At 45.7% G+C, this 72,089-nt stretch overlaps 2 protein-coding genes across 2 annotated transcripts; both read right to left on the minus strand.

The window, feature by feature from the left end:
• Positions 1-2,356: 2,356 nt before the first annotated feature.
• LOC125520818 (NADP-dependent alkenal double bond reductase P2-like) lies at positions 2,357-3,726 on the minus strand. The gene is made up of 2 exons (XM_048685847.2): positions 3,432-3,726; positions 2,357-3,329 (listed from the first exon to the last, which is right to left on the minus strand). Exons 1-2 carry the CDS (start codon positions 3,648-3,650, stop codon positions 2,520-2,522), a joined length of 1,029 nt encoding a protein of 342 aa, XP_048541804.1. The 5' UTR covers positions 3,651-3,726; the 3' UTR covers positions 2,357-2,519.
• A 40,938-nt stretch (positions 3,727-44,664) lies between these two features.
• LOC125524439 (putative glutathione S-transferase BZ2) lies at positions 44,665-45,599 on the minus strand. The gene has a single exon (XM_048689491.2). The coding sequence runs from the start codon at positions 45,567-45,569 to the stop codon at positions 44,841-44,843; it is 729 nt and encodes a 242-aa protein (XP_048545448.1). The 5' UTR covers positions 45,570-45,599; the 3' UTR covers positions 44,665-44,840.
• Between the last annotated feature and the right edge of the window lie 26,490 nt (positions 45,600-72,089).

The raw sequence follows: 72,089 nt of genomic DNA on the forward strand, positions 1-72,089 counted from the left end.
GACTAACCTATTAACCGGAGGCCCAACCCAGAATTGCTGTTTTTTTTGCCTATTTCAGTGTTTCGAAGAAACGGAATATCAAACGGAGTCCAAACGGAATAAAATCTTCGGGAACGTGATTTTCTCACCGAACGTGATCGGGGAGACTTGGACCCTGCTCCAAGGAACAAAAGAGGCGGTCACGAGGGTGGGGGGCGCGCCCCCTGCCTCGTGGGCCCCTCGTTGCTCCTCCGGCGTACTTCTTCCTCCTATATATACACACGTACCCTCAAACGATCAAAACAAGAGCCAAAAACCTAATTCCACCGCCGCAACTTTCTGTATCCACGAGATCCCATCTTGGGGCCTGTTCCGGAGCTCCGCCGGAAGAGGGCCGTCATCACGGAGGGCTTCTACATCATCCTAGCCCCTCTGATGAAGTGTGAGTAGTTTACCTCAGACCTTCGGGTCCATAGTTAGTAGCTAGATGGCTTCTTCTCTCTCTTTGAATCTCAATACAAAGTTCTCCCCTCTCTTGTGGAGATCTATTGGATGTAATTTTCTTTTTGCGGTGTGTTTGTTGAGACCGATGAATTGTGGGTTTATGATCAAGTCTATCTATGAATTTTGAATCTTCTCTGAATTTTTTTATGTATGATTGGTTATCTTTGCAAGTCTCTTCGAATTATCCATTTGGTTTGGCCAACTAGATTGGTAGTTCTTGCCATGGGAGAAGTGCTTAGCTTTGGGTTCGATCTTGCGGTGTCCTTACCCAGTGACAGAAGGGGCAGCAAGGCACGTATTGTATCGTTGCCATCGAGAATAACAAGATGGGGTTTATTTCATATAGCATGAATTTATCTCTCTACATCATGTCATCTTGCTTAAGGCGTTACTCTGTTTTTAACTTAATACTCTAGATGCATGCTGGATAGCGGCTGATGAGTGGAGTAATAGTAGTAGATGCAGAATCGTTTCGATCTACTTGTCACGGACGTGATGCCTATATACATGATCATGCTTAGATATTCTCATAACTATGCTCAATTCCGTCAATTGCTCAACAGTAATTTGTTCACACACTGTAGGATACTTATGCTCTTGAGAGAAGCCAATAGTGAAACCTATGGCCCCCAGGTCTATTCTCATCATATCAATCTCTATCACTTTAATCTTACTTTGCTTTTTTACTTTGCTTTTACTTTTTTACTTTGCATCCTTATACCAAAAATACCAAAAATATTATATCTATCAGATCTCACTCTCGTAAGTGACCGTGAAGGGCTTGACAACCCCTAATCGCGTTGGTTGTGAGTAGCTATCGCTTTGTGCAGGTACGAGGGACTTGAGCGTGGGCTCCTACTGGATTGATACCTTGGTTCTCAAAAACCGAGGGAAATACTTACGCTACTCTGCTGCATCATCCCTTCCTCTTCGGGGAAAACCAACGCAAGCTCAAGACGTAGCAGCGATGTAGGCGGATCAGGTGCTGAGGATCGCGGCATGGTGTAAGGTTAAGTCGGCACTATCGCAAACATGGCGCCGCTTGGTCACGCACGCAACCATGCATTTCTCAAACCAGTGCGACCTCCTCTGACGCCCGTCGGGTCAATAAACTGAAGCGGCAACCCATGGTGACCTTCACAGTGGCGCTCGCACTTTCAACGACGCGCATCGGGAGAGTAACTTGCATGGTGCCTACGACGCTGATGAGCTTCAAGCTCGGCATGGCGCGAGAGTTGGGATTTGAAAGCATGAGAGTCTGGCCAACCAGTGCATCAATTCATTCGTGGGCCGCACGAGGCTTTAGGAGCTCTGACGTGACACACTGACACTGAAGAGCTACGGCATCGGTGAGAGTGTGGGGGTGTGGCGCAGCGATGGGCGCAGGTAAGGTGTTTGACAGAATTACAGAGAGAAATATTATAGTAGCAGTGAGAGAGGGGTATTAGATACGTCAGCAAAAATAGGACTGATACGGTACTGGTGACCGTAGAGTGACACGCCTGGGCAACCTCAGTGACCGTATTTTAAGCTTTCCTAAATACAGTGATGGAAGTGAACCCTAAGGTCAAGTTTAAGTATCGTAGATGTAATTTACTCGTCATCTTTACTCATTGTTTTCGTGAAGCAAACTCGGTTGCTCATGAGGTAGCAAAGTTTAGTTTCTATAATAAAGTTCAGGACAGTTGGACTAATGAACCTTCTAAGTTCTTAGTTAGCCAATTAATGAACGATGTAATTATTTTTGAGTTTAATAAAGCTAGCCATGATGGTCTTTTCAAAAAAAAAAACAGACCTGACTAGTGTTACAAAACAAGGGCGCTGCTAGATTAGATTTGCTGATACTCATTTTGGTGGTTTGATGCACAGAACTTAAAAAAAGTTAAACTGTAATCAAATTTCAAATTTCAAGCAGGGGTCATGTCTTTTATGAATACATCCATTCAGCTCAACGAAACAGCCTGCATTTCAGTATTTCACTCCCTAGGGTCCAGAGTACAGCCTGGAGTGAATCTCTGGAAGTGACATGATTCACCCTATGCCAGCTTGACGAGCTTCTTGCCGACATTCTGGCCGCGGTAGAGCGCGACGAAGGCCGACGGGACGCTCTCCAGCCCGTCGGAGACGTCCTCGATGACATGGACCTTGCCCTCCTCGATCCAGCCGCCGATGATGGCGGTGAACTCGTGGAACTTGGTGATGAAGTCCCAGGCGAAGAAGCCCCGGAGGGTGATGCGCTTGTAGATCACCTCCAGCAGGTCCGGCACGGCGCGCCGCCCGGGGTCGGTGTACTCGGCGATGACGCCGCAGACGGCCACCCGGCCGTAGGTGTTCATGTTGGCCAGAGCCGCCTCCAGCATCTCGCCGCCGACGTTCTCGAAGTAGATGTCGATGCCGTCGGGGAAGTGCCGCTTGAGCGCCGCCTTCAGGTCCGGCTCCTCCCTGTAGTTGAAGGCGTCGTCGAAGCCCAGTTTGTCCTTGAGCAGGTCCACCTTGGCCTGCGTGCCGGCGCAGCCGACGACGCGGCAGCCGGCGAGCTTGGCGAACTGGCCGACCAGGCTGCCGACGGAGCCCGACGCCGCCGACACGAACACCGTTTCGCCCACCTTCGGCTTGCACACCTCGTAGAACCCGCCGTACGCCGTCATGCCGCTCGTCCCCAGCGCGCCCAGCTGGTAGGACAGGGGGAAGCCGGAGGAGGCGTCGACCTTGGACATGAGCATGCTGGTTTCCGGCCGGAACACGCTGTGCTCCTCCCAGGCGAGCATGCCGGCGACCACGTCGCCTTCCTTGTACTCCTCGCACGCCGACGCCACCACCTCGCCGACTCCGTACGACGCGATCCTCTACACGCATTGACAACCGGAGGAAAAGGAAAACGTGAGCAAGAAAGAGATCATGGCCGGCTTGCCGCTGGTCGGTGGTGGACCGATCGCTGACTAAATTACCTCGCCGGGCACGATGACGTCGACGGAGTGGTGGGAAGCGCTCTGGCGCTTCATGCGGTTGAGCTGGTAGGGGTCGATGGAGACGTACATGTTCCGGACCAGGACCTCGCCGGACTCGGGCGTCCACCGCACCGTCTCCGCCTTCACCTCGAAGTCGTCCACCGACGGGGAGCCCTCGACGTGGTGCCTGACGGCGACGTACCGGTTCTCCACCTCCATGATCGATAGATCGGCCGATGCAAACGCACCCGGGAAGAAGGGACAATAATGTGTGTGATCGGCAAGAACAAGTGGTCGGTGTTATATATATTCAAAAAGCTTCGTTGGCGGGGTGTTGGGGATAATACAATGTTTGGATGCCGTTCGTTGAGCCCGAGGACGAGGACAACAATGTTAGAGGATGCTGTGGTGGGGGTTTTGCAGATGCTTTCCTAGTAAATTTGGACGCATCCATCGGACCATCACTATTCTGTATAAAATTGTAAAACCAACGAATCGAACATACTACAACTGGACCATATGTAGGACAAAAGCACGTGAGAACAACTAGGAATTAATCCGATGTGACATGGGAGCTTTGGAGCCAAGGGTAAATTCTATAAGGAACTGGACTATATCTGAACCTTCTTCCTTTGGGTAATGTCGCAAGAATGATGTCTTGCAATTCGGCCTTTGGCCTAGTTTCCTGAAGAAGAAAAAAATCTATAAGCAACTGGACTATATCTATACAAGAACCATGGGTAATTCTTGGGTGAGGAAACAACACGGATTCTCGCCTACAACACCTCGAATGGCCCGGGCCCAGGTTTCCGCTACAGCGCATCAAAGCGCACAGTACACCACAACGTGTCCGTGCTTTTATCTTGTTTAGGAAGTAGTGTAGTGTAAAAAACACTCTTATATTGTGGGACGAAGGAAGTACTAGATCTTTGTCCGTGCGTTACAACGGGTGTAAATATTCTATAGCACTCGCTTCATCCTCATATAAGTGTCTTAACTTTGTACTAACTTTAATACGAAGATGTAGTGAAGTTGTGACATTTATTTTGGAACGGAGGGAGTATATTGGTGTGATGGTTAAACAGTTGATTACCGTTTGGAATAAGTGGTTAGCTATCTCAAAAACAATCAACAACTCAAAAAAAAAATCATGCATGTGATTTGATTTTATATGGTGATCACTCATTAAGAACTTATTGTCTTGCCAAAGAGAACATAATTTTATTTGATAAGTCAATAAAAGATGAGAGGGGAGGGGGAATGTTCGACTAAGGACGAGGTGGAGGACAGAACCTTAAGTTCTTTTTAAGTAGAAGAGATTTCTAGATACATGTATTCCAAAATTTAATGTACTTAATTTTTATAAAAAATCATAAATTTTAAAACCATTATACAATGTTAAAGTTTGGTTAGCATAATTTTTTTTAAATACTGATAGCATTAAAAAATTGTGACATTTAGAAAAATCATGTGTTTGAAACAAATGTACGTGACTTTTTCTAAAAATAATTATACAATGTAAAAAAATGTTCTTGTAATTAAAAATGTACATTACATACATTACACTTTTAAAAATGCTCATGTGATTCAAAAATATGTGTGTGATATTAAAAAACGTTTATACAATGTAAAAAATGCTCATGTAGTTTAAAACAACGTTTTGCAAATTTAGAAAAATGTGTGTTACTTTGTTAGAAAATGCTCAGGAGTATCAAAAATAGGTCTGTCCCATTTTAAAAAGTTTGTACATTGTAAAAATAATAATATTTGCATAGTTAATTAAAATGTTTCTTATCATTCAAAAATATATATTTTCACGTATATTTGAAAAATGCTTAAAACATTTTCAATTTTTTGAAATATGAATTTGAACAATGTTAATCATGTATTTGAAATTGTTTAACGTGTATCAGACAAATGTTTTAGATATATAAGAAAAATGTACACGTGTATTAAAAAAGTAGACATATAATGAAAAAAGGAAGGGTAGAAAAAAAAACTAATGAAGCCTGAAGAGAAAGGAAAAAAACCCGCCAAGGATTCTAAAATCAGTCTAACCCGGTCATAAAAGCTGCCAAAACCGTTCTACTGGGCTATCCCACAAAGGAGAGCCACAATACCATATATTAAATAAAATTATCCCGCACAAGGACTTATGTACAAGAATGAGAAATTACAAACAAGTCCTCGAAGAAATAATTTTCATCTTCTATCGACATCCATCGACGACGTGCCGTGAACAGAGCTCATTGCCGCCTGTGGGCATCTGTCTTACTAATTAATCTTGTTGATACCCAAGAGATTGTAGAAGCAATGACTGAGAAGTCGTTAATGTAGACCAGAAGACGCATGTGACTGCAATTTGAAAAAATCGTCGTCCTAGAGAAGATAGCATCGAGGAGGGCCAGACGACAATACCAACTCCAAGGGAGGAGGGAGACACAAACCTGACAAGTTCTCCGATGAAGTTGTATTTAGCTAAGCTTCATTGGACAAAGTTGTATGTGGTAAGCTTCATTGGACGTAGATAGAACCGGAGATCAAAAACACGTTGCAACCTTGTCCCCACTGCAAATGTTGTCGTCGTGGACAAATGCTAACCATGCCAGACCTAATTTCTAGCGACCGACATCGTCGTCCGACTCGTCGACGCCCCTACAAGGAAGTGCACCGATATGGGGATAATTGAGGATCCATTATGCCCATCACCGTCACATCCCCAACTTCACCGATGACGGGTAGCTCAAAACACCTACAAGACACAAAGTGAACACGCAGATACAAGGTCCTCCCACCCTCCCACCACTGTAGTGGCTCGCGGGGAGCAAGGTAACCCGTGGCAGAAAGCAGTTGCCTCCTGATCACCTTTAGCCTGCTAGCCCTAAACCACAATTCATATGTGGTAAAACCATGTAATCCTACAACATTTTTTTGTTTCCTTTGGTTTTCGTCCATATTTGTGCGGATTTTTTTAGCCATTTCATAAAATGAAACAAATGACATTTTTTGTAAATCATAAAAAATTCAAATAAGTAGTGCTTCAAGGCGACTGATACAAGTAACTGAGAAAGAAAGGGGCTCTTGGGAGCAGCCCCTATCTCACACAAGCGCCCTTATCCTTTCCTACCTATCTTTGATAATCTTTTATACTTTTATATTCTAGGATGAATGTTTTTAGTCCTTTCTCACTTTATTTGCCCATGTCTTCTTCTACCCTGAATCAGTGAAGAGGGCATCGAGCTACTCGTGATACCGCGCATTCAAAATCGATATCAAGAAAATTGTAAAGCTTGTATTGGCTGATTTGCCGCCTTAAGTAACAGAATCTCTCTTTACCCCACAAAAAATATATAAAAAACTCTTTGTATTGTGTTGCACATCATGCTTGAGCAGATCTCAGACTCTAAGTGCTCATGTGAATGATTCAACTCACATGGTACATGTTGGCATAACAGTTAGTGTGTTCATCAATCTAATGATCGTACTTGCCATTTTTGTGCATTGCAATCATGATTCGGAAAACCTTTTTTACTAGCAGTTGTCCAAGAACGAGGCACATGATATCTAACTTGGTTGCTCGGCCAACAATAGTTGTCACCTGGCCGCTACTGGGAAGGGTAAGGAGAATCACGCGAGGCCAGCTGATGGATCTGGGAATTCTACTTGTGCTCTTTTTATCTTCACCATATTTGTGCTTAAACAATCTCTCTAACATATGTTACTATTAGTTCCTTCTTGGTTGGCAAAACAATTAAGTTTTGATATTATAATTTCATGCTCGATAGACATGAGACTTTTCTAGTTCTTCGAACTACATCAATTAGGTCTTTAGAGCATCTATAACTGGACGCCCCATATCCACCCTAATGCCATGTCGGCCTGTCCGAACAGAAAAAGCCACTGAACTGGACAGGACAAATCTAGCACAAACATCTGGATTGATCGGCAACCCCCATACCCGGCCCATATGTGTCGTGGAATTGTCACGGCAGATGTCCTTTAGTGTCAGGACTTAGTCGCGAGGCCAACGCATCTATGTGGTAGCTTGAGAGGGATTGAGCGGAATCGAGAGACGCAACATAAGACAAGGATTTAGATAGCTCCGGGCCCTGGGAAACATCATCCGGTAATAACCCTATATGCTATTTGTGGCTAGGTCTCATTATGATCATGAGGGAGTCGCCGATAAGCCGGATCTCCTAGTTGTGTCTAGCCTAGAGATTATTTCTTCTTAACTTGTCCCTCTTGGGGAGCCCTGCCCCTCCTTATATAAGTTGAAGGGGCGGCTTACATGTAGAGTCCTAGTAGGATTAGAACTAACTTATTCTCTATTACAAGTCGGATACAAGTACGTGTCTTACTTCCTTGTAAAGGAAATATTCCTCATGCCTTTCGTCTTAAGCCGGCCCACAATAACATGAGCTGGCCCACTGGGTCTTGGGCCTTTGTCATTCGTCTGACCTGCATGGGCCATCATTAAATCGCCAGGCTCGTGAGTCGTCACACCAGTGAACCGCTAGACCTGTGACTCGCCAATCCTCCGGCGGGTTACGATGAAGCGCCAAGTCCGGCCGGGTCATACTTCCGGCCGGGTCATACTGCGGGGTATATCCCCGACATTAGCCCCCAGTTTAATTTAGATTTATCCATGTTAAACTAACCCTGTAAAAGAAACACAAGAACAAACTTGATAGGTTGTGCTCCGGGTTAAATATTTTCCTGAACCGGCACCTGATCATCTTTAAGTCCTTGTCATTTCCTCCTAGATGCATACTCAAAGATCTTATAGAAAATCTCTTTTAACAGATATGTCCAAACCTTGCCAATGCAAAAATCTAGATACTTCTTTTGAGAAATCCGGGTCAATAGGCCAGCTTCAGAATCAATTTGCTGACATTGGTATCTTGTAGAGAAATATTGTAAGAAATAATCCACTTGAATCGGTTTCCAAAGCGCCGGCTTAAAAGATATTGGCCTTGAAATACTCATCTGACTTTTAGCCGGCTTGTAGAACTTGTCGGTTTATCATTGCCAAAATATACAGTTTGTAAATATTGATAGCACCGGGTCATGATTGTTGCCAATGCCGGGTCATAATTATTGATGACGTCGAGCTATGATTGTTCCAAACACCGGATCATAATGATTGGGGATGCCGGGTCAATCTGATTTGCTCAAAACTGAGAATTCGAAAGTATTTCTCCTTATATCCGTGTTACCTGTAGCCCCCAAGTGCCGGGTTGTCATGCTTGCAGCAACCTGAGACTTGTAATTGCTCGATGCCCATAAAAATTTCAATCAGTGTAGCCCCCAAGGGCCGGCTTAGTAAGATAATACTGAGCTGGGACTTTATATATACTTCATTGACAATAATATCATATGATGTAACCCCAACATGGGGCTTGAACCCACGTCCACAAGGTTAAGAGCCTTGTGCTTTATCAACTAAGCAGTGGATCCTTCAATATAATGGACTGAGACTTGTGTACCTTGAATTTTTGACAGGAGGAATTGGTAGCCCCCAAGGGCCGGCTCATTACAATGGGATGAGTCGGGTCTTCAATAATTTGATCAAAAAATGACTTTACATTAGTCCCCAAGTGTCATGGTGCATGCTGGCAATGACATGAGACTTGCATATTTGATGTAATCTCAACTTGAATAATGTAGCCCCCAAGTGCCGGGTTGTAAGCCTCAGCGACTCGGGACTATTCCTTCCATTGTAGAATAAATTATGTCCATTGATAAAATAATATCCATTGTGCTGAAGCGACTTTGAAAACCTCAATCGTAATATTGGTTATTGATAACCATAAAAACCCAGCCATGTTGGCTATTAAAGATTTGAATAATATAATCCGGTTTGAAAAACCGGTTCCTGTGATATTGAATCGTACTGCCGGTTTAGGATACCTGTGCAGTAAGGGTGATAACCCAATCTTTAGAAGCCAAAACTTCCAAATGTTTGTGATTGTCATATATGGCGACTTATCGTCAAAAGTCGAGTCGGGTTAATAGAAACAACACATATATACTTCAGATATGAGCAAAAAGGTCTCAAGACAAAACCAAAGATTGTTTGCAAAAACTTAAACCAAATAAAAATTGAGGTTTCTGATTCGAATACGATCAGTAAACCGTTCCAAAGGGGTTAAGCTAGGATTCGAATACGATCATGTAGCTCCCAATGGCTTTGACGTTGCGCCGATCAAGAGGGTACCGACAGCTATGTTCTCTTTGGTTCGAATACGACCTATGTTTGAACAGGAAGCCCCCAAATGACCTTGAGAGGTTTTTAATGACCCTGATTCGAATACGATCCAAGTCGTACCCAAAAGGGGTTAAGCTATGATTCAAATACGATCAAGAAGCCCCCTAGTGAGTTTGGCAGTGTGCCGATCAAGAGGGTACCGACAGCTATGTTCTCTTTGGTTCAAATACGACCTATGTTTGAACAGGAAGCCCTCAAGTGACCATAATAAGATAAGCCGTAAGGCAAGATACCCATGTTTGAACCACGCATCATGGCAGCAAGTTCTCTTTTGGCAACCCTTAATTTGTTTGAGAACTCGAATTTGCGAGAGATTAATTTTTTTTGAAACCGGAAATTTTTAAACCGGATATTGAGAGCTTCAAAGCTCTGTAAGAGACAAATTTACCTTGAGCCGGATGTTTGAACCGGATTTGAGAGCTTCAAAGCTTTGCGGGAGAAAGATGTCTCTTAAGCCGGATTCTAAACCGGAATATTTATTTTGAACCGGCAATTTCCTGCGGCATTTAAATTTTCATCAATATGGCGGTAGCCTCCAGAACCAGGTTATTATTCCGTCCAATGACCCGGAGTTCTCGAGTCATGTCATTGTAGCCTCCGAGTGTCAAGACGACTCAAGGAGTTGTCTTGAGATTCTCCATATTTGACCGTGATATAAACCGGTAAGAGTCAGTCAATAACTCAGTCATATAACTTGTCCTGCATTGGAGAACTTGCAAGCCAGAGTAATTGCTCTTTTAAAGAAAAGCAACATATAATATAAAAATATACTGGATGGATTTCACCTGATATGTTAGGCCAGAAAATATCCATCGCGGAGTTGATGATCACCACGATGAAGCTGAAATCAATCATGGGCGAGTCAGCCACATAAGCAGACAGATGAATCGGCCGCGGCGTTGTAAGCCGGCACGGACGGGCGAGTCGGCCGTAGGTTGATGTAGACCGGACTGCAGGGGTCGGCGACCTGTGCGCGCTTTATTGGGTAATTCACGCGGTCCTGACAAGTTGATGCAGGCTGGACCGTGGGAACGGCGGCTTGTACGCATGTCTGTCAAGCAGCGTGGCATGGACGAATGCTAGTGCATGCACTCCGTATCCGAGGCATAAAAATTTGTCCTATGTAAAAATATTACAGGGCAGAGCAATTGTTCTTTGACAAAAAACAATAAGTGTTTAATAGATAAACTTTAGATGGATATCACCTGATGTTTGTGAACGACAGATGATCTGTGCGTAAAGTCTGTTTAGTCAACCCGGCACTTTGGATAGGCCGGACCGCAGGGCGGACAGTAAAACGACCGCAACATCAAAGGCGGCTCGGAGAGATGAGTCGGTCACGGTGTTGTAAACCAGTGCAGACAAACGAGTCAACCGCAGGCATGGTAAGCCGGGTCGGACGAGCAAGTTGTCCTCCTCGTTGTAAGCCAATGCGGACGCGTGAACCGGCCGCGAGAGTCGTCCATGATGTTGTAAGCCGATACGGTCATGAGAGACGACCAAGGCATGGTAAGTCGGTGCGGTTCATATCCGTGGTATAATGCCACTTTGTAATGAAAAATTCTCCTGCATATAAAAAACACCGTAGAGCAGAGTAATTGTGCTCGGAGTAATTAAAATATACTAAGAAAATATATAGAAGAAATAACACCTGATTTATTTTTTAGATGCATGTGGGCGCGACCATTAGCACGCAGCTGGTTTTCACATATGTGTATTCCATCCAATTTACGCAAACTGATTTCCGAAGAAAATGAACCCAATACAGAGTACCAGCACTAGTCACGTTGGTTTATTCCTTAGATCTCTGCGGCCTGATTAGACATCAATCAGCACCAGCCTTCGTCGGCACGTGTCCAGCGTAGTGGAGTGAAACCAGCGAACGGGCAGATCTGATGATAGCAGCTGGTGGTTTTAATGCTGCAGGGCCAGCAAAACGATGACCCGGAAGATTGTTGGAAGCGACGCAATAAAAAACGCCAGTAAAAACATTTGAGCTGAATAGATCTGCGAGCATAAAATATCATGAGCAGACAACATATGTTTTGTATAATGCTAATTTAATACGTAGAGTAATTTAACGGAGACGAGTGCATCTGATTGCATCCGTAGGCAGCGACTTTGAATACTCTGATTACTTCTTCACGGTTATTTTTTTCTTTTTCCTCGGGGGATGAGATGTATGCCTTGTTGAGGTAGGTAGTAGCAACAACAGTCACGCACAGGCGATCCTCGTGCCACTGTCTTCCGGCCGATTCGCCGGTGACCGCTGACCTCGTGTACCAAGGCCACATATATTGATGCGGCCCGCCTCAAGCTCTTGAAGGGCCGGGTCAGCAGCAGCGGAGGCGAGCTGAGCCTGGGGACTACTGGGCGAGGGCGAGAGCGAGGCCAGCCACGCAGGCGGGCGACTCAATACTGCGGCAACACACCGCAGAGGTGGAGGCGATCTGATGCGGGAGCGAATCAACGGCCTGGTGACCGGTCGTGGGATCGAATCCTGCTGGCCGGTTTCAAGAAGCGAGGTGAGCCGTCCCATGTCGAGATACTAGGCGAAACCGAGTCCGTCTCATACGTCCTCCAGGTTGTAGACCCCCTTCCCTTTTTTTTCAACAGCGACGAGGCAAGGTGACTCGGAAGTGGCTTACTCAATCATGGCACGCTGAAACCTTCCTCTGATGTCTTCACGTGATGGATAGGATTGTGATCTTTGTTCTGATTAGAGCTGCTGTGCTAGAAGTAGCAGTAGTACCACTCCAAAAATAGACCTCGTAAAACATGCAACTAGTAGCACTGGTCCTTGACCGTGATTTTTCCGTGAGTGCAGCAATATCAATGATCAATCCAATTTTCTTGGGAGCTGCTCCCGTCGCTGCTTGTTGCCTTTGTTTATCCAGCGAGTACCAAAGAGTCTGGCCAGACACGGCTAACTTTGCTAGATCAGATATCATCTCGGTTTGTACGGCAACCGCTGCAACAGGTGTTGACATGTCTTCTGATTTGACGGATCGTCAAGTCATGTCCGCCGCACAGAACACAACCCTAGTTTTCTATTCAATCTTCTATACACTGCTGAAAACCACCGTATAAACTTTGTACTGCCAATTCCAAAGTTACTCTATCCGTCCGTGAATAAGTGTACATCTAGCTTTTGTTCTAAGTCAAAGTTTTAAAACTTTGACCAACTTTATAGAAAAAAGTAACAACATTTATGACATTAAATTAGTATTACTAGATTCGTTTTGAAATGTATTATCCTAATATACCAATTTGATGTCATATATACTACTACTTTTCTCTAAAAAGTTAGTTAAAATTATAAAAGTTTGACTTAGGACAAATGATAGAAGTATACTTATTTACGGACGGAGGGAGTAATTATGATCCTGACTGCAGAACAATGAATTTGCTGGTTTTACTCAATCTTCTATACACTGCTGCTGAAAACTTCTTCAATCTTGATTGATGATCTTCGTAGTTGATATTAATTCTTCCACGCCGGCTCTTGCTGATTCGGCGGGTCGCAGCTTCTCGATCCCAGAAAGAGATCCCTTCAAGAACTCAACACTATTGTGCGCATGTCCCACGGTGGGCGCCAACTGTCGTGGAATTGTCACGGCAGATGTCCTTTAGTGTCAGGACTTAGTCGCGAGGCCAACACATTTATGTGGTAGCTTGAGAGGGCTTGAGCGAAATCGAGAGACGCAACATAAGACAAGGATTTAGACAGTTTCGGCCCCCGGGAAACATCATCCGGTAATAACCCTACATGCTGTTTGTGGCTAAGTCTCATTATGATCATGAGGGAGTCGCCGATAAGCCGGCTCTCCTAGTTGTGTCTAGCCTAGAGATTATTTATTCTTAACTTGTCCCTCTTTGGGGAGCCCTGCCCCTTCTTATATAAGTTGAAGGGACGGCTTACATGTAGAGTCCTAGTAGGATTAGAACTAACTTATTCTCTATTACAAGTCGGATACAAGTACGGGTCTTGCTTCCTTGTAAAGGAAATATTCCTCATGCCTTCCGTCTTAAGCCGGCCCACAATAACATGAGCCGGCCTACTGGGTCCTGGGCCTTTGTCATCCGTCTGACCTGCATGGGCCATCATTAAGTCGCCAGGCTCATGAGTCGTCACACCAGTGAACCGCCAGACCTGTGAGTCGCCAATCCTCTGGCAGGTTACGACGAAGCGCCAAGTCTGGCCGGGTCATACTTCCGGCCGGGTCATACCACGGGGTATATCCCCGACAATATGCGAGGTAGATATGAGGAGGTCCGGATGCGTTCGCCACTTATAACTGACCGCAAGGGCCCGTGCCAAATTGCTTGAAGTCGCCCCTCCTTGCTTGACCTATCATGTCCCTCTTCTCTTTTTTGCCTCCTCCATACAACCGCCACTGTAGCTCCACGTTCTGCCGTCGTCCTTAACCCACAACGTCGCCGCAAGAGGCCCCAACCCATAAGCCGTCGACCATGCCACCACCGGAAGCCATCCCGATTCATCCAATTCCTCCGGATATACGCCTCACGCTCTGTGTCTTCGATGAAATGCGGAGCAGTTTTTTATTCTTTAGGTATTTGTAGGGCCATCGGTGGATTTTTCATGGAATGATGACTATGGAAACATGGACCTTGACGAATTCATATATAATGAGTTTATTAGTTCGTTAGATACAGACGACGAAGATGTTGAAATCATGATGATGATGAGCATCCAAGAAGAAATGGAGAAGGAAGAGGGGCACATCCTGAACTTCAAGGGTTCGATAAAGGGTCGGAGATATCCCCCGAGATAGGATCACCGGCCCACAGCTTCTGTACACGGACTACTTCACAATGAACCCAACATACCACGATGATTTCTTTTGGCATCGACTCCGGATGAACAAAGCTTTGTTCTTGCATGTAGTGAATGTTGTGGAGAAGGCTGATGACAAATTCAAGTGGAGGAAGGATTGTTGCAGCAAACTTTCCTTCTCTTGTCTGCAGAAGTACATGTCAACTCTTAGGATGCTTTCTTATGTTAAAGCCACATTTGCAATTGATACAAAAGTCATGAGTGTAACACCCACCATGCGGCTATATCTCCCACGTGTCGGAGCACGACTTAGAGGCATAACCGCATGGTAGGCAAGTCGCAAGAAGGGTAATCTTTACACATCCCATGCACTGAATAAGAGAGGGATAAATAGTTTGCTTACAATCGCCACTACACACAATACATAAATATAACATTACATCATCCAGAATACAATCAAGGTCCGACTACAGAACCAAATTAAGAAAGACAACCCCTAATGCTAGATCCCCGATCGCCCCAACTGGGCTCCACTACTGATCGAAAGGAAACGAAACAACGCAACGAACATGATCTTCATCGAGCTCCCACTTGAGCTCAGTTGCGTCACCTGCACTGGTATCATCGGCACCTGCAACTGTTTGGAAGTATCTGTGAGCCACAAGGACTCAGCAATCTCACACCCTCGCGATCAAGACTATTTAAGCTTAAAGGTAGGACAAGGTAGTGAGGTGGAGCTGCAGCAAGCACTAGCATATATGGTGGCTAACATACGCAAATGAGAGTGAGAAGAGAAGCAAAGCACGGTCGAGAAGCTAAAATGATCAAGAAGTGATCCTGAAACTACTTACGTTCAAGCATAACACAAGAACCGTGTTCACTTCCTGGACTCTGCCGGAAGATACCATCACGACTACACACGCGGTTGATTCATTTTAATTAAGTTAAGTGTCAAGTTCTCTACAACCGGATATTAACAAATTTTCATCTTCCCATAACCGCGGGCACGACTTTCAAAAGTTCAAAAACCCTGCAGGGATGTCCCAACTTAGCCCATCACAAGCTCTCACGGTAAACGAAGGATATTCCTTCTCCCAGGACGACCCGATCAGACTCAGAATTCCGGTTACAAGACATTTCGTCAATGGTAAAACAAGACCAGCAAAGCCACCCGATGTGCCGACAAATCCCGATAGGATTCGCATGTATCTCGTTCTCAGGGCACACCGGATGGGCAAGACGTCGGGTTGGCATAGACCCTGGTTGCCCAGGGGGCGCCGGACATCGCCCAGTTTGGACCAACACTTAGAGAAGCACTGGCCCAGGGGGTTTAAAATAAAAATGACCCTTGAGTCTGCAGAACCCAAGGGGAAAAGGCTTAGGTGGCAAATGGTAAAACCAAGGTTGGGCCTTGCTGGAGGAGTTTTATTCAAAGCGAACTCTCAAGGGGTTCCCATTATAACCCAACCGCGTAATGAACACAAAATCAAGGAACATAACACCGGTATGACGGAAACTAGGGCGGCAAGAGTGGAACAAAACACCAGGCATAAGGCCGAGCCTTCCATCCTTTACCAAGTATATATATGCATTAAAGTAAACAAGATATAATAATGATATCCCAACAATAATCATGTTCCAACAAGGAACAAACTCCATCTTCACCTGTAACTAGCAACGCTATAAGAGGGGCTGATCAAAGCGGTAACATAGCCAAACAACGGTTTGCTAGGAAAAATGGGTTAGAGGCTTGACATGGAAATATAGTAGGCATGATAAAGCAAGTGGTAGGTATCGCATCATAGCAATAAAACGAGCAACTAGCAAGCAAAGATAGAAGTGATTTCGAGGGTATGGTCATCTTGCCTGCAAAGTTCTCCGAGTTGACGAAAGCTTGATCCTCATAAGCGTACTCAATGGGTTCCTCGAACACGAACTCGTCTCCCGGCTCTAACCAAAGGAAGAACACAAGCAAAGGACCAACAATCAATCACGGTGCAATGCGCAAACAACATGATGCAAAACATGGCAATATGCGAGATGAGGTATGCAATGCATATGCATGCTCCGGAAGGGAAAGATTGAATAAGGCATCAACTTGGAAAACCAAGAGTGCCGCTGGAAAGATGAGTTGATTTAGGTTGAAATCGATATAAAGATCACCGGAGTCGGATGCACGGTTTGCAAATGGCAAGCAAAACAAGAAACTAAGCTAATGCACTCCAACATAGCAACAAAGCATATGGTAGTGATCTACTCAAGATGCTTGACAAAAGATGAACACTGAACTATGACTAAATCACACCATAGCAGGTTCAAACAAGCATGGCAAAAGTGCAAAAGATATCAGCATCACAAACTTAGTGAAAATAACATGTGAGGATTTAACATCAAAAAGCAATGTTTCGAGTAAGATAACAACATGCTACAGGAACACAACATAACAAGCAAAGACATGGAATGAATCTACTCAAAGCATATAACAAAAGTCCCTTACTGACCATAAGCCAAAAGGGCACAGAAAATATTATGGCACCCATGTAAACATAGCAACTTTCGTTAACAGATTCAGACTTAGCAGAAAACTGGACATGGCATAAACAGAATTATGAAGGCATGTTTGCGAGCTCGATGCACTGAACACAAGACATTGCATGACAAGCTAAGCATACTACCAGTAAGAAGACAAGTTCATGAAGCTAACCAAAGCAAGAACAAGCTCATAGCATGAATGGATCAACTACAACAACCTTGGCAAAATTGATTAACAAGTAAACAATCTACCAGGAACATTTTATAGCAAAAGTAGAGAAAGATTAAGTCATGCTACGGTACTCCATAAATGCAAACAGGGACATGGATGGATAGAGCACAACCATATATCCAAATTATCCTTACTGAACATACTCAAAAGAGGCATGTATCTCTCTGTAGCAACATGAATACATGGCATAAAAATAACAGCAGGGAAAATGACTTAGTGAAATTCTAAGTCCCTGAAATCAGCAATATTACGAGAGCTACTTTGCATGCATGTGCTAGTCACCACATTGATCACAAAAAATACATGGCATATACCCCTGTAAAGATGGCATGGCATAGCCAAAAACACATGTAGAGCTCATGCCCATATGCAGCACACAATAATCATGGCAAAAATGACAAATGCTCATACTCTGCTAAGAAACAGGAACTAACATTTTATAGCACTCTTGCATCAACAATTTTGGCATCAAGATGGAATCAAACAAGCATGGCACAACGGACAAAATGAAGAGCACATCATGACGAACATTTTGATATATCATGCATGCAAAACGGAGCTACGTGTGAGAAGTTATGGCATGATGAATAGTGCTTGAAAATATGGGGGGGGGGAAGACTTAGGGAAAATAGACCTTCAAGATTCCAGATCTAGGGTTCGTCGGTGGCGCACGAACCGAGGTCAACCGGAGCACTCGCCGGAGTGGATCTCGCCGGAGATGACAGGGGGTGGCGGCCGGAGTGGTGGGCGAGGTGGATCCGGTCCAGGCCGACCGGATCTGGCCGGCGACGAGGCTGGGGAAGCCGCGACGACTGTGGGGCGGCGAAGGCGCACGGCAGCAGCGATGGCTGGCGGTGGCCGGCGAGAGAGCGAGGCGGCGGCGCGGGCGGTCGACGGCGACGCTCGCCGGAGTTGCGGGTGCGGTGCTCGGGCACGGAGGAAGCGGGAGCAGGCGGCGGCGCGCGGGGCTCGGCGAGTGTAACGCCCTCGATGCGGCTATATCTCCCACGCGTTGAAGCACGACTTAGAGGCATAACCGCATTGTAAGCAATGTCGCAAGTGAGGTAATCTTCACAACAACCCATGTAATGAATAAGGAAAAGGAGTACATAGTTGGCTTACACTCGCCACGTCACACAATAGCATAAGTATCATTATATTCATCCAGATACACTCAAGGTCCGACTACGGAACCAAAATAAAGAACAACCCCAAATGCAACAAAGTCCCCAATCGCCCCAACTGGGCACCACTACTGATCGTCTGGAAAGGAAACGTAGTATCGTCCTGAGTCCTCATCGAACTCCTACTTGAGCTCAGTCGAATCACCTGGAGCGGTATCATCGGTCCCTGCATCTGGGTTTGGAAGTAATATGTGAGTCATGGGGACTCAGCAATCTCACACCCTCGCGATCAAGACTATTTAAGCTTATAGGAAGGGTAAAAGGTATGATGTGGAGCTGCAGCAAGCGACTAGCATATATGGTGGCTAACATACGCAAAGAGAGCGAGAAGAGAAGGCAAAGGCACGGTCTAAGAACTATGATCAAGAAGTGATCCTATAACAACCTACGTTCAAGCATAACACAAGACCGTGTTCTCTTCCCGGACTCCGCCGAAAAGAGACCAACACGGCCACACACTCAGTTGATTCATTTTAATTAAGTTAAGTTTAAGGTTATCTACAACCGGACATTAACAAATTCCCATCTGCCCATAACCGCGGGCACGGCTTTCGAAAGTTCAAATCCCTGCAGGGGTGTCCCAACTTAGCCCATCACAAGCTCTCACGGCCAACGAAGGATATTCCTTCTTCCAAGACAATCCGATCAGACTCGGAATCCCGATTACAAGACATATCGACAATGGTAAAACAAGTCCAGCAAGACCACCCGCTGTGCTGACAAATCCTGATAGGAGCTGCACATATCTCGTTCTCAGGACACACCGGATAAGCTAAGCGTACGGAAGCCAACGTAACCCAAGTTGCCAAGGGACGGCCCCGCACGGTGCTCTGGGTTGGACCAACACTTAGAGCAAAGCGGTAACATAGCCAAACAACGGTTTGCTAGGATAAGGTGGGTTAGAGGTTTGACATGGCAATATGGGAGGCAGGATAAGCAAGTGGTAGGTATCGTAGCATAGGCATAGCAATAGAGCGAGCATCTAGCAAGCAAAGATAGAAGTGATTTCGAGGGTATGGTCATCTTGCCTGCAAAGTTCTCCGAGTTGACGTTAGCTTGATCCTCGTAAACGTACTCAACGGGCTCCTCGATCACGTACTCGTCTCCCGGCTCTACCCAAGCAATAACAACAAGCAAAGGGAGACACAATCAACCACGTGCAATGCACAAACAACATGATGCAAAACATGTCATGAGATGCGGGATGCGGTATGCGATGCATATGCATTATTCGGAAAGGAATGATTGAACCTGGCCTCAACTTAGAAAACCAAGAGTGACACTGGAAAGACGAGTTGATTTCGGTCGGAATCGATATAAAGATCACCGGAATCGGATGCACGGTTTGCAAATGGCAAGCAAAACAAATATGGCACCGATCTACGATTAACAGCACGAGGCCATCTAAATGCATCAAGAACAACAGGCTACAACACTCTAACATAACAACAAAATACATGGAAGGGATCCACTCAAGATGCTTGACAAAAGATGAACACTGAGCTACGGCTAATTCACTCATTAGCAGGTTCAAACAAGCATGGCAAAAGTGCAAAAGATATCAGGTTACAGACTTAGTGAAGATAACATCAAGTCAGGAATTTAACATCAGGAAGCAATGTTTAGAGCAAGGTAACGACATGCTAGAGGAACATATCAGGGAAAAGCAAGGCATGGCATGAAGCTACTCAAAGCATAAAACAAAAGTCCCTTACTGACCATGAACCAAAAGGGATCATAAAATACAATGGCAACCATGTGAACATAGCAATTATCATTAAAAGATTCAGACTTAGTAGAAAACTGGAACATGGCAAAACAGATATCAAGTAGGCATGTTTACGAGCTCGATGCACTCACCACAAAGCATTGCATGACAAACTAAGAATACACCCAGCAAGTAGACATGACATAGAGCTAAACATGGCAAGAACAACAACATATCATGCATGGATCAACTACAACAAGCTCGGCAAAAATGCTTAACATGTAAACATTCTGCGAGGAACATTTTATAGCAAAAGTAGAGCTAGATTGACTCAAGCTAGGGTGCTCCATAATTGCAAACAAAGACATGGATGGATAGAGCACCACAATATCTAAAAAACATCCTTACTGATCATGCTCAAAAGAGGCATAGATCACTCGGTAGCAACAAGAACACATGGCATAAAATATTAACAGAGCAATGAGTTAGAATATTTCTAAGTCCCTGAAATCAGCAACATTGATAGGGCTACTTTGCATGCTTGTGCTAGTCACCACAGAGATCACAAAAATACATGACATACACCCCTGTAAAGATGGCATGGCATACTTCAAAACATATGTAGAGCTCAAGTTCATAAGAGGCACACAATAATCATGGCAAAAATGACAAATGTCCAATTACTGACATGAATCTGAAACTAACAGAAACTAGCACTCTTCCAACAGCATTTAGGGTATCAAGATGAGCTCAAATGAACATGATGCAATGAGATGAAATAAAGTACTCGTCGAGACGAACATTTCGGTATGCTACATGCCCAAAACGGAGCCACGGTTGATGAGTTATGATGCATTGAAATATGCAAAAAACACTGGAAATTAGGTCAAAAGTCAACCCGAGATCCAGATCTGGATCGGTTACTGTAGCATCTCGCGACCCGAGGTTCGCCGGCCGGAGTCACTGTTCACCAGGGACGGCGCCGGAGCTCGGGGGAGAGGAAGGAGTGGTCGCCGGAAGAAGGAGGCCGGCGGAGGAGCTCGCCGGAGTGCTGGGCGGCGAGGTGGCGATGGCGACGGCGGGCGCAACGCCGGAATTGAGGGTGCGGTGTCCGGCGATGGCGTGCGGCGGCGCTGGCCGGTGCTGACCGGAGCAGAGGAGGGAGCGGGCGGCGGGGCGCTGCGGCCAGGCGCGGGGAGGGCGGCGCGTGGGCGATGGGCCGCGGGGGCCCGGAGCGGGCTTCACCGGCCTCGGGCGGTGGCGGGTCGGCGGGATGACGTGTCACTCCCTGATTGGGCGCGGGGGCGGCGGCGGCTTTGTCCGGTGGCGGCGGACGTGTCCGGCGGCGCGCAGGGGAAGAGGACTAGGTCTAGGGTTGGAAATGACCCGAAATTTCGGGGGAGAATGCCTATTTATAGGTAGGGGAGCTAGGAGGCTCCAAATTGAGCACGGTTTTTGGCCACGCGATCGTGATCGAACGATCTAGATGATGGAGGAGGTTTAAGTGGGTTTTGGGCCACTTTGGAGGGGTGTTGGGCTGCAACACACACGAGGCCTTCTCGGTCCCTCGGTTAACCGTTGGAGTATCAAACAAAGTCCAAATGGCACGAAACTTGACAGGCGGTCTACCGATAGTAAACCAAGGCCGCATGACAAGTCTCGGTCCAATCCGAAAACGTTTAACACCCGCACACAAAAAGAGGTAGAAAGGGACGCTGGAGGACATAGGAGCGCCGGAATGCAAAACAGACAACGGGGAAAATGCTTGGATGCATGAGACAAACACGTATGCAAATGCGATGCACATGATGACATGATATGAGATGCATGCCAAAGACAAAAGCACATGAAGGCAAAAACCCGACAACGAGGAAATAACATAATTTAGTGCCAGAAACAGCAAGAGTTGGAATACAAATATGGCATGTTACATACAGGGTGTTACAACACTCCACCACTATGAAAGGATCTCGTCCCGAGATCTAGGACTGGAAAAACTCCGGGTACTCAGAACGGAGGTGATCCTTGCATTACCAGGTAGCTTCACGGTTGGAATGATGTGACCACTTGACTTTCAGGAATTTGATAGACTTGTTGCGAGTCTTGGGCTCAGCTTCTTCAAGAATAGCAACGGGGTGCTCACGATAAGAGAGGTCTTCTTGAAGATCAATCTCTTCGAAGTTGATGGTAGGGTCAGGAGTCTTGAAACACTTGCGGAGTTGAGACACGTGAAACACGTCGTGCACGTTTGCAAAGTTGGATGGAAGCTCAAGTTGATAGGCGAGATTGCCTCTTTTGCCGATGATCTTGAAAGGACCCACGTATCTAGGGGCAAGCTTCCCTTTGATACTGAAGCGATGATTACCTTTCATTGGAGAGATGCGGAGGTAGACATGGTCTCCGATCTCAAAAGCCAAGTCACAATGCTTGCTATCATAGTAACTCTTCTGGCGCGATTGCGCGGCTTTGAGATTATCACGAATGACTTTGCACATTTCTTCTGCCTCTGTGATCAAGTCATTTCCAAGAAGTTGACGTTCACCAGTCTCTGACCAGTTAAGAGGAGTACGGCACTTCCTGCCATAGAGAATTTTGAATGGGGCCTTGCCCGAACTCGCTTGGAAGCTGTTGTTGTAGGAGAACTCGGCATATGGAAGACAATCTTCCCACTTCATACCGAAAGAGATGACGCATGCTCTGAGCATATCTTCAAGAATCTGATTGACTCGCTCGACTTGGCCACTGGTTTGAGGATGAAAAGCTGTGCTGAAGCGAATGTTGGTGCCCATGGCCTTCTGAAAAGAATCCTAGAACTTAGAGGAAAAGATGATGCCACGATCTGAAGATATCAAGTGCGGAATGCCGTGCAGAGAGACAATCCTGGAGGTATATAGCTCTGCCAACTGAGCTGCTGTGATAGATTCTTTGATAGGAAGGAAATGAGCCACTTTGGTGAGCTTGTCGATGACAACGAAGATAGAATCATTGCCACGCTTGGACTTTGGAAATCCAGTCACGAAGTCCATCTCAATATGGTCAAACTTCCATTCTAGAATGGCAAGAGGTTGGAGGAGACTAGCTGGTCGTTGGTGTTCTACTTTCACTCTTCTGCAGACATCACATTCATTCACGAACTGAGCAATCTCATGCTTTATTCGAGTCCACCAATACGACTGCTTGAGGTCCTGGTACATCTTTGTACTTCCAGGGTGAATAGAGAGGAGTGAATTGTGAGCCTCGTTCATAATGACTTTACGAAGGTCACCCTTAGGAACATCAATGCGATCCTCGAAGAATAGAGTATCCTTCTCATCAAGATGATGGCACTTGTACTTGGGTTGACTCTTGGCAATCCCAATCTTCACCTTCTTCACCATAGCATCAAGAAGTTGAGCCTCGCGAATCTGATCTTCCAAAGCAGGAGAGACTTGGAGGTTGGCAAGCAATCCTTGAGGAACAACTTGAAGATTAAGTTTGCGGAAAGCTTCACAAAGCTCTGGTTGGTAAGGCTTGAGAATCAAACTGTTGCAGTAAGCCTTCCTGCTCAATGCGTCAGCAATTACATTGGCCTTGCCTGGAGTATATTCGATACTCAGATTATACTCTTGAATCATTTCGACCCAACGAGTATGCCTGAGGTTGAGGTTTGGCTGAGTGAAGATGTACTTGAGACTCTTATGATCAGTGAAGATGTCCACTTTTCTTCCCAATAAGAGATGTCTCCATGTTAAAAGAGCATGAACAACTGCCGCCAACTCGAGGTCACGAGTGGGGTAGTTCTTTTCGTTGGGCTTCAACTGGTGAGAGGTATAGGCCACACCTTTCTTCTCTTGCATCAACACTGCACCAAGACCTTGAAGGGAAGCATCACAGAAGACCTCGAACGGTTTGGATTCATCAGGAGGAGTCAGAACTGGAGCAGTGACTAACTTCTCTTTGAGGGTGTTGAAAGCAATGTCACATTCAGGCGACCAGACATACTTCACATGCTTCTGGAGAAGGTTGGAAAGAGGCTTCGCGATCTTAGAGAAGTTCTCAACGAACCTTCGACAATAGCTTGCGAGCCCAAGGAAGCTGCGGAGTTGCTTCACATTCTGAGGTGGTTCCCAATTCACAATTGCAGACACCTTCTCAGGATTAACCGCTATGCCCTGGGCGGAGATGATATGCCCAAGGTAGAGAACCTCATTGAGCCAAAACTCGCACTTTGAAAACTTCGCATAGAACTGATGTTCTCTGAGTTTATCTAGCACCAATCTCAAATGCTTGGCATGATGCTCCTTTTTCTTGGAAAATACCAAAATGTCATCGAGGTAGACCAAGACGAAGTCATTTGTGTAGGCGTTGAAGATGAAATTCATCATGCGAGAGAATGTTGGAGGAGCATCGACAAGGCCGAAAGACATGACAATGTATTCATATGAACCATAGCTTGTTCTGAATGCTGTCTTGGGGATATCTTCTTCACGAATGCGAATCTGATGATAGCCCATACGGAGATCAAGCTTGGAGAACACTTGAGCACCTTTGAGTTGTTCGAAAAGCTCATTGATGTCGGGAAGTGGGTACTTGTTCTTTATAGTCTTCTTGTTCAATGGGCGGTAGTCGACACAAAGTCGGTCCGTTCCATCCTTCTTCTTGACAAAAAGAACACCACAACCCCATGGAGAAGAACTTGGTCGGATTAGACCCATACGCTCTTGAATATCGAGTTGCTTCTTCAGCTCCTTCAACTCTTCAGGTCCAAGCTTGTAAGGACGTTTGCAAACAGGTTCCGTGCCAGGCTCAAGATCGATGACGAATTCAACTGGCCTGTGCGAAGGCATTCCTGGAAGCTCTTCTGGAAAGACGTCTTGATATTCGCAAACGACTGGAATCTGAGAGATGGCATCCAGCTCGCCCTTCTCGTTGAGAGAAAACAGTCGAATGGTATCATCCCGAGCAGCAAAAGACGATTACATCCTCAGACGAATGTGTCAACTGAATCTGCCTGGCAGCACAATCAAGCTGAGCCTTGTGCTTAGAAAGCCAGTCCATTCCAAGAATAAGATCAATATCCGAGTTACCAAGGACCATTGGAGAAGCCAGAAACTTGAAGTCGCCCATCATGATAGAAACATCCGGGACTATCGAGGTAGCCCTCATAGACTTGGCCGGAGAAACCACTCCCATAGGTTTACCCAACATTTCCGAAACGAAGTCATGCTTAGAAACAAATGATCTTGACATGAAACAATGCGATGCACCAGTATCAAAAAGGAAGTTTGCAGGAGTAGAGTTAACTAGAAAGTTACCCATAATCACATCTGACGAGTCCTCTACCTGAGCCGAGTTTAACAAGTTGACCTTGGCGTGCTTGGGATTATGCTTGACCACTGCGGTGCTAGGAGATCTCACGGGAGGAGGAGGAGGAAGACGCCTCTGATTGAAGCATTTGTTGGCATAGTGACCCTTCTGTTGGGGATCATAGCAGAAATTTAAAATTTTCTACGCATCACCAAGATCAATCTATGGAGTAATCTAGCAACGAGGGGAAGGGGAGGGCATCTACATACCCTTGTAGTTCGCTAAGCGGAAGCGTTGCAAGAACGCGGATTAAGGAGTCGTACTCATAGCGATTCAGATCGTGGTTGATTCCGATCTAAGCGCCGAACCACGGCGCCTCCGCGTTCAACACATGTGCAGCCCGGTGACGTCTCCCACGCCTTGATCTAGCAAGCGGAGAAGGATAGGTTGGGAAGACTCCGTCCAGCAGCAGCACGACGGCGTGGTGGTGGTGGAGGAGCGCGGAACTCCAGCAGGGCTTCGCTAAGCACTACGAGAGACGAGGAGGGAGAGAGGTAGGGCTGCGCCAAGAGAGAGATCAAATCGTGTGTTGGGCAGCCACCATACCTCAAGTATATATAGGGGGAGGGGAGGGGGCTGCGCCCCCTCTAGGGTTCCCACCCCAAGGGGTGCGGCAGCCCTAGATCCCATCTAGGGTGGCGGCCACAAGGGGGAGAGGGGGAGGCACACCTAGGGTGGGCCTTAGGGCCCATCTGCCCTGGGGTTTGCCCCCTTCCCCTCTTGGAGGCGCCTTGGGCCTTGGTGGGGGGGGGGCGCACCAGCCCACCTGGGGCTGGTCCCCTCCCACACTTGGCTCACGCAGCCTTCTAGGGCTGGTGGCCCCACCTGGTGGATCCTTGGGACCCTCCCGGTGGTCCCGGTACATTGCCGATAGCACCTGAAACTTTTCCGGTGACCAAAATGGGACTTCCCATATATAAATCTTTACCTCCAGACCATTCCGGAACTCCTCGTGACGTCCGGGATCTCATCCGGGACTCCGAACAACATTCGGTAACCGCATACATACTTTCCCTATAACCCTAGTGTCATCGAACCTTAAGTGTGTAGACCCTACGGGCTCGGGAGTCATGCAGACATGGCCGTGACAACTCTCCGATCAATAACCAACAGCGGGTTCTGGATACCCATGTTGGCTCCCACATGCTCCACGATGATCTCATCGGATGAACCACGATGTCAAGGACTTAATCAATCCCGTATACAATTCCCTTTGTCTATCGGTACGATACTTGCCCGAGATTCGATCGTCGGTATCCCGATACCTTGTTCAATCTCGTTACCGGCAAGCCTCTTTACTCGTTCCGTAACACATCATCCCATGATCAACTCCTTGGTCACATTGTGCACATTATGATGATGTCCTACCGAGTGGGCCCAGAGATACCTCTCCGTTTACATGGAGTGACAAATCCCAGTCTCGATTCGCGCCAACCCAACAGACACTTTTGGAGATACCCGTAGTGCACCTTTATAGCCACCCAGTTACATTGTGATGTTTGGTACACCCAAAGCACTCCTACGGTATCCGGGAGTTGCACAATCTCATGGTCTAAGGAAATGATACTTGACATTAGAAAAGCTTTAGCATACGAACTACACGATCTTGTGCTAGGGTTAGGATTGGGTCTTGTCCATCACATCATTCTCCTAATGATGTGATCCCGTTATCAACGACATCCAATGTCCATGGTCAGGAAACTGTAACCATCTATTGATCAACGAGCTAGTCAACTAGAGGCTTACTAGGGGCATGGTGTTGTCTATGTATCCACACATGTTTCTGAGTTTCCTATCAATACAATTCTAGCATGGATAATAAACGATTATCACGAATAAGGAAATATAATAATAACCAATTTATTATTGCCTCTAGGGTATATTTCCAACAGTCTCCCACTTGCACTAGAGTCAATAATCTAGTTCACATCGCCATGTGATTAACACTCACAGGTCACATCGCCATGTGACCAACATCCAAAGAGTTTAATAGTCTCAATAATCTAGTTCACATCACTATGTGATTAACACTCAATGAGTTCTGGGTTTGATCATGTTATGCTTGTGAGAGAGGTTGTAGTCAACGGGTCTGCAATATTCAGATCCCTATGTATTTCGCAAAACTTTATGTCATGTCGTAGAGGCTGCTACCACGTTCCACTTGGAGCTATTCCAAATTGTTGCTCCATTATACGTATCCGGTATCTCTACTCAGAGCTATCCGGATAGGTGTTAAGCTTGCATCGACGTAACTCTTTACGTCGAACTCTTTATCACCTCAATAACCGAGAAACATTTCCTTATTCCTCTAAGGATAATTTTGACCGCTATCTGGTGATCCACTCCTAGATCACCTTTGTACCCTCTTGCCAGACATGTGGCAAGGCACACATCTGGTGCAGTACATGGCATACCGTATAGAGCCTATGACAAAAGCATAGGGGGCGACCTTCGTCCTTCCTCTTTCTTCTACCGTGGTCAATCTTTGAGTCTTACTCAACTTCACACCTTACAACTCAGGTAAGAACCCCTTCTTTGACTGATCTATTTTGAACTCCTTCAAAAACATGTCAAGGTATGCGTTCTTTGAAAGTATCATCAGGCGTCTTGATCTATCTCTATAGATCTTGATGCCCAATATGTAAGCAGCTTTATTCAGGTCTTCCTTTGAAAATCACTCTTCAAACAACCGTTTATGCTTTCCAGAAATTCTACATTATTTTGGATCAACAATATGTCATCCACATATACTTATCAGAAATGTTGCAGTGCTCCCACTCACTTTCTTGTAAATACAAGTTTCTAGCAAACATTTTATAAACCTAAAAGCATTGATCACTCTATCAAAGCATATATTCCGACTCCGAGATGCTTGCTCTAGTCCATAGAAGGATTGCTGGAGCCAGCATACCTTTTAGCATCCTTAGGATCGACAAAACTTTGATTGTATCACATACAACTCTTTCTTACGAAAACTGGTAAGAAAACTTGTTTTTGACATCCATCTGTCAGATTTCATAATCGAAAAATACAGCTAATGCTAACATGATTTCGACGGACTTAAGCATCGCTACGGGTGAGAAAATCTCATCGTAGTCAACTCCTTGAACTTGTGAGAAACTCTTTGCCACAAGTCGAGCTTCATAGACGGTGACATTACCGTCCGTGTTCGTCTTCTTCTTAAAGATCCATTTATTCTCAATGGCTTGCCGATCATTGGGCAAGTCCACCAAAGTCCATACTTTGTTCTGATACATGGATCCTATCTCGGATTTCATGGCTTCTAACCATTTGTCAGAATACGGGCCCACCATCGCTTCTCCATAGCTCGTAGGTTCATTGTTGTCTAACAACATGATATCTAAGACAGGATTACCATACCACTCAGGAGTAGCACATATCCTTGTCGACCTACGAGGTTCGATAGCAACTTGATCCGAAGATTCATGATCACTATCATTAACTTCCTATTCAACAGACGTAGGTGCCACAGAAAACATCTTTCTGTGTTGCATCACTCTCTGGTTGAAGTAAAGGTTTGACAACCTCATCAAGTTCTATCTTCCTCCCACTCAATTCTTTCGAGAGAAACTCCTTCTCGAGAAAGGACCCGTTCTTAGCGACAAACAATTTGCCCTTGGATCTGAGATAGAAGGTGTACCCAGCTGTCACCTTTGGGTATCCTATGAAGATGTGTTTGTCCGCTTTGGGTTCGAGCTTCTCCGGCTGAAGCCTTAAGCATCGCAGCCCCAAACATTAAGAAACGACAACTTTGGTTTCTTGCCAAACCAATGTTCATACGACGTCGTCTCAACGGACTTATATGGTGTCCTATCTAAAGTGAATGCAGCTGTCTCTAATGCATAACCTCAAAATAATAGCGGTAGATCGGTAAGAGATATCATAGATCGCACCATATCTCATAAGGTTCAATTACGATGTCCGGACACACCATTACGCTGTGGTGTTCCAGGTGGCTTCAACTATGAAACAATTCCACAATGTCTTAAGTGATTGCCAAACTCATAACTCAGAAAATCCCCTTTTGATCAGATCGTAGGAACATGATCTTATTGTTATGATGATTCTTAACTTCACTCTGAAATCGCTTGAACTTTTCAAACGTTTCAGACTTGTGCTTCATTAAGTAGATATACCTATATCTACCCAAATTGTCAGTGAAGATGAGAAAATAGCGATATCCACCGCACGCTTCAATTCTCATTGGATCACACGCATCAGCATGTATGATTTCCAACAAGTCACTTGCCCGTTTCATTGTACCTGAAAACGGGGTCTTTGTCATCCTGCCCATGAGGCATGGCTCGCATGTGTCAAGCGATTCAAAATCAAGTGACTCCAAACATCCATCGACATGGATTTTCTTCATGAATCTTACGTCAATATGACCTAAGCGGCAGTGCCACAAGAAAGTGGTACTATCTACATCTTTTGGCGTGAACATGTGTATTACTACGACCGAGATTCACTGAACCATTCACATAGGGTGCATGACCATGGAAGGTATTATTCATGTAAACAGAATGACCATTATTCTCTAACTTAAATGAATAACTGTATTGCAATGAACATGATCTAATCATATTCATGCTCAACGTAGACACCTGATAACATTTATCTAGGTTCAATACTAATCCCGAAGGCAGATGGAGCGTGCGATGGTGATCTTATCAACTTTGGAAACACTTCCAACACACATCGTCACCTCGCCCTTATCCAGTCTCCGTTTAGTCCGTAGCTTTTGCTTCAAGTCACCAATAATAGCAACTGAACCGGTATCCAATACCCAGGTGCTACCAGGAGTACTAGTGAGGTACACATTAATAACACGTATATACTTTGTTGAAGTTGCCAGCCTTCTTATCTACCATGAATTTGGGGTAATTCCGCTACCAGTGACCGTTCCCCTTACAATAGAAGCACTTAGTCTCGGGTTTGGGTTCAACCTTGGGTTCCTTCACTGGAGCGGCAACTGGTTTGCCATCCATGAAGTTTCCCTTCTAGCCCTTGCCCTTCTTGAAACCAGTGGTCTTGTTAAACCATCAACACTTGATGCTCCTTCTTGATTTCTACCTTTTGCGGTCTTAAGCACCGCGAACAGCTCCGGGATCATCTCCATCCCTTGCATGTCATAGTTCATCACGAAGATCTAGTAGCTTAGTGGTAGTGACTAGAGAACTCTATCAATCACTATCTTATCTGGAAGTTTAACTCCCACTTGATTCAAGTGATTGTAGCACTGTGACGCCCCCGATTTAGTCGTACACTAATCATACACGCAAACGTGTACAATCAAGATCAGGGACTCACGGAAAGATATCACAACACAACCCTACAAATAAAATAAGTCATACAAGCATCATATTACAAGCCAGGGGCCTCGAAGGCTCGAATACAAGAGCTCGATCATAGACGAGTCAGCGGAAGCAACAATATCTGAGTACAGACATAAGTTAAACAAGTTTGCCTTAAGAAGGCTAGCACAAACTAGGATACAGATCGAAAGAGGCACGGGCCTCCTGCCTGGGATCCTCCTAAACTACTCCTGGTCGCCGTCAGCGGGCTGCACGTAGTAGTAGGCACCTCCCGAGTAGTAGTAGTCGTCATCAACGGTGGCGTCTAGCTCCTGGACTCCAACGTCTGGTTGCAGCAATCGGATATAGGAAAGGGGAAAAGGGGAAGGAAAGCAACCGTGAGTACTCATCCAAAGTACTCGCAAGCAAGGAGCTACACTACATATGTATGCATTGGTATCAAATGGATTAAGGGTATCATATGTGGATTGAACTGCAGAATGCCGGAATAAGAGGGGGATAGCTAGTCCTATCGTAGACTACGCTTCTGGCCACCTCCATCTTGCAGCAGGAGAAGAGAATAGATGGTAAGTTCACCAAGTAGCATCGTGTAGCATAATCCTAACTGATGATCCTCCCCTCGTCGCCCTGTGAGAGAGCGATCACCGGTTGTATTTGGCACTTGGAAGGGTGTGTTTTATTAAGTATCTCGTTCTAGTTGTCATAAGGTCAAGGTACAACTCCAAGCCGTCCTGTTACCGAAGATCACGGCTATTCGAATAGATTAACTTCCCTGCAGGGGTGCACCACATAACCCAACACGCTCGATCCCATTTGGCCGGACACACTTTCCTGGGTCATGCCCGGCCTCGGAAGATCAACACGTCGCAGCCCTACCTAGGCACAACAGAGAGGTCAGCACGCCGGTGTAAATCCTATGGCGCAGGGGTCTGGGCCCATCGCCCATTGCACACCTGCACATTGCGAGGGCGGCCGGAAGCAGACCTAGCCTAGCAGGCGTTCCAGTCCAATCCGGCGCGCGCCGCTCAGTCGCTGACGTCATGAAGGCTTCGGCTGATACCACGACGTCGAGTGCCCATAACTGTCCCCGCGTAGATGGTTAGTGCGTATAGGCTAGTAGCCAGACTCAGATCAAATACCAAGATCTCGTTAAACGTGTTATCTTGAAGACACCGCGAACGCCGACCAGGGCCAGGCCCACCTCTCTCCTAGGTGGTCTCAACCTGCCCTGTCGCTCCGCCACAAAGATCCACCCAGAGGGCCGTCGGGACAAAGGTCCTTTCAGCCCCCAATCCGTGAATCACTCGCGGGTACTCCTCGAGCCAACCCGACTTTAGTCATCACATGTATCATGTATAAAGTATAGGTATATACCCGTGATCAACTCCCGAGTGATCATGGCCCGATAGCATAGCATGGCAGACGGACAAGAATGTATGGCCACTGATGATAAACTAGCATCCTATACTAAGCATTTAGGATTGCAGGTAAGGTATCAACAGTTGTAGCAACAATGATAGGCTATACATTAGGATAGGATTAACGGAAAGCAGTAACATGCTACACTACTCTAATGCAAGCAGTATAGAGGAGAGTAGGCGATATCTGGTGATCAAGGGGGGGGGGCTTGCCTGGTTGCTCAGACAAGAGAGAGGGGTCGTCAACGCCGTAGTCATACTGGGTACCAGCGACGTCGGTCTCGGTGTCTAGCGAGAGAAGAGGGGGAAGAAACAATAAATATAACGCAAACAAGTGCATGACGATGCATGACATGACAAAGCGTGATGCTAGGTGTGCCCTAACGTAGTACTAGGTGATACCGGCGAAGGGGGAAACATCCGGGAAAGTATCCCCGGTGTTTCCCATTTTCGGACAGATGAACCGGATGGGGAAACTTGCGTGTTTGCTATGCTAGGGATGTGTGGAAGACGAACGGGCTGCGTATCCGGATTCGTCTCGTCATTCTGAGCAACTTTCATGTACAAAGTATTTTCATCTGAGCTACGGTTTAATTTATATTAATTTTCAAAGTTTTTAATCATTTTTGGAATTAACAGAATTAAATTAATTTGGAAATGCCATTATGATGTCAGCATGACATTAGGGTGATGTCAGCACTCAACAGTCAGTTGACTTGGTCAAACTAACGCGTGGGCCCCATTTGTCATCGTCTCAGACTAACTAAACCTGTTGATTAGATTAATTCATTTTAGTTAGAATAGTTAAGCAGGATTAATTAACTTATTAATTAATTAATTACTAATTTATTTATTATATTATATTTTATTATCATTTCTTTTGAACCTCTTTTTTTTAAATAACGTTCTGGGCTAGGCCCACCTGTCATTGGCCCTAGGGGGCCTAGCGGGTGAAACGGGCAGCGGGCGCCCGGGCGTTTGCGCCTAAAGGGCAGACCCGGGGCATAGTTGGGTGCCGGTGTGTCGGCGAGACCGCTAGGCGCGACCGGGGCAGCTGGTACGCGTGCGGGCGCCGGGAATCGACGGCGAGGGGCGGCGGCGATAGGTAGTGGGCGGGGAACGCACGAGCGGCGAGCGGGGAGGGGGGCGCGGCGAGAGTGGCCGAGGCCAGCGGGCGCGCGGGGTCGAAGCGGAGACAGTGGCAGGGCGCGGCGACGTGCGGGCGGCAGCAGCGCCGGAGAGGCGACGCATGGGCGCGCGTGAGGTCGTGCAAGCGCGTGTTCGGGCGCGGGACGGCATCAGCGAGTGCGAGCAGCGCGTTCTGCGAGGGGAAGGCGGGCGCGGCGAGCACGACTACCATGCGCGCGCGGGGTCCGAGCGTGGCGGAGGTCGATCTGAAGCAGCACACAAGGGGGAAGGGAGGAGAGGAGCAGAACTCACATCGGAGCATGTATGGGGGCCTAGGGGAGCCAGGGGGACCCTGCCGGCGAGGTCCGGCAGCCGGACGGGCCGGCAGGCGCGAGGGCGATGCCGAGGCGCGGGTTGCGGGAGACCTTCGTGCGGACGAAGAGGAGTCATAGGGGAGCTGACGAGGGAGGCGCAGGAGGAAGGGAGCCGCGAGGAGGAGGTCGGGGGCGGCGAAGCTCTGCGCCGGCGGCGATCTTTGGGGGAGCAACTGCTCGGGGGCGAGATTGGGCCCCTCCCCGATCCAATCTAGCAAGAGAGGGGGAGGGAAACGAGAGAGAGAGAGTGGGGGGAGTGGGTGGTGGGTGCAGTTGTGGGGGTGGGGGGTTAGGTCACGAGGGAGGGGCCATATAGGCCAGGAGAGGTGCGGCTGGGCCGGCCCGATTGGCCCCGAGGCCATCTGGACCGTGGCCCAACGAGGGGGGGTGTTCTCCTTTTTTGTATTCTGTTTTTCTTTATTTTTCTTTTATATTTTCTTTTCTGTTTTTTATTTGTAGTTTCTTTTACTTTATTATAGTTTTACAAAATACCTTAGTTGTACCTAATTTAGTTTTAATAAACATGCCACTGCCCCCATAGTTTTGGGAAATTAAATAACTTACTTAATATTTTATTAATTGAAAAAGGCATTTATTTAGTTCTCTAAGCTATAGTTTTATTTAAGTAAGGGCATTTAAATATTTTATAATAAGTTGATTCCTTTGCCAATAAGCCTTTGCATTTATTTTCACATTTAGAACATTTTAGTTTTAATGATTGAGAACTTTCGATGTTTGGGTTTAGTTTAAATTTGAATTTGAATTCCGTTTGAATCAACGCGGGTTTAATTAATGGTATTGTGGTGACGTGGCATCATTAGCAGGGAATTACTGTAGCGTAACTATCCGGGCGTCACAAGCACCCAGACATTCTGAGCACATGCTCACTAGCTGAGCTATTCTCCTCCATCTTGTAGGCAAAGAACTTGTCAGAGGTCTCATACCTCTCAATACGGGCATGAGCCTGAAATCCCAATTTCAGCTCTTGGAACATCTCATATGTTATATGGCGTTGAAAACGTCATTGGAATCCCGATTCTAAGCCGTAAAGTATGGTGCACTAAACTATCAAGTAGTCATCAGGATGTGTCTGTCAGGTGTTCACAACATCCACAGACGACATAAGCCTTCTGTGTAGCAGTGAGGACACTCCTCGGACTACGGACCCAGTCCGCATCATTGCTTACCATATCTTTCAACTTAGTCTTTCTCTAGGAACGTATTGAAACAGGGAGCTACAACGTGAGCTATTTATCTACAACATATTTGCAAAGACAATTTAGACTATGTTCATGATAATTAAGTTCATCTAATCAAATTATTTAATGAACTCCCACTCAGATAGACATCCCTCTAGTCATCTAAGTGAAACATGATCCGAGTCAACTAGGCCGTGTCCGATCATCACGTGAGACGGACTAGTCAACATCGGTGAACATCTTCATGTTGATCGTATCTTCTATACGACTCATGCTCGACCTTTCGGTCTTCCGTGTTCCGAGGCCATGTCTGTACATGCTAGGCTCGTCAAGTCAACCTAAGTGTATTGCGTGTGTAAATCTGGCTTACACCCATTGTATTCGAACGTTAGAATCTATCACACCCGATCATCACGTGGTGCTTCGAAACAACGAACCTTCGCAACGGTGCACAGTTAGGGGGAACACTTTCTTGAAATTATTGCGAGGGATCATCTTATTTAAGCTACCGTCGTTCTAAGCAAATAAGATGTAAAACATGATAAACATCACATGCAATCAAATAGTGACATGATATGGCCAATATCATTTTGCTCCTTTTGATCTCCATCTTCGGGGCGCCATGATCATCTCGTCACCGGCATGACACCATGATCTCCATCATCATGATCTCCATCATCGTGTCTTCATGAAGTCGTCTCGTCAACTATTACTTCTACTACTATGGCTAACGGTTTAGCAATAAAGTAAAGTAATTACATGACGTTTAAGTTGACATGCAGGTCATAAATAAAATTAAGACAACTCCTATGGCTCCTGCTGGTTGTCATACTCATCGACATGCAAGTCATGATTCCTATTACAAGAACATGATCAATCTCATACATCACATATATCATTCATCACATCCTTTTGGCCATATCACATCACAAGGCATATGCTGCAAAAACAAGTTAGACGTCCTCTAATTGTTGTTGCAAATTTTTACGTGGCTGCTATAGGTTTCTAGCAAGAACGTTTCTTACCTACGCCAAAACCACAACGTGATATGCCAATTTATATTTACCCTTCATAAGGACCATTTTCATCGAATTCGATCCGACTAAAGTGGGAGAGACAGACACCCGCTAGCCACCTTATGCAACTAGTGCATGTCAGTCGGTGGAACCAGTCTCACGTAAGCGTACGTGTAAGGTCGGTCCGGGCCGCTTCATCCCACAATGCCGCCGAATCAAGATAAGACTAGTAACGGCAAGTAAATTGACAATATCGACGCCCACAACAACTTGTGTTCTACTCGTGCATAGAAACTACGCATAAACCTGGCTCATGATGCCACTATTGGGGATCGTAGCAGAAATTTAAAATTTTCTACGCATCACCAAGATTCGATCGTCGTATCGGTACGATACTTGCCCAAGATTCGATCGTCGGTATCCCGATACCTTGTTCAATCTCGTTACCGGCAAGTCTCTTTACTCATTCTATAACACATCATCCCGTGATCAACTCCTTGGTCACATTGTGCACATTATGATGATGTCCTACCGAGTGGGCCCAGAGATACCTCTCCGTTTACACGGAGTGACAAATCCTAGTCTCGATTCGTGCCAACCCAACAGACACTTTCGGAGATACCCGTAGTGCACCTTTATAGACACCCAGTTACTTGTGACATTTGGTACACCCAAAGCACTCCTACGGTATCCAGGAGTTGCACAATCTCATGGTCTAAGGAAATGATACTTGACATTAGAAAAGCTTTAGCATACGAACTACACGATCTTGTGCTAGGCTTCGGATTGGGTCTTGTCCATCACATCATTCTCCTAATGATGTGATCCCGTTATCAACGACATCCAATGTCCATGGTCAGGAAACTGTAACCATCTATTGATCAACGAGCTAGTCAACTAGAGGCTTACTAGGGGCATGGTGTTGTCTATGTATCCACACATGTATATGAGTTTCCTATCAATACAATTCTAGCATGGATAATAAACGATTATCATGAACAAGGAAATATAATAATAACCAATTTATTATTGCCTCTAGGGCATATTTCCAACACCTTCTGCTGACACTTGTTGCACGTGACCTCCGAGAGCGGACGGTGATACGGAGCACTTGATCTTGGAGCATGAGACAAAGTCTTGTTCTGAAAGCCTGGGTTGGGTGGATGGGAAGATCCATTGCCATCTTTGCTCTTCTGCTGATAAGGCTGACGGAACGGAGGAGGAGGAGGCAACCAATACTTTTGCTGCTTAGCTAGCACTTGAGTTGAGGAAGAAGGAGTTGCATCTCTGACTCGCTTCTTGGAAGCATCGCACTTGAGTTGAGCAGCCTCTTGTTTCAGCGCCATGTTTTAAAACTCATTGTACTTCTGCGGCTCGAAAAGCACGAGATCTAGTTGAAGATCTTCTCTGAGGCCACCCCTGAACTGATAAATCATGCTCTTCTCGTCAGGGACGTCTTGCTTAGCGAAACGAGCGAGCTTCTGGAACATGATGTTATACTGGTAAACAGACAAGCTGCCTTGCTTCAGGTTGCGGAATTCCTCACGCTTGCTCTCAACAACACTTTGAGGAATGTGGTGAGCTTTGAAGTCTTGACAGAATTCATCCCAGGTAATCACACGACCTCCTCTGGAATCTTTGTATTGCTGATACCACTCTGCAGCTTGGTCTTTGAGTTGGAATGAGGCAAACTTGACAAAGTCCTCAGGCATGACGTTGCTGCACTCGAAATGCTTGCAGATATCCACGAGCCAATCATCAGCGTCTGTTGCTTCGACACAGTTGCTGAAGGTCTTTGGCTGGTTAGCAAGGAACTAGTTGAGTGTAGCAAACTGATTCTGATTATTGCCATGGCCTTGATTCCCTTGGTTGCGCTCTTGCAATAGTTGCATGGTCAGCTACGTGTTGGCATTGATAGCGGCCATCACAGCTTGCCATGCCTCCGAAGGTGGAGGTGGTGGCGGCGGTTCATGATTCGAGCGCGTTGGAGGAGCCATCCTGAAGAGGGTGACATCCGTTAGCATCTTGACAGACATATATTCAAGCTGAATCAAATGGATCGAAATTGCAACATATAGTCTTAACATCCGAACAAAATGAACGAATGCATTCCAATTGAAATGGTCACACTTCCATAAATTGAGAAGCCACTTAGATAGAGGTAGAAGAATAAAACAACAAGGTACGGACAAGAACAAATACTTGGTGAGGATTACCCAATCACAAACCAAATATCCGCGGAAGAAATACTAGAGCTACATGAATTCCCACCTATGAAACTCCCGAAATTTTCCCGGTTATGCAATCAGGTGTTGGGGATACAGGGGAAGCATAATATCTCACCCAAAGCTAGCAAATCCTACATCCAGATGTATCCATCCTTCAACACATAACCAAGAAACCTTCGAAAGTCATTTACCTCAACCTTCGAAAAGCATCCGTTATACGAGTTATGGCAATACTCCCGAACTCCCGCCCCAGTACTGGGTGGCGTCGAGGTTATCTCACCAATAACTGCATAAAGGAGATTTTCGATGTCGGTGAAACTCAGGTATTCCAGAATTGCAACGATAAAATTGTGATGACAACACCTCGGAGCTCAACTCCCCGGGACACTGCCACAACCCCTAAATGTCAGGAGGCACCAAGAACAATGTTCTCGTCACAAAGCCATCGGAACGATTCCAAGATACCCGCGTGATCCTAATTTTTTTTAGTGAAATTTGAGAAGAGAAGAGTCAAATCTCTATGTCAGGATGCCTCACCAGAGCGACGAAGGGACTGAGGTGTAAAAGAATCCTACTCTCCGATATATATAATCCTAAATGACTCAAAACATTTTTCTAGACTCAACAACCCCAGTGATTCGATCAAGTAGGGGGCTCCTAAAGTCGGGGAAGGCTCTGATTACCAACTTGTAACGCCCACGATGCGGCTATATCTCCCACATGTCGAAGCACGACTTAGAGGCATAACCGCATTGTAAGCAATGTCGCAAGTGAGGTAATCTTCACAACAACCCATGTAATGAATAAGGAAAAGGAGTACATAGTTGGCTTACACTCGCCACATCACACAATAGCATAAATATCATTACATTCATCCAGATACACTCAAGGCCCGACTACGGAACCAAAATAAAGAACAACCCCAAATGCGACAAAGTCCCCGATCGCCCCAACTGGGCACCACTACTGATCGTCTGGAAAGGAAACGTAGTATCGTCCTGAGTCCTCATCGAACTCCCACTTGAGCTCAGTCGAATCACCTGGAGCGGTATCATCGGTCCCTGCATCTGGGTTCGGAAGTAATCTGTGAGTCACGGGGACTCTGCAATCTCACACCCTCGTGATCAAGACTATTTAAGCTTATAGGAAGGGTAAAAGGTATGTGTGGAGCTGCAGCAAGCGACTAGCATGTATGGTGGCTAACATACGCAAAGAGAGCGAGAAGAGAAGGCAAAGGCATGGTCAAAGAACTATGATCAAGAAGAGATCCTAGAACAACCTACATTCAAGCATAACACGAGACCGTGTTCTCTTCCCGGACTCCGCCGAAAAGAGACCATCACGGCCACACACTCAGTTGATTTATTTTAATTAAGCTAAGTTTAAGGTTATCTACAACCGGACATTAACAAATTCCCATCCGTCCATAACCGCGGGCACGGCTTTCGAAAGTTCAAATCCCTGCAGGGGTGTCCCAACTTAGCCCATCACAAGTTCTCATGGCCAACGAAGGATATTCCTTCTCCCAAGACAATCCAATCAGACTCGGAATCCCGGTTACAAGACATCTCGACAATGGTAAAACAAGTCCAGCAAGACCACCCGCTGTGCCGACAAATCCCGATAGGAGCTGCACATATCTCGTTCTCAGGGCACATCGGATAAGCTAAGCGTACGGAAGCCAACGTAACCCAAGTTGCCAAGGGACGTCCCTGCACGGTGCTCTGGGTTGGACCAACACTTAGAGAAGCACTGGCCCGGGGGTTTAAAATAAAGATGACCCTTGAGTCCGCGAAACCCAAGGGAAAAAGGCTAGGTGGCGAATTGTAAAACCAAGGTTGGGCCTTGCTGGAGGAGTTTTATTCAAGGTGAACTGTCAAGGGGTTCCCATTATAACCCAACCGTGTAAGGAACGCAAAATCAAGGAACATAACACCGGTATGACAAAAACTAGAGCGACAAGAGTGGAACAAAACACCAGGCATAAGGTCGAGCCTTCCACCCTTTACCAAGTATATAGGTGTGTTAAAAATAGACAAGATATAATAATGATATCCCAACAATGAACATGTTCCAACAAGGAACAAACTCCAATCTTCACCTGCAACTACCAACGCTATAAGAGGGGCTGAGCAAAGCGGTAACATAGCCAAACAACGGTTTGCTAGGACAAGGTGGGTTAGAGGTTTGACATGGCAATATGGGAGGCAGGATAAGCAAGTGGTAGGTATCGTAGCATAGGCATAGCAATAGAGCGAGCATCTAGCAAGCAAAGATAGAAGTGATTTCGAGGGTATGGTCATCTTGCCTGCAAAGTTCTCCGAGTTGACGTTAGCTTGATCCTCGTAAACGTACTCAACGGGCTCCTCGATCACGTACTCGTCTCCCGGCTCTACCCAAGCAATAACAACAAGCAAAGGGAGACACAATCAACCACGTGCAATGCACAAACAACATGATGCAAAACATGTCATGAGATGCGGGATGCGGTATGCGATGCATATGCATTATTCGGAAAGGAATGATTGAACCTGGCCTCAACTTAGAAAACCAAGAGTGACACTGGAAAGACGAGTTGATTTCGGTCGGAATCGATATAAAGATCACCGGAATCGGATGCACGGTTTGCAAATGGCAAGCAAAACAAATATGGCACCGATCTACGATTAACAGCACGAGGCCATCTATATGCATCAAGAACAACATGCTACAGCACTCTAACATAACAACAAAATACATGAAAGGGATCCACTCAAGATGCTTGACAAAAGATGAACACTGAGCTACGGCTAATTCACTCATTAGCAGGTTCAAACAAGCATGGCAAAAGTGCAAAAGATATCAGGTTACAGACTTAGTGAAAATAATACCAAGTCAGGAATTTAACATCAGGAAGCAATGTTTAGAGTAAGGTAACGACATGCTACAGGAACATATCATGGCAAAGCAAGGCATGGCATGAAGCTACTCAAAGCATAAAACAAAAGTCCCTTACTGACCATAAGCCAAAAGGGATCATAAAATACAATGGCAACCATGTGAACATAGCAATTATCGTTAACAGATTCAGACTTAGTAGAAAACTGGAACATGGCAAAACAAATATCAAGTAGGCATGTTTACGAGCTCGATGCACTCACCAAAAAGCATTGCATGACAAACTAAGCATACACCCAGCAAGTAGACATGGCTTAGAAGCTAAACATGGCAAGAACAACAACATAGCATGCATGGATCAACTACAACAAGCTCGGCAAAAATGCTTAACATGTAAACATTCTGCCAGGAACATTTTATAGCAAAAGTAGAGCTAGATTGACTCAAGCTAGGGTGCTCCATAATTGAAAACAAAGACATGGATGGATAGAGCACCACAATATCTACAAAACATCCTTACTGATCATGCTCAAAAGAGGCATAGATCACTCGTTAGCAACAAGAACACATGGCATAAAATATTAGCAGAGCAATGACTTAGAATATTTCTAAGTCCCTGAAATCAGCAACATTGAGAGGGCTACTTTGCATGCATGTGCTAGTCACCACAGAGATCACAAAAATACATGGCATACACCCCTGTAAAGATGGCATGGCATACTTCAAAACACATGTAGAGCTCAAGTTCAGAAGAGGCACACAATAATCATGGCAAAAATGACAAATGTCCAATTACTGATATGAATCTGGAACTAACAAAAACTAGCACTCTTCCAACAGCATTTAGGGCATCAAGATGAGCTCAAATGAACATGATGCAATGAGATGAAATGAAGTACTCGTCGAGATGAACATTGCGATATGCTACACGCCCAAAATGGAACCATGGTTGATGAGTTATGATGCGTTGAAATATGCAAAAAATACTGGAAAATTAGGTCAAAAGTCAACCCGAGATCCAGATCTGGATCGGTTACTGTAGCATCTCGCGACCCGAGGTTCGCCAGCCGGAGTCACTGTTCACCAGGGACGGTGCCGGACCTCGGGGGAGAGGAAGGAGTGGTCGCCGGAAGAAGGAGGCCGGCGGAGGAGCTCGCCGGAGCGCCGGGCGGCGAGGTGGCGATGGCGACCGCGGGCGCGGTGCCGGAGTTGAGGGCGCGGCGTCCGGCGATGGCGTGCGGCGGTGCCGGCCGATGCTGACCGGAGCAGAGGAGGGAGCGGGCGGCGGGGCGCTGCGGCCAGGCACGGGGAGGGCGACGCGCGGGCGATGGGCCGCGGGGGCCCGAAGCGGGCTTCGCGGGCCTTGGGCGGCGGCGGGTAGGCGGGATGATGTGTCACTCCCTGATTGGGCGCGGGGGTGGCGGCGGCTTTGTCCGGCGGCGGCGGACGTGTCCGGCCGCGCAGAGGGGAAGAGGACTAGGTCTAGGGTTGGGAATGACCCGAAATTTCGGGGGAGAAGGCCTTTTTATAGGTAGGGGATAGTAGGCTCCAAATTGAGCACGGTTTTCAGCCACGCGATAGTGATTGAACGATCTAGATGATGGAGGAGATTTAAGTGGGTTTTGGGCCACTTTGGAGGGGTGTTGGACTGCAACACACACGAGGCCTTCTCGGTCCCTCGGTTAACCGTTGGAGTATCCAACGAAGTCCAAATGGCACGAAACTTGACAGATGGTCTATCGATAGTAAACCAAGGCCGCATGACAAGTCTCGGTCCAATCCGAAAACGTTTAACACCCGCATACGAAAAGAGGTAGAAAGGGACGCCGGAGGACATAGGAGCGCCGAAATGCAAAACGGACAACGGGGAAAATGCTCGGATGCATGAGACAAACACGTATGCAAATGCGATGCACATGATGACATGATATAAGGTGCATGACAAAGACAATAGCACACGAAGGCAAAAACCCAACAAAGAGGAAATAACATAACTTAGTGCCGGAAACAGCAAGAGTTGGAATACAAATATGGCAAGTTACATACGGGGTGTTACAGCGAGGCCCGGCGCAAGGTGGCGAGCGCACAGGCGGCGGCCGACGGCGAGGCGGCGACGCAGGTGAGGCCCGGGCGGCGGAGCGTGGGGGCCGATCCGGGCTTCGGCGGCGGCGGTTTAGGCTCGTGCGGGCCCGCGATTGGCTCCGCGGGCCGGCGGCGCGGGGACAGCGGCGATGGACAGGTGGCGGCTCCGGATTCGCTGCGAGGGCGATGCGGACATGTCCGGCGGTGGGGTGGACATGTCCGTCGGCGGAAGGAGGAAGAAGCTAGGGTTTTGGACCGCGAATTTCAGAGGGGAGGTGTTTATGTAGGTAGAGGGAGCTAGGAGTGTCCAAATGGAGTGCGGTTTTCGGCCACGCGATCGTGATCGAATGGCCAAGAGGATGAAGGGGGTTTGGAAGGGTTATTGGGCCACTTTAGAGGGGTGTTGGGCTGTAACACACATGAGGCCTTTACGGTTTCCCGGTTAACCGTTGGAGTATCAAACAGACTACAAATGGCACGAAACTTGATAGGCGGTCTACCGGTGGTGTACCAAGGCCGCTTGGCAAATCTAGGTCCATTCTGAGAAAGTTTAACACCCGCTTACGAAAAGAGACAAAAGGGGGCGCCGTAGGACGTAGGAGTGTCGGATTGCAAAACGGACAACGGGGAAAATGCTCGGATGCATGAGACGAACACGTATACAAATGCAATGCACATGACGACATGATATGAAATGCATGACGTGAACAAAATGCAAAACGAAAAAAAAACCCAACCACGAAGGGAAACTCATATCGCATCTCCGGAAAAGGCAAGGGTCGGAGTTACGAATATGAAAAGTTGTATCCGGGGCGTTACAATGAGAGAGAGAGAGAGAGCACATGCTTGAAGACCAGGATGGAATTTGCACGCTCCGTGGTGAAGGTGTTTGAACCAGAGTACCCAAGAGAACCAACTACGGAGGACACAGAAAAATTGTTGGCAATTGGAGAGAGAGAGAGAGCACATGCTTGAAGACCAGGATGGAATTTGCATGCTCCATGGTGAAGGTGTTTGAATCAGAGTACCCAAGAGAACCAACTACGGAGGACACAGAAAAATTGTTGGCAATTGAAGCATGAAGAGGATTCCCAGGTATGCTCGATTCAGTTGACTGCATGCACTGGCAATGTAAGAATTGCTTAAAAGATTTGCGTAGGCAATATTAAGGTCACACCAAAGAAGTCATCATCATACTTGAAGCAGTGACATCGAAGGACTTGTTCAAGAGACTTTGTGATGGGGGAAGCTCTGCCGTGTAACTACACCGTCAACGGCACAACTACAATATGTGGTACTACCTTGCCGATGGTATCTATCCTCAATGGGTGGCGTTTGTGAAGACTATATCGGATCCTCGTGGTAGGAAATACTATCTCTTTGCACAAGCGCGAGAAGGTGCTAGGAAGGATATGAAGAGAGTATTCGTGGTGCTCCAAGCTCGGTGGAATAATCCTGAAATAAATGCGAGCACCCCTGGTGCGCTGGGATACCACAGTTCCTCTAACAATTCAACCACATGTTGATTCAGGTACATAAATCTTAATCACAAGAAAATAACATGACACATAACCAACATACATATGCATACGCCTAGTGCAGCGTGTGCGTTTGTATTATGCTTCTAAGAAAAAGAGAAAAACATACATATGCACTTAGGATACTTGGCGGCGACGACTCTTAATTTGCGCCCGCGACGCCGAACTTGGCCTGCAAGAACCTTGTGAAGCCGACAACCTCGTCGGTCTCCGGCAGGAGCGCCTCGACTGCGTGGATGCCGGCGAACCTCTCGCTCCACTTCTTGAGGAGCGGCGTGGCGGCCTCGTCCAGCAGGAGGGCGCCGCTGAGGCGCTCGCAGGCCCTGAGCGCCGGCAGGAAGCAACCGAGCGCGATGTCGAGGAGCCCCGGCGCCGCGCCGGAGAAGAAAGCCCCGCCGTTGCTGAGCGCGGCGAAGGCCTCCTCGAGGTGCCGCAGCGCGGCACGGGCCTCGGCGGCGGCCTCGGCGCGGGCCTCCGGGGTGGGCGCCAGGGAGGCGCCGTCCAGCGCCGGCCAGAACCTGTCGTCGACGAACGCGGTCCAGAAGCGGTGCATCGCGCGCTGGTAGGGGTCCTCGGGCAGCAGGGGCGCGGCGGAGGCGGCGGGCCAGGCCTCGTCGACGTACTGCGCGATGACGCCGGACTCGCAGACCGCGCGGCCGTCGGGGAGTAGCAGGACGGGGATCTTCTTGTAGACGGGGTTGGCGGCGAGGAGGCGGTCGCTCTTGCGGGGCTCGAAGCTCTCCTCCAGCAGCTCGTACGCGACCCCGCGCAGCTCCAGCGCCATGCGCGCCCGCATTGTGAACGGGCTCATCCGCCCGCCCAGCACGCGCACCCCCGCCTCCGCCTTGTCGTCGCCTTCCGCCAGCGCCATGGGTCGATGGATGTGGCCTCTGTGGCTGCTAGCCAGAGAATATAAGGGGGCCGCGCCGCCGCGGCGTGAGGGTCAGCGATCCGTTGACTGTTGGGTGTGTCACGCGGCGTGCTTGGCCGGGCCGCGAGTTGGTGCGAGCTAATTGGAGTTAGGTGCGAGCTAATACCAGTACGCGCGCGTGTAGCTGTGTAGGTGCCCCTCGCTCCTCTTCCACTCCTCTCGTGTCACTTCGTCATTTTTATTTATTCTCTGTATTAGCTGTGGCCTAAGTTAAATTTTATAAAGTTCTTTTTGGACATGGCTAGCGGGCGCCCCAGCGCCCACGAGTAGGAATTAGCGCTCATCCAAATATGAAAAAAAAAACAGTTGACGCGGACGGACGCAGTTCACTAAAAAAGAAATCATGTCCTCGCGTGCATTTATTTAGGGATTCAAAAAGTTTAAAAAATTGTAACTTCTGATTTAAGTGTAGAAATTCAATTTTGTTTTCACAGTTGGCTTTCTCGCGACGTGTTTTTCAAAACTAGATCTCATATAGATAGGTTTCGTCGAACTTTTTTTTGAGACAACTTTGGATACGATGGAGGCAACTTTAGTGCTATAGAAAAGCAATTTCATTTTTTTCCAGTAGGACCGCCTATTAGGTTGGTTTGTGTAAAAAAATTGAGAAAACCACAGACACAACATGATGCACCTTTAGTGCTACATATGTAAAAGTCTAAGTTCACCATTGATGGGGCTATTGGAGGCAAAACAAGGACAATAACTTTCATATTGTTATGCACTTGAGTATCACATAAATAAATTAGCAATTTTTGGGGTGTTTTCGTGCAATTCTAGTGTATTCAACAAGCAACTCATGTGTGTTTCCTACTGGTTGGTTTGTGTAAAAATGAGAAAATCAAGAAAATGTGTGCAAGTCCAACTCATCTTGTGTGTGTATGCAACTATATACATCTGCATATAGCAATTGTTCTAGCAGACTCTAAGAAACTGCCCCCCTAGCAGAAATCCACACAACTGGTCTAGCAAGATCCAAAGCCACTATTCCTAGCAAAAAATCCAAGCAATTGTCCTAGCAAATCCAAGCAATTGTAATACCAAAACGCAATGCAAAATTGTTTATAGCAAAATCAAGCAAATGTATTACCAAACAACAATGCAAAATTGTTCTAGCATAACCGAGCAACTATCCTACAAAACCAAGCAATTGTACCATCCAATTCAAGCAACTGCATTACTAAATAACAACTATGAAAAAAATGTGCTAGCAAAACCAAGCAACTGTCCCTAGCATTCCTACTTAGATTGTCTACTTTAGGCAGAAAAAACGTATGGCCAACTTGAATATCCTTTGTGGACAGCTATCTTACCCCCCTTTCCTCCCCATGCAACTTATCTATTGGGTGTGTCTAGGACACATCTAGATGTGCTCTAGTTATTGCACATCTAAGTGAGTGAATAAAGCATAAAAAGAAAAAGAAAAAAGAGAAAGAAAATATTCACACGAATCTCAATGTAAGATCAATGACATATGACTTAGATGTGCAATACTTATAGCACATCTAGATGTGCTTTAGCAAAACTGTTATCTATTCTAACAAAAATCCAAAACAAGTCAATTACAAAGAAAACACAAAATGAAAATTGTTCTACCAAAATAATCCAAGCAACTGTCTACCAAAACAAAGCAACTATATTACAAAAAACACAAATGCAAAAACCTGTTCAAAATGAATCCAGGCAACTATCCCAAGAAATCACGAGAATTTGACAATGATAATTACTTGTCTAACAATGATGCCTGGTTTGCATGTCATCACTAATTAGTTGGCTACGATACTAGGACAAGTTGTCTGTCGGTGTAGCTCATGCTGCATGTACTCTGAAACATAGTGTTGGCTAGACAACTTATATGTGAATTTAGTGAACATCATGGTCATGGGAGGCAACTTATTAAGGACTTCTCCTTGAAAGACAATTATACTAGGCAAACTAAGAAGAGTTGCTTTCCTATAACAATAAAGTTGCCTCTCCAGCACCCAAAGTTGCTCAGAAAAAAAAGTTCGTCGAAATATACCCATATGGGATCTAGTTTTGAAGAACTCGCCGTTAAAAACCCAATGGTGAAAACGAATCTAAATTCCGATACTCGAAACAAAAGTTATGGCTTTTTAAATTTTGTAAAACCCAAATAAATGCACGTATTTTTTCTTCCTTGACTTGTGTTCGGATGGGATGAGGACCAAATAGTTTCTTTTTTTACTGTAATAATGACACAACCCTTTATGGCAGGTCTGCTATGTGATTTTTTTTGTCGCATAGCGTGTGCGCTTCGGAAGCCCAATTAGCGCAGGTGCACTGATAAGTATTTGGGGTTCTTTTTTGGTTTATATAAAACAATTGACTTTGCCAAAAGTCAGTCAACCAAGTTTTATTAAAGTCTCAGTCGACATCCGTGTCCGTTGGATCGTTTTCGGCTTCAAGATTAGTGAGCTTTTTTTCACTCCCTCTCGAGTAAATTGCAGAAGACTATCAGTTTGAAGGTTAGCTTTGCGAAAACCACTACAATATATTTTTTGACAGAAAATATCATGTCTTTAGTAATCTTTTTGCAAAAATCACTGATCGGTGGATTAGAGTTGTTTGAGCGCGTTTATAACAGATGGGTCTCTGTTTTTTGCTTACGTAGCGTAACGGTTTGGGTTTAAAGCAAAAAAGTCCCTCAATTTTCTTCATCCATGCAGCTCAGACCCTCCCCATGGGCTGGTCCCAATACTTCCTCCACACCCGACTAGCATGCCCGCCGCCGCTCCCTCCACGAGCCACCGCCGCCCCTCCCTCCGCAGGACGTAGGCCGCCGCTGCTCCCTCCACGAGCCACCGCCGTCCCTTCCTCCATAGGACGTAGGCCGCCGCCGCTCCCTCCATGAGCCACCGCCGCCCCTTCCTCCGCAGGACGTAGGTGAAAGTGCGTTATATCGACTAGAGGGGGGGTGAATAGGCGATTTTTATGAAAGTTTTCAAAACTTAGAAGTTTCAAAGACAAACGATAGAAATAAACCTATTACCATGCAGCGGAAGGTAGACTACACTAGGCAAATCATAGTCAAGTATTTAATGAAGTGAAAGCACAATGACTAATAGCAGCTAGGTAGTAAGGATCAGGTAGGAAGATATTATGAAGCCAAACACAACACGCAGTCACTCAGTGAAGACAAAAGATAGTGCAATCATACAATGACTTCACAAGGACCAACAGTAAGTAAGGGGAAGGGAAGGATGAAACCAGTGACTTGTTGAAGACAATGATTTGTTAGACCAGTTCCAGTTGCTGTGACAACTGTACGTCTGGTTAGGGTGGCTAGGTATTTAAACCTGAGGACACACAGTTCCGGACACCCAGTCCTGAACACGCAGCTCAGGACACCCAGTCCTCACCGTATTCCCCTTGAGCTAAGGTCACACAGACCTCGCCCAATCACTCTGGTAAGTCTTCAAGGTAGACTCCCAAACCTTCACAGATTTGTTCACCGGCGATCCACAATGACTCTTGGATGCTCAGAACGCAACGCCTAACCGGCTGGAGGATTCACAGTCCTCAAGTGTAATAAGTCTTCAGATCACACAGACAGGAAGACTTAAGTGATGCCTAACACTCTTTGGCTCTGGGTGGTTAGGGCTTTATCCTCGCAAGGAATTCTCTCTCAAAGGCTTCGAGGTGGGTTGCTCTCACACGACAAAAGCCGTACTTTAACTCTCAGCAGCCAACCATTTATGGTTGTAGGGGGTGGGCTATTTATAGCCACTAGGCAACCCGACCTGATTTGTCCGAAATGACCCTGGGTCACTAAGAAACTGACACGTGTTCCAACGGTCAGATTTCAAACACACACGGCAACTTTACTTGGGCTACAAGCAAAGCTGACTTGTCCGACTCTGGACAAGATTCGCTCTCATACTCTTCACTCGAAGACATAGGTTTTGGTTAAGCATCATTTCAGTCATTCTGACTGGTTCTCTTGGACCCCACTTAACAGTATGGTGGTTCCTATGACTCAAAAAAGAAGAAAAAGAACTACGAAAGATCTGAGTCTTCGAGCTCCATAGGCTTCATGCGATGTCTTCTCTTGTCATAGTCTTCAATGTGAATATCTTCACATACCACCTTTGACATCAATGTCTTCATACAATTTTAGGGGTCATCTCTGGTAGGAAAACCGAATCAATGAGGGACTTCTACCTGTGTTATCCTGCAATTCTCACAAACACATTAGTCCCTCAACTAGGTTTGTCGTCAATACTCCAAAACCAACTAGGGGTGGCACTAGATGCACTTACAATCTCCCCCTTTTTGGTGATTGATGACAAACTAGTTGAAGTTTTCAACGGGGAATATAATATGTGAAATTGTAAAGGATAAGGAATTGTCTTCATAAGTTGCAAGGGCTCCCCCTGAAGATGTGCATATAAGTAATTTGCTTTTGGAATGCAAATGCACATGGCAGGTTGTACTCGTGGAGATCCTCTTCAACTTATGATGACAATTCATTATGCATGTGAAGGTATGTGAAGATAATGACATGCATAATGGAAAATGGACGTCTACAAAATGATCTAAGTGCGGAATTTATTGTCGCACATGCGGAATTTATCATCGCATCGCAAAGTAGCAAATAAGTAGCAGACGACCATCGAGTTTAGGTGTTACAACTCAAAGAACCAAATGTATCAAAACGAGAGTTGTAAACACTAGGCAAAATATAAAGCAACCGCCCATGTGGACCTGCTTGAAGACTATCAAACTCATATGCTTCTCCCCCTTTTGTCAGTAAGGACCAAAAAGGTTTGAAGATATAGAGCATCTACTTGTTCCCATGAAGAGTAGGTGAAGCAGCAGGGTCGTCGGTGGTGTTCGGCGGTGCAGAAGAACTTGGAGCAGTGTCGAAGCGTGCTGAAGGAGGGGGTGGTGAAGTAGCATCGTCTTTGTCCTCGATCACTCTGGCATTCACAGTTACCACAGAGGAAGAGAACTCAGAGTCTTCAAGAGATGGAGTTCGTCGCAGCACTGCCCTTCGAGGAGGTGTGGAGTCAAACTTGAAGCGTTCAGAGAAACCATCCTCTTAAAAATCATCTTCAGAGCGCATAAGCGTCAGCCCTTTCCATGTGCGTCGAGAGGTTTCATGGCCAACAAAGGCATTCTTGGTGGCAAGATTGCGAATGCAGTTGACATCCACCAAGAGGCTTTGCATTTGGCGCTTCAGCCAGTCATGATGCCTATCCTGTTTCTGATGAAGAGCCACCAGAAGCTCTCGGTCATTGAGAACGCGAGATCGCTTCTTGGGTCATTGGGCAATAGTGCTTTCGATGGCTTCAGTAAGGGCACGATGAGGTGCACGTGTAGTTCCAGCCAGAGGATAAACACGAGTGACTGCTTCAACTCCTTCAATGTTCTGAGAGAAACTTTGATGCTACGCATTCTGAAGACTAAGGGGCTCCTTGGCAGGCTTAGGATAAATGGCTTCAACGGACATATCCACATCAGGCAGAAAGATCCGATGATTGCGAGCAGATGGCTGATATGAGATAGCGGAGTGGAGTTTAATCAGCTGCATTATCCATGGAGCGTAGAACTTCAAGCCAAAAAGATCAGAGCCTGATGCAGCAAGTTGGCGGATGAAGAAGTCTTGTGCATTGAAGTATTTGCCATGAATAATATAAAAGACCAAAGTCTTCATTGCACCTTCCAGCTTGGCATGTGGAGAATGTCCTTTGATGGGCCAGAGAGTTCGCCTTATGATGTGATAGATAGTCCTTGGCAGATACTCAAGGTCTTCAACAAAGAACTCCTTTGGATATGCAGCATCTTGTGGCAAGGGCTTCATCATACTGAGCATCTGACTCATGTTCGGTTCAGGCTTCTGAAAGATGTTCTCCATAGCTTCACTGTGAAGCTGACAGCCAGGTTCATAGAGATCTCCAGGAGTGGGCAGACCAGTGAGCTCAATGATATCAAAGGCTTTGGCTTCGTGATGAACATTTCTTATCATCCACTCCAGGACCCAAGTCTTCGGATCTCTGTTGTAGCCACGTATGTGAAGTGTGGCATAAAATTGGAGCAGCAACTCTTCGTTCCAGTGCTCTTGGTCGGTGACAAAAGGAAACAGTCCAACCTCTTTGAAGCAATCCAGAGCTTCTTCCAGACAGGGCAGACCAGCTATTGCTTCGGTGTCAAGACGCTTATGTGGGAAGATGCGACCTTGATTGTACAGAATGCATGAGTAATAGCTTCGCTGCGGATAGCTCCAGAACCGATCAGAAGATATTCTTTCCCTTGAGTAGGGGTTCTTGGAGCTATTGAAGAAAGTGTTGTCTGCTTTGAAGCCGTTGACATTGAAGGATCCAGGTGCTGATGCAGGACCTGGAAACCTGGGCAACCTTGGAATTGGCTTCTGTACCTGAGGCCTATGCTCAACATGATAGTCAAACTGAGGACCAGCAGCGGGCGCAGGAACAGGAGCAGTAGCATCATTTGCTTCACTGACTTCTGGTGCTTGGGTTGGTGGAGGCTCCACATTTGCTTCTGCCATGACTGTGTCAGTGGCTTCATTGGTGTTGGTGGTGGCAGCCTCAAGATTTTCTACCTCCACTTGACGAGCTGGAGGGTCGGTCACAGTCACGTTCTCCTCGAGAACAGCTTCTTGGTGAGACGGGGGTGTAGCAACTCTTGGGGTTTCTTCTTCATCGGCTGATGCAGCCGGAATGTCTTTAGCAGCTTTAGCTTCAGACTCGGAGACTGGAGGCCTTGGTCCTTTGCGAAGCCTACGTAACGCTGGCGACGCCTGTGGAGTTGGAGTTGGCTGGGCCTCAAAGTCATCTTCCTCTTGTGCTTGTGGGTGATCAGCCCATGATGCATCCTGGGCAATTGGCGTCAGAGGACGACCAATGCTGATGAGTTCGCTGTGTGTAAGCACATGCGATGATACCTGTTGGTGCTCGATCTGAGGAAGAACTGCATCATCTTCAACATGGTCATGGTGACCAATGTCTTCAGCAGCGGTGGGATCAGCTGCTGGAAAGTCTTCAGCTTCATGAGCCTCTGTGGAAGCAGGCTCATGGACAGTCAGTTGGCGCTCTTAATGTTCAGCGTCAGGACGAACCATGGAGATGGGTTCAACAAGTAAGGGCTCTGTGGGAGCAGCCCGTTCCTTCTTGGTCTTCCGCTTTTTCTTGGAGGGAGCAGCAACAGAGGCTTCAGGATGTTTCCTCTTTTTGGCTTCAGCCTCAGCAGTCCTCATCTTCTTCAGCTCTGAGGCGGTAGATCTAGCTTTTGGCCTTGAGCCATTCATGCTGGTTGGGAAGACAATGGGATCTGCTTCCTGCCTTGATGCTTGGGTTCGGCCACAGTGGGCTTCTTCTTCTGCTTAGCAGCCATCCTGGGATCAATGCCCGGACGCCCCAGGGCCTTGCGCTTCTCAGCCTCATTGTAGCCTTACACACACTTGTCAGCTAGACTCTTCATGCGCTCACGAGAACCCTGAGCTTCTACACGTTTCTTGAGAAAGGCTTCTTTGAGCTCGTGCAGCATAATCTTAAAGTTTTTCACTTCTTGCACGCTGAGCTTGGCCATATGCTTCTTGAACTGAGCTTTCTCAAAGTCAATATTTTGCTTCAGTTCGACGATGTGCTGAGCTAGAGCTAGCTCTGAAGCAATGGCGCCATGGAAGGCGACACTAAGGCCAATTGGAAGTTGCAGATCTTCGAAGCTGAGGTTGGGCGTGTCAAACCACTCATCAATGAAGTTGTGGATGATTGCCATGTCAAAGAGAGGCAGATCATTGAAGATTTCTACTTCTTCCTTGCTCTTGATCAGTTGCTCAAGAGCGTCATCTGCAAGATCTTCATCACTGGACAGATCGATGGCATCGTTGCGCAGAATAGCAGCAGCTGTCAGTTCTTGGCTGGTGTGTGGCAGAGGCATCTTGACTTTCTGGGGCTTGGAGATGCGTGACAAATCTTCAGACTGCACACTGTCTTCAGGAGGTGCAGTAGCCAGTGGCTTCGCCCGTGAGATTTTAGGTGCAGAGGCAGGCTTTGAAGCTTTAGGCTGCTTCAACTTCTTTGGCTTCGGCGCTACAGGCGCTTCATCTGATTCAGCGTCATCTGCAGGCTCATTCACGGCTATCCCTTGAACCACGATATGAGTGATGAGACCTTCCAAGTTGTAGAAGGGCCCAAGAAGATTGGGTTCAGCTTCGCGAGTTCCATCGGCACGGGGAGCAGAGGGACCAGGGTTGAAGTCTAATCCCAAAGACTTCTTATTCTGCTTCGCTGAGTTCTTCGCAAATTGGAAGTTGCGCTTGAACAGATTGTCGTCTCGACACCATAGCAGTGACGATGGGTCAGCATCCGCAGGCTGTGGTCCACGGACCATGCAGGGATAGAAGCCTTGTTCAATGGCTTCATCTCTGGACCTGGGTTGAAGATTTTTGTAGAGGATGTCTCCCCATGGTCGCTTGATGGCATTCTTCTCAGCATATTCTTTTGTCACAAATCTGTATTTGAACCATTGTTCTGCCCAATATCTTCGAATCCATTGGATTCGTGTCTTGCGCTGATTGTAATCCTCTTCAGGATCTATCTTGTAAAGCTCTGAGAGATCATCAGGCAAATCTCTTGATGTTCCCCCACGACGCTGTCTACCACCCTTCCGTGTTGATTTCTCTGCAGCCATGAACTTCAAACTGAATGGCTTCAACACGTTCAAAGGCTTCAAAGGCTTTCGCTTGCTGGACAAACAGGAACTGTCTTCGGGAGAATTTATATGATACTGTAAGAATTCTGCAAATGAATGCAGACTATGAGAACCAAGGGATTCTCCCACGAACATGTACCTGTGACAGCATTCAGGTGCGAGGGAAGGGGAAGAGGTCATATGCATTCTCAGAAGATTTTGAAGATAAATCAGTTTAGAAGACATTGACCTCATCGTGCGAAGACATTCACTCACAGATAAGGAGTTGGTTCCAGATTTGTACGAATCCACGGATTAATACAAGTGAGGAATCTAACTACTTTGTGAAGCATAAGTGAATATACTAGGCATATTATGAGATGCAGTATGAAGTGGATCCAACATGTGTGAACAAAAATCACTTGTGGTAGAAAGTGACGAATCTGTAGGATCAAAGGGGCCGTAAAAAGGAGGTTTTTATTTACCACACAAGGAACTGCTAGACGGAGTGGAAGAGGAGGCCGAGCAGTCCGATCGTCCGTGCCCTAACTTGGCGACGGAGGACACCTACGGCGACGGCGGAGAAGATGATGTCCGCGGTCGGCGTGAAGACAACGTCGGAGAGGTCGCGGCAGCTAAGCGCTTCGTCGTCGGCGTCATCGAGGGCTAGCGGTGGCGCTAGGGTTCGTGCGAGAGTGGAAGAAGAGATAATGACTGTGGTGTGGCGTGTATTTATAGGGACAGGGGCGGCTCAGTGTTATTACACAGGTGCCACTGGCGATTCACATCTGAGGAACACGTGGCCATCATGCAGCATATCGGGGGTTGTTCCACGTCCCACGCACGCCTGGATTGTCGGGTGGTCGTTCCCACTTCTCCGGGTTTCAGGTGAAGGAATTAGCATTGAAAGCAGACTTAATGTTTGTCTCTGTATCTTCTGCTGACAAGGATGCAGAGAAGACATTTGACAGTTTCAAAAGAATGCATATGATTTGAAGAGATAGAGTTTGAGATAGAAAGCATAGAGAGGTTAGGGTCCGATCATATTCACTTAGTTCAAAAGATTCAACAAGAAGACATAGCTATAAGTGAATGCTGTAGAGGACAGAACACTAGTATATATATAATCAACATAGTGAAGATAATCATAAAGACATGTTGAGATTCAAGCCAAACCAAATGTGAAGACATAGCAAATGTAACGCCATGAGTGAAACACTTCAAACAGAACATTTGGTGGTGGCGTTACCCACCGTATAGGAAGTATTAGACCCAGACACGGCGCACAATTAACGTGGCGCTCCGAAGTCAAATTCCTCATTAATGTATTCACACTTAGAATGCATGTCTTCATTGATTGAAGATATACTTTACTTCATGTGTTGCACATCTAAGTCATCAATATGCATAAGTATTAGGATGTGTGCCTGATCACAGGACATTTGAGGATTCCAAGATATTTAGCTCACACCGTAACTTGCAAAATCTTTTCTCATCCAAGGGCTTGGTGAAGATATCTGCCAATTGCTCTTCAGTGTTGACGTGTATGATATCAATATCTTCCTTCACAACATGATCTCTAAGAAAGTGATGACGAATCTCAATGTGCTTTGTCTTCGAGTGCTGAACTGGGTTGTTGGCAATCTTGATGGCGCTTTCGTTGTCGCAGTAGAGTGGCACTTGCTTCAGATGAATGCCATAGTCTTTGAGTGTTTGCTTCATCCACAGAAGCTGAGCGCAGCAAGATCCAGCAGCAATGTATTCAGATTCAGCAGTGGAGAGAGATACACAGTTATGCTTTTTTGAAAACCAACATACAAGTGATCGTCCCAGAAAATGACATGTGCCTGATGTAGACTTGCGATCCACCTTGTCACCAGCATAATCAGCATCTGAGAATCCAACTAGATCAAACTCTAAGCCCTTTGGATACCATACTCCTAGAGTTGGGGTGTAAGCCAAATATCGAAGAATTCGCTTCACATGTAGCGACCAGACCTCAAACAGTCTGATCTCTGTGCTCCGGTGTCATCCCTGGATCAGTAATGCTGACACCACACAGTACTCGGAGGATTTATAGCAGAGTAGCAATCACACACTTATTACATCGAGTGTCTCAAAAGAGAACTTATTACAATAAATATGGCTTAAGGCCATCTAATAACGATAACAGCGGAAGGCTTGGAAGATAAGTGAGTCCATCAACTCCAACGGCATCACTGAGTATAGAACCACGACCTAAAAACTCCTTAATCGTCGTCTGAAAAGTCTGCAACATTAACGTTGCAGCCCGAAAACGGGTCAGCACATGGAATATGCTGGCAAGGTAACACATAGAGAGTAATGGAATGAAACAGCTATACTATATGCATTTTTGGCTGGTGGAAAGCTCTATGGTTACAGTTTTGCGTAAAGCCAATTTTTCCCTACTCCAAAGGAATAAATTTAATTACTATCATGGTGGTTGTTAAACATTGAGAATGGTTGACAGCATTCTCAATCCCAATTAAGCATCATCATAAACATAACCCAACAAAATTAATTTTAGAGTAACATGTTGAGATTCACATGAAAATCCAGGTACTAGATACTCAAGATGTCCATAACCGGGGACACGACTAACCATGATTAGTTTATTACACTCTGCAGAGGTTTGCGCACTTTTCCCCACAAGACTCGATCGCCTCCGTTTGTTTTCTCGCACTACATGGTGTTTGAGAAGACGGATGACCGAGACATAGTCTTTCAGAAGCGCTAGCACCTTACGATCGAGTAGACCGTACCACCTACATCCCCTACATCTGCTAGTGTACCACTGTAAGAGTTCGCACAACTTAGTCAACTATGCTAGAGCCCATAATAGCTTGTGGCTGCACACGGAAGTTTCTAGTATGAATAGTCTCATGATCCCTTTGAGCCTGGGTGGCGGTCCAAAAGAAAACAGGCAAGTCCTGGAATACCCAGGTGCCTCAATCCACCCAGATGTGTGTTTAAGTTGCCACCTTAGCTAAACCATTAATTAACAATCTCACATCTGTCATGGATTTCACTCACCCAATCCACGTCTACTAGCATAGCATGGCATAATAAGCAAACGTAGAAGTAACTCCCAAAGGTTTGATAATAAATAGGTAATAGGTACTACCTCATCTACATCCCATCCCATAATTTAATTAGATCCTAATCATGCAATGTGTGAGGTTTTATCTAATGCAATAAAACTGGGTAGTAGAAAAGGTATGATCAAAGTGTTACTTGCCTTGCTGATGATCCGGGAAACCTAGCGATTCGAAGTAACAGGCGGCGCACTCCGGATACTCTATCGCAAACAACAAACGAGCATACAATAAGTACTCATCTAATGCACAGGTAAAACTCAAATAAGAGATCTAACCAGAAGGTTCAACTTAAGAACTCTAGTTGGCAAAAAAAATCGAATCGAACAAAGCAACGAAAGTCAAACGGCGAAAGAAAACAACTTCGTTCTAGTAATCTGGATCTAGGGAAAATTTTACAGTAGCAAAACCTTGTTTAAGTTGGTTAAACGGATAGAGGGTTTCGAGACGAAACTCTAGGCGCTTGAATCGCCTGATTCCGATAAACGAGCGAAAAGTTATACTAAAACGAAAAGCGGATCAGGAATCACGATCAGAAAATAACCGCGAAAAATCCGAGAAAAAGAAAAACGACGAATGGATTAACGAACGAACGTTCGTTATCCAGATCTAAACAATGAACGTGTTCATTTAAACGAACAAACGAGCGAACGCTCGCTACTTAACCTAAACTGAAAAAACCGATCTAATAAAAAAACGAAAACTAAAAAAAAAACCGAAAAAACCCGACGGAAAACCGATTGGTTTTCTAAAAAAACGGGCGGTGCGGATTACGAGGCGGCGGCAAACCTCGGCGAGCGTGCGGGGCTGGGGCGGCGGCGCGGGAGGCGGCGGCGGTGCGGGTGCGGGGCTGGGGCGGGGCGCTGGGGCTAGGGTTCCCCCCCGGGTGGGCGGGCTTATAAAGCCCCTACGGGCCGGGAGTCCTAGTCGGACACGGCCCCGTAGGTCGGTTCCCCTTTTTTTAAAAAAAAAATTATGCTCGGAAGAAAAATAAAAAGAAATACTAAACGGACTCCAAAAATTCCGAAATAGATTCTCCCGGGCTTCTAAAATCAAGCCCGACAAAGTGAACATTTATTTGGGCCCTAAATGCAATTTTGAAAAACGCAATTTTTTTCCTAAATCCAAATAAAACACCAAAAAAACTCCGGAATAAAATCTTATTTGATTTTATTATTAAATTCTCAATATTTCTTTATTTTGAGAAAGTCATTTTATTCCCTCTCTCATATTTTTTGTAATAGAAATAATTGATGATAAAATAAATAAAATCAAATGATCCTATTCTCAAAATTTGAGAAAACTCAAATATGAAAATAACAAAATCCCCAACTCTCTCCGTTGGTCATTGAGTTGCGTAGAATTTCTAGGATCAACCAAAATGCAAAATAAAATATGATATGCATTGATGATCTAATGTATAACATTCCAAATTGAAAATTTGGGATGTTACAAACCTACCCCCCTTAAGATGAATCTCGCCCTTGAGATTCGGGTTGGCTAGAAAATAGGTGAGGGTGGTCTTTGAGCAAATCTTCCTCTCGCTCCCAGGTGGCTTCATCCTCTGAGTGGTGGCTCCATTGAACTTTGCAAAACTTAATAACCTTGCTGCGAGTAACTCGGTTGGCAAACTCGAGAATCTTGACTGGCTTCTCCTCATAGGTCAAATCGTTATGCAACTGTATAGTTTCCAAAGGCACTGTATCTCTCAATGGTATGTCAGCCATCTCCGCGTGACACTTCTTCAGCTGAGAAACGTGGAACACATCATGAACTCCTGACAATCCTTCGGGCAATTCCAACTTGTAGACCACTTCCCCCATACGTTGCAAAACTCGATATGGTCCTACAAATCATGGTGCTAACTTCCCTTTAACTCCAAAACGCTTTGTTCCCCGAAGTGGAGATACTCGAAGATAAGCTCTATCTCCAACTTCGTAAACTGTCTCCTTGCGTTTAGAATCTGCATAACTTTTCTGTCTAGACTGGGCTACCTTGAGCCTATCGCGAATCAACTTCACCTTCTGTTCATACTCTTTAATCAAGTCAGGACCAAACAACTGACGGTCTCCAACTTCGTCCCATGACAACGGTGTCCTGCACCTCATTCCGTACAAGGCTTCGAAAGGGGCCATCTTTAAACTGGTTTGGTAACTGTTGTTGTAAGAGAACTCTGCATATGGCAAATTATCATCCCAACTAGATCCGTAATCTAGCACACAAGCTCTCAGCATATCCTCCAAAATCTGATTGACTCTCTCGGTCTGTCCATCTGTCTGTGGATGAAAAGCTGTACTGAATTCTAGCCTGGTACCCAAAGTTTCGTGCAACTGCTTGCAGAACTTTGAGGTAAACTGGGTACCTCTATCTGATACGATACTCCTTGGAACTCCATGCAGACATACGATCCTGGTCATGTATATCTTTGCCAACTTAGCACTGGTGTAAGTGGTCTTTACTGGGATGAAATGAGCTACTTTCGTCAATCGATCAACTACAACCCAAATTGAGTCATAGCCTGAACGAGTCCTAGGCAATCCCGTGATAAAATCCATGCCTAGCTTATCCAACTTCCATTCGGGTATCGGCAATGGTTGTAACAATCCTGCTGGCTTCTGATGCTCTGCCTTTACTCTCTGACATACATCACAAACGGCTACATACTCCGCTATATCCTTCTTCATTCCGGTCCACCAGAAAATATCCTTCAGATCCAAATACATCTTGGTATTTCCTGGGTGAATTGAATATGGTGAATCGTGTGCCTCTTGCAAAATCAACTTCCTGATCTCCGGGTCGTTGGGCACGTAAACACGGTTTTCAAACCATAGGGTGTCGTGTTCATCCTCACGAAATCCTTTAGCTTTTCCTTTGCTCAGTTTCTCCTTTATAGCGGCAATCTCTTTGTCAGTTTGCTGAGCTTCTCTGATTCTATCCATCAAAGTTGACTGAATCTCCAATGCTGCTATATATCCTCTCGGAACTATTTCCAAACATAGTTCACAAAGATTTTCTGCTAACTCCTTGGGTATTTCTCCCGTCATTAACGTATTGACATGGCTCTTACGGCTTAATGCGTCAGCTACTACATTAGCCTTTCCAAGATGATAATGCAATTTCATATTATAATCTTTGATGAGCTCCAACCATCTCCTTTGTCTGAGATTCAACTCCTTCTGTGTGAAAATGTACTCCAAACTCTTATGATCCGTGTACACCTCACAATGGTTTCCAATGAGGAAATGTCTCCATGTTTTCAAAGCATGCACTACGGCTGCTAACTCCAAATCATGCATAGCATAATTCAACTCATGGGGCTTCAGTTGTCTTGAGGCATATGAAACAACTCTCCCTTCCTGCATAAGCACTGCTCCAAGTCCTCGACGTGAAGCGTCGTAGTACACCTCATAATCTTTGGTCTGGTCTGGCAAAATCAACACTGGTGAGGTAACCAAACGTTTCTTCAATTCCTGGAAACTAGCCTCACACTCCTCTGTCCATATGAACTTGGTATCCTTCTTTAATAACTCTGTCATAGGCTTCGCAATCCTTGAGAAATTCTCAATAAATCTCTGATAGTATCCTGCGAGTCCAAGAAAACTCCGGATCTCTCCAACTGTTGTTGGGGCTTCCCACTTGGTCACGGTTTCAACTTTAGCGGGATCTACTGCTATACCTTCTCCAGATATAACGTGTCCGAGGAATCCTACTTCCTTCAACCAAAACTCACATTTGCTGAACTTGGCATATAATTGATGTTCTCTGAGCTTTCCAAGTACCAAACGCAAATGCTCCTTATGCTCCTCTTCATTCTTCGAATAAACCAGGATATCATCAATGAACACTACGATGAACTTATCCAAAAACTCCATAAACACTTTGTTCATCATGTTCATAAAATAGGCAGGTGTGTTAGTCAGACCAAATGACATAACGGTATACTCATACAGCCCATACCTGGTGGTAAAAGCTGTCTTCGGAATATCCTGTTCTCGAATCTTCAACTGTTGGTATCCTAATCGCAGATCGATCTTGGAAAATACCTTAGCTCCTTGCAATCGATCAAACAGATCGTTGATCATTGGTAGCGGGTACTTGTTCTTGATCGTTACTTCATTCAATCCTCGATAATCAACAACCATACTTAACGATCCATCCTTCTTCTCCACTAGAAGTATTGGCGATCCCCAAGGTGAAGAACTTGGGCGAATATATCCCTTATCCAGTAACTCCTTAATCTGCTTCTTAATTTCTACCAAATCCTTTGCTGGCATCCTATATGGTCTCTTTGATATTGGCCCAGTGACTGGCAATAGCTCAATCAAACACTCAATATCTCTATCCGGTGGCATGCCTGGCAACTCTTTTGGAAATACATCAGGGAAATCCCTTACCACTGGTACTTCCTCCTGCACAACTCCTGTTAGGCAATTTACTTGGGTCCTCTTTGGCACATGCCGGGATACATACTTGATCCTTCTCCCTTCTGGGGTGGTAAGCAAAATTGACTTACTAGCACATTCAATATTACCTTCATACTTTGATAACCAATCCATGCCTAATATCACATCCAATCCTTGAGATTCCAATACTATTAGGTATGAGGGAAACATAGTTACCAATCCTTAATGGTAACCGATCACACCATATACTAGCCACATACTCTGCTCCGGGCGAGGTTACTAACATGGGTGACCTAAGGGCTTGGGTTGGTAGGTTATACTTATCCACAACTCCCCTTGAGATGTATGAATGCGATGCACCAGTATCAAAAAGAACGAGTGCAGTAAATGACTTAACCAAAAACTTACCTATTACTGCATCGGGCTGAGCTTCAACCTCCTCCACACTAACGTGGTTCACCTGTCCCCTGTTGAAAGGGTTCGGCTTCTTCCCAGAACTTCCATTGCCATTTTGGCCTTCAAGACATTCATTGGCATAATGTCCGGTCTTCGAACACTTATAGCAAGTGACTTGGCTCAAGTCCTTCTTGGCTGGGGTTGAGGGGTTGGTGCGGTTCTGGCCGTTGCTTCCTCCATTGCCATTACCATTTTTGGTGCCATTGTGATTGTGCGAGCTACCTCCTCCATGGGTATGCTGAAAGTGTCCTCCCGGTCTAGGGGTAAAACGTGGCTTCTGCTGAGCTCCTGAATTGTACTTTCCTTGTCCATACTTCCTCTTGTGATTCTTAATTTGCTGCTTCTTCCCTTCAATCATAAGAGCACGATCTACCAACTCCTGGTAGTTGTTGAAAGTGACTACCATCAACTGCATGCTCAACTCATCATTCAGTCCTTCCAGAAACTTCTCTTGCTTAGCTGCATCCGTAGCGACGTCATCTGGGGCATAACGTGCTAACTTACTAAATTCCTCCACATACTGGCCAACTGTCCGTCCTCCTTGGCGCAAGTTGCGAAACTCACGCTTCTTCATGGCCATAGCTCCTGCTGAAACATGGGCAGTACGGAAAGCCTGCTGAAACTGGTCCCATGTGACAGTGTCAACTAGGAAGGTGGCTGTGAAATTTTCCCACCATGATGCTGCGGGTCCTTCTAACTGATGTGCGGCAAACTTCACCTTCTCCGCATCTGTGCATCCTGCTGTGGTCAACTCCCTAGCTGTCTTGCGGAGCCAATCATCTGCTACTATCGGCTCGGTGCTACTGGAAAACACCGGCGGATTCAGTCTAAGAAAACGGGCTAAGTGGTCAACAAGTGGTGGTGGTGGTGGTGAGTTATTGTTGTTGTTCCCCTGATTCTGATTCTGAACTAGCAACTGCATCAATGTGTTCTGCTGCTGGATCAACTGGGTGAGCTCCGGTGGGAAAGCAAACCCGGGGTCACGTCTCGGAGGCATCTGTGGGTTTAGAAAAGGTGAGATATAAGAATAGAGGGGGTCTAAAGAGGAAACACTACCCATATGCACATGAGGCAAAAGCAAACAATTCACTTCAATCAAACAAACAAAGGCATACAATCGATCTATCTATCACAAAAGTGCTCGGACTACTATATTTACATGGTGGACTACTACTACTGATGAGGTGGTCTACTAAAAATATTCTACGGTCGTTGACTCCATGATATCTGCTCCAGCTTCATCAACATAGTCATCATTGCTACTGTCTGGTTCCAAGTCGGTGCCGTCGATGATGATGTAGTCTTCCGGGCTAATCTCCTTGGGTTCTTTGTCTTCATCTACTGGTGTCGGGCCTCCCATAAATATTCCAATCTTCTTGATCAGGTCGTCATTCTTCTCCACCAATACTTTAATTTCCTCTTCATAATCTTCACGTATAGCCTTGAGTTCTTCCTCCAGTTCCTTGATTATAGTCTTAGCCTTCTTCAGATCTATCATGTCGGCACACATCTGGTTCTCCTGGCATCGAATGTGCTGGTTTAATTCCTGGATAAAAGCTGCGATTGATCTATCCTTCCTAGTGCTGATCATCTCCCAGTGCTCATCTCAGCGCCCACAAATCTGGTAGATAGTATCCTTGAGATCCTTGTGGTATACTTCTCCAATGCGTCCCATGGCGATGTGAGCTGCCATACTCATTCCCAGACTCCAAGTTGGTGCATCAAATGAAAACTCTATGGGCTCAGTGACTGGCATGAACGTCCTTCCTGGAACTTGAACTTGAATCATCCAACGCTCTTCTTCAGGTAAAGTGGCGTTGTAGGTTCCCGTGAAGCTTGGTACTCCTATGTTCAGGTATCTAGTGACTTCCTTCAAGTGTCGTCCAAAGGGTGTATCTTCATCCGGTTGTGTGAACTTGTTGCTTGCATCTGCCATCCTAAAGAATAGAAAAGATGAGAAGTCAGGAGAGAAGAGAGTGAATAGTGATCTAGGGCTTTTAGCTTAGTGGTCGTGTCCTACAGTCAACCTGGCTCTGATACCATCTCTGTAGCGACCAGACCTCAAATAGTCTGATCTCTGTGCTCCGATGTCATCCCTGGATCAGTAATGCTGACACCACATAGTACTCGGAGGATTTATAGCAGAGTAGCAATCACACACTTATTACATCGAGTGTCTCAAAAGAGAACTTATTACAATAAATATGGCTTAAGGCCATCTAATAACGATAACAGCGGAAGGCTTGGAAGATAAGTGAGTCCATCAACTCCAACGGCATCACTGAGTATAGAACCACGACCTAAAAACTCCTTAATCGTCGTCTGAAAAGTCTGCAACATTAACGTTGCAGCCCGAAAACGGGTCAGCACATGGAATATGCTGGCAAGGTAACACATAGAGAGTAATGGAATGAAACAGCTATACTATATGCATTTTTGGCTGGTGGAAAGCTCTATGGTTACAGTTTTGCGTAAAGCCAATTTTTCCCTACTCCAAAGGAATAAATTTAATTACTATCATGGTGGTTGTTAAACATTGAGAATGGTTGAAAGCATTCTCAATCCCAATTAAGCATCATCATAAACATAACCCAACAAAAATAATTTTAGAGTAACATGTTGAGATTCACATGAAAATCCAGGTACTAGATACTCAAGATGTCCATAACCGGGGACACGACTAACCATGATTAGTTTATTACACTCTGCAGAGGTTTGCGCACTTTTCCCCACAAGACTCGACCGCCTCCGTTTGTTTTCTCGCACTACATGGTGTTTGAGAAGATGGATGACCGAGACATAGTCTTTCAGAAGCGCTAGCACCTTACGATCGGGTAGACCGTACCACCTACATCCCCTACATCTGCTAGTGTACCACTGTAAGAGTTCGCACAACTTAGTCAACTATGCTAGAGCCCATAATAGCTTGTGGCTGCACACGGAAGTTTCTAGTATGAATAGTCTCATGATCCCTTTGAGCCTGGGTGGCGGTCCAAAAGAAAACAGGCAAGTCCTGGAATACCCAGGTGCCTCAATCCACCCAGATGTGTGTTTAAGTTGCCACCTTAGCTAAACCATTAATTAACAATCTCACATCTGTCATGGATTTCACTCACCCAATCCACGTCTACTAGCATAGCATGGCATAATAAGCAAACGTAGAAGTAACTCCCAAAGGTTTGATAATAAACAGGTAATAGGTACTACCTCATCTACATCCCATCCCATAATTTAATTAGATCCTAATCATGCAATGTGTGAGGTTTTATCTAATGCAATAAAACTGGGTAGTAGAAAAGGTATGCTCAAAGTGTTACTTGCCTTGCTGATGATCCGGGAAACCTAGCGATTCGAAGTAACAGGCGGCGCACTCCGGATACTCTATCGCAAACAACAAACGAGCATACAATAAGTACTCATCTAATGCACAGGTAAAACTCAAATAAGAGATCTAACCAGAAGGTTCAACTTAAGAACTCTAGTTGGCAAAAAAAATCGAATCGAACAAAGCAACGAAAGTCAAACGGTGAAAGAAAACAACTTCGTTCTAGTAATCTGGATCTAGGGAAAATTTTACAGTAGCAAAACCTTGTTTAAGTTGGTTAAACGGATAGAGGGTTTCGAGACGAAACTCTAGGCGCTTGAATCGCCTGATTCCGATAAACGAGCGAAAAGTTATACTAAAACAAAAATCGGATCAGGAATCGCGATCAGAAAATAACCGCGGAAAATCCGAGAAAAAGAAAAATGACGAATGGATTAACGAACGAACGTTCGTTATCCAGATCTAGACGATGAACGTGTTCGTTTAAACGAACAAACGAGCGAACGCTCGCTACTTAACCTAAACCGAAAAAACCGATCTAATAAAAAAACGAAAACTAAAAAAAACCGACGGAAAACCGATCGGTTTTCTAAAAAAACGGGCGGTGCGGATTACGAGGCGGCGGCGAACCTCGGCGAGCGTGCGGGGCTGGGGCGGCGGCGCGGGAGGCGGCGGCGGTGCGGGTGCGGGGCTGGGGCGGGGCGCTGGGGCTAGGGTTCCCCTCCCCCCCCCCCCCCCCCGGGTGGGCTGGCCTATAAAGCCCCTACGGGCCGGGAGTCCTAGTCGGACACGGCCCGTAGGTCGGTTCCCCTTTTTTTTTAAAAAATACGCTCGGAAGAAAAATAAAAAGAAATACTAAACGGACTCCAAAAATTTCGAAATAAATTTTCCCGGGCTTCTAAAATCAAGCCCGACAAAGTGAACATTTATTTGGGCCCTAAATGCAATTTTGAAAAACGCAATTTTTTTTCCTAAATTCAAATAAAACACCAAAAAAACTCCGGAATAAAATCTTATTTGATTTTATTATTAAATCCTCAATATTTCTTTATTTTGGGAAAGTCATTTTATTCCCTCTCTCATATTTTTTTGTAATAGAAATAATTGATGATAAAATAAATAAAATCAAATTATCCTATTCTCAAAATTTGAGAAAACTCAAATATGAAAATAACGAAATCCCCAACTCTCTCCGTTGGTCATTGAGTTGCGTAGAATTTCTAGGATCAACCAAAATGCAAAATAAAATATGATATGCATTGATGATCTAATGTATAACATTCCAAATTGAAAATTTGGGATGTTACAAACCTACCCCCCTTAAGATGAATCTCGCCCTTGAGATTCGGGTTGGCTAGAAAATATGTGAGGGTGGTCTTTGAACAAATCTTCCTCTCGCTCCCAGGTGGCTTCATCCTCTGAGTGGTGGCTCCACTGAACTTTGCAAAACTTGATAACCTTGCTGCGAGTAACTCGGTTGGCAAACTCGAGAATCTTGACTGGCTTCTCCTCATAGGTCAAATCGTTATGCAACTGTATAGTTTCCAAAGGCACTGTATCTCTCAATGGTATGTCAGCCATCTCCGCGTGACACTTCTTCAGCTGAGAAACGTGGAACACATCATGAACTCCTGACAATCCTTCGGGCAATTCCAACTTGTAGGCCACTTCCCCCATACGTTGCAAAACTCGATATGGTCCTACAAATCATGGTGCTAACTTCCTTTAACTCCAAAGCGCTTTGTTCCCCGAAGTGGAGATACTCGAAGATAAGCTCTATCTCCAACTTTGTAAACGGACTCCTTGCGTTTAGAATTTGCATATCGTGAAGCCTTTGCAGTCTTGCATACCGAACTTCTTCAGGCAATCTTTGAGATACTTCTCTTGAGATATAAAGATGTCGTTGCGTTGCTGTCGTATTTGAAGACCAAGGAAGAACTTCAGCTCTCCCATCATGGACATCTAGTATTGCTCTTGCATCATATATCCAAATTCTTCACTATATTTCTGATTGGTGCAGCCGAAGATAATGTCATCCACATATATTTGGCACACAAACAGTTCACCATCATATGTCTTCGTGAAGAGAGTGGGGTCGAGGGAACCAGGTGTGAAGCCTTTTCTCTTCAGGAAGTATTTGAGTGTGTCATACCAAGCCCGAGGGGCTTGTTTGAGGCCATACAGTGCCTTGTTGAGCTTGTATACCATGTCAGGATGTTTTGGATCTTCAAAGCCAGGCGGTTGTGCAACATACACTTCTTCTTCAATCTTGCCATTGAGAAAAGCGCTCTTCACATCCATTTGATATAGAAGTATGTTATGATGATTTGCATAGGCCAGCAGTATGCATATGGCTTCAAGTCAAGCCACAGGAGCAAATGTTTCATCGAAGTCAATCCCTTCAACTTGAGTATATCCTTGAGCAACGAGACGAGCTTTGTTTCTGACAACTTGACCATGCTCATCTTGCTTGTTGCGATATATCCATTTGGTGCCTATTATATTGTGCTTCCGAGGATCAGGATGCTTAACCAGTTCCCATACATTATTCAACTCAAACTGTTGAAGCTCTTTTTGCATAGCTTGAATCCATTCAGGTTCCATGAAGGCTTCTTCAACTTTCTTGGGTTCTGTTATTGAGACGAATGCGAAGTGCCCACAGAAATTTGCTAGTTGTGTTGCCCTTGAACAAGTGAGCGGACCGGGTGCATTGATGCTATCAATTATTCTCTCAATCTGCACTTCATTGGCAACACGAGGATGTACAGGGCGAAGATTTTGCTCTTGCTGATCATTGTCATTGTTAGAGGGATTGTCTTCAGGCTGAGCATTGTCTTCAGGTTGATCAGGTGCGGAGATGATAAATTCCTCTTCAGGTTGAGCTTCAGAGGGTATGATTTCTCCAGTTCCCATAAGTTTGATTGATTCACTGGATGGAACTTCATCTAGCACATTTGGCAGGTGCTCTCTTTGTGAACCGTTAGTCTCATCGAACCGCACATCCACTATTTCAACCACTTTATAATGAAAGAGATTGAAGACTATGTAGGAGTGCGAATCCTTTCCATATCCAAGCATAAAACCCTCATGTGCTTTTGGTGCAAATTTTGAAGTGTGATGTGGATCCTTGATCCAGCACCTAGCGCCAAATACTCTGAAGTAACTGACATTTGGCTTCTTGACAGTAAGGAGCTCATAAGATGTCTTGTTCAGAAGCTTGTGAAGATAAACACGATTGATTGTATGGCATGTAGTATCAATGGCTTCAGGCCAGAATTTTCTTGGAGTCTTGTATTCATCAAGCATCGTTCGGGCCATCTCAATGAGTGTTCTGTTCTTGCGTTCGACGACGTCATTCTGCTGTGGCGTGTACGGAGCTGAGAATTCATGTGTGATGCCCAAAGTATCAAGATATGTATCAAGGCCAGTGTTCTTGAATTCAGTGCCATTGTCACTTCTTATGTGCTTTATCTTGGCGCCATAGTTGTTCATTGCTCGATTGGCGAAGCGTCTGAAGACATCCTGCACTTCAGTCTTGTAGAGGATTATGTGCACCCAAGTAGATCTAGAATAATCATCAACAATGACAAAGCCATAGAGACAAGTAGTAGTAGTAAGAGTTGAGTAATGAGTGGGACCGAAAAGATCCATGTGGAGCAGTTCGAAGGGTCGAGTTGTTGTCATGATTGTCTTCGAGGGATGCTTGGCCCTCGTCATCTTTCCTGCTTCACAGGCACCGCATAAGTGCTCTTTCTTGAACTTGATGCCCTCGATGCCTATGACATGCTTCTTCTTTGCAAGGGTGTGGAGGTTCCTCATGCCAGCATGCCCTAGCCTCCGATGCCAGAGCCAGCATTCTGAAGCTTTTGCCAGAAGACATATGGCAAGTTGTGGTCCTGCTGAGAAATCTACCACGTACAAATCATCTTTCCTATACCCTTCAAACACTAGAGACTTGTCAGATTCCATTAGAACAAGGCAACGATATTTTCCAAACATCACGATCATGTTTAAATCACAAAGCATTGAGACAGACATTAAGTTGAAACCAAGGGATTCAACAAGCATGACTTTATCCATGTGTTGATCCTTTGAGATTGCAACTCTACCTAGACCCAATACCTTACTTTTACCAGTGTCAGTAAATGTGATGTGACTCTTGTCGGATGGACGTAAGGTTGAGTCCATAAGAAGGCTTCTCTTGCCAGTCATGTGATTGGTACACCCACTATCAATAATCCATTCTGAAGCTGCTGGTGTCGTACCCTACAGTGCAGTTAGGGGGTTAGGCTTCACGAAGAGAATTGTGAAGCAAAAACATTTGACGAACCAGTGGGTTATGAAAGCTTAGGTCGAGATTTGGACTGATAGGGCGAGTAGCAAGCGATTCAGGAACGAAGTACATAATAAGACCATTTGGGGCATTTGATCTTGCGCCCTACAAGATTTTTAAGGTCCCCAGCAATATCGTCAGACGATTTTGGTTTTCTGCTGGAGACCCTTCCCTGCAAAAGAGAGTTAAGCTTTCTTAGCCACCCACATCTTCAAGGGTGGCTTAGAAGCAACAAGTCTAAGTGCAGCATCTGAGAACTTTGGCTTTGGAGCCCTAGCAAAAAGTCTTGCAGGTGGACAATAGTATTCATAAGAATAAGCAGAATAGTTCTTGGTCTTATGAACATGGCGGTTTGATGAACCGCGCTCATATTCATAGGCCTGAGTATGGCTTCCCTATGGTGTCATGATGACATTCACAGAAAGATTCTCCAAACACTTTTTGGGCACCTAGATCTTCTTCATAGGCGGTCCATTCCTGTAGTTAGTACCAATATACATGGCAAACACTTCGCCATTCTGATTTTTAAACAGTTTATAGTTTGCATCAAAGGATTCATCAATGACAATGGGGTTAGCACAAGTGAAGCCAGAGAGAGTGGATGGATCTGCTGAAGGTTCCTTTGCAGCAACCCATGTGGTTTTGGGGTACTGCTCGGGTTTCTAGTAAGAGCCATCAGCATTCATTTTGCTTACGAACCCAACACCCTCTTTCCTAGGGTTTCGGTTCAGGATCTGCCTTTTGAGGACATCACATAGTGTCTGATGCCCTTTGAGACTTTTGTACATCCCTGTTTCAAGCAATGTCTTCAACCTAGCATTCTCATCAGTAATAGCAGTGGTATCCTCAGCAGAGGGGTTAGTTCCCACATCAACAATTGAAGATATTGCAACAGTAGCAGCAGTAGAACATTCAGCAACAGAAGTAGCATTATCACGCTCAATGCACTTAAGACATGGTGGTTCAAATCCTTCCTGAGCTGAGCTAATCTGTTCGGCGTGAAGCGACTCGTTTTCTTTTTGAAGATCTTCATGAGCCGCTCTCAATTTCTCAAGATCTTGCTTCCTTTGAAGATAATCATAGGAAAGCCTTTCATGAGCTGTTGAGAGCGTTTCATGACGACTTTCAAGTTCCTCATACTTAACATGAAGATTTTTTATGTCTTCAATTAAGGATTGAGATCGAGTCATTTCAGCATCAACAGATCATCACTTTTGTCTAACAGTTTTTGAATGTGTTCCATGGTTTTCTGTTGTTCAGTTGCAATTTTAGCGAGTGTTTTGTAGATGGCTTTGGAACCACAATCAGAGTCATCGTCACTAGATGTTTGATAGTGAGTAGTGCGTGTGTTTACCTTGGCACCGCGTGCCATGAAGCAGTAGGTAGGAGCGGAGTAGTCCTTGTCATTTGCATCGGTGTCGGTGATGAAGTCATTGTCTTCAGTGTTGAAGATGGACTTGGCAACGTATGCTGTAGCCAGACTCGCAACGCCAGAATCGGACTCCTCCTCAGACTCCACCTCCGCCTCCTCAGAAGCGGACTCCTCCTCTGAATCCATTTCCTTGCCAACAAACGCACGTGCCTTGCCAGATGAGCTCTTCTTGTGTGATGAAGACTTTGAGGAGGACTTGGAAGAAGACTTTGAGTATTTCTTCTTCTTCTTGTCATCAGAATCATACTCCTTGCTCTTCTTTTTCTTCTTGTTCTCAATGTCCCACTGCGGACACTCAGAGATGTAGTGGCCAGGTTTCTTGCACTTGTGGCATGTTTTCTTCTTGTAGTCATGAGCAGAAACTTCATCATTCCTTGAGCTTGATCGTGAAGACTTTTTGAAGCCTTTCTTCTTGGTGAATTTTTGGAACTTCTTCACGAGCATAGCAAGCTCCTTTCCAATGTCTTCAGGATCATCAGAACTACTGTCAGATTCTTCTTCAGATGAGGAGACAGCTTTTGCCTTCAAGGCACGAGTTCGCCAATAGTTGGGACCGTAGATATCTCTTTTCTCAGAAAGCTGAAACTCATGTGTGTTGAGCCTCTCAAGTATGTCAGACGGATCGAGTGTCTTGAAATCAGGACGTTCTTGAATCATCAGGGCTAGGGTGTCAAACGAATTGTCAAGTGATCTCAGGAGTGTCTTGATGACTTCATGCTTGG

The sequence above is a fragment of the Triticum urartu genome, chromosome 7A (genome assembly GCF_056163025.1).
Source record: "Triticum urartu cultivar PI428250 chromosome 7A, HENAU_Tu73, whole genome shotgun sequence".
Classification (NCBI taxonomy): Eukaryota; Viridiplantae; Streptophyta; class Magnoliopsida; order Poales; family Poaceae; genus Triticum; species Triticum urartu.

Excerpts from the sequence above, each read along its gene's own strand:
- LOC125520818 (XM_048685847.2), bottom strand. The coding sequence starts at position 3,650 with ATGGAGGTGGAGAACCGGTACGTCGCCGTCAGGCACCACGTCGAGGGC. Across the intron at positions 3,330-3,431 it reads ACGTCATCGTGCCCGGCGAG|AGGATCGCGTCGTACGGAGT; the intron begins GTAATTTAGTCA and ends CAATGCGTGTAG.
- LOC125524439 (XM_048689491.2), bottom strand. The coding sequence starts at position 45,569 with ATGGCGCTGGCGGAAGGCGACGACAAGGCGGAGGCGGGGGTGCGCGTG.